We start from the raw sequence: 72,089 nt of genomic DNA on the forward strand, positions 1-72,089 counted from the left end.
CATCGGGAAGACAATACTGCTTAGGGGATTCCTCAACAATATATGTCAGTAAGGCAACCATGAGAGGGATGGAGTAAACCTGGTGAACACATCGTTCACAAACACCTACAGGTTGCGAGCCTGCCAGCGTTCCACTGGACTGTCTAGAGTAGTTTGTGGTCGTCATCTAAACTCCGCTAGATGACTGGATCAACTTGAAATTTGAAGCCTCTCATCATTTTATTTCATCTTTCATCATCTATTTCATCTACCCATGTTTACCCAACATATTTATAGGTATACATTACATATCCAGTTTAAATCAAGTAAAACATGTATAAATCGTTCATCTAACATAGATATCAGAAACACAGTTAATAGGCACATATAGCAAGTAATTTTTATTAAATAATTCATATCTATGTGTAAGATGAAAGTAACTATGTACTCATTTGTTAAAGTGATGACTCGAAATTCGGGCAGCGCTTCGCTTCTAACAATCGTCTTTTCCGTTGACGAAACGTAGTATCATTATCGCTAAATTTTAGTCTAATATTATTGCGACTAATTATTAGTCTAGATTCATCATTAACTCAAAGTATACTTTCATGATCTATCAAGTAAGGAACAACCAGGTAGAATCATATCGGAGGTAGGTTCCGTTTGGTATACGAAGTATACTGTTTGGAAATCCCACTTTAAACACCTCACTAAATCATAGCCTAGACATCATCCCCATAAGTTGATCAATCAGTATAACGACTTTGAAATCACTGATCAATCTTGTTTATAGGTTCATAATAACGATAATGAACTTAAACATAAGTTATACTTAAAGTAGGGTAAGCATAACTCACTTACAAGGGGGTTTAGCGAGGAACCGGGCTCTGCGCGAGCAAAACTTCTAAGCCGAAAGCTCTTTTTCTCGGGGCCTTCTGGAGCTCCGGGACTCGCTTCTAACACCTAGGAGGTGCCAAGGGAATGATCAAAGGGTTTGGGGGTGTTTGGGAGAGAAGTGTTGAGAAAGGTGTGAGAAAACAAGTGATTTGCGCCTTCTATTTTTAGGCTGGAGATCGCGCGTATGCGGGGCGTAATGGATATGTACGATGGGCGTACTCAGTACATGGGGCGTACATATCCCTACGCGGGGTGTACCGCTGCCAAGTGTCACGATCGCAAGCGAAGCCGTGGGGAAGAATGTGCGGCTGAGATTGTGCCACATGTCACTCTGGGGTTTTAATCCAAAACTAATTATCTTCTAAAATCCGTAACTTTCACATACAAGCTACGATTTTGACATTCTTTATATCCACGCGTAGGTAGCGACGTGATCTACAACTTTCGTTTAGACTCCGTCGGCTAATTGTGATTTATTTTTAAAGTTATATTTTAACATGCTTAGACAGTTAAAGTCCATTAAAAACTCATAACTTTGTCATCTGACGTCCGTTTTCGACCGTCTTTATATTGTTGAGCTCCTATTGACGAGATATTCAATCTCGTTTAGGTTGTGTCGGCTAAAAATCGATCGATCTAAAATTCGATTTCCGGGTTGTGTACTGCTATGCTAAATCTTAGAAAAATCATAACTTTCACAAACGAAGTCAGATTTGGACGTTCTCTATATGCACGCTCTCGGTTTAACGAATACTACAACTTCCATTTAGATTGCTAAGGCTAAAAATTAGCTTATCAAAAATTCACTTTTTATGGTACTCGGCGTCGTGCCGGTTTTATTGCAAAACTTCGACGGGTCATAACTTCTTCGTTATAAGTCGGATTTCAGTGTTCCTTATATCCCCAAAACCCTTGTTACGACTACTTCAACTTCCTTCATAAATATTGGGTTCTTTTTATTATTTTACTTTTGACGCATATTTTTATTGTTATTTTATTATATCGTTATAAGCACATAAATCACATAAATCACATAATACTCAAATAATTCTTCTTCACTACTTAAATCAAAGGTATAACTCCTTAATCCTTTGATGATTCTTGACAGATCGTTGATTTTGGGGAAATGGTTTATGAACCCTAGAATTTGTATGCTCTTGAATGATGGGATTCTTGAAAGGTTAGGACAAATAAAAGTGTTAATTGTTTGTGTACTTGGTTAATACAAGCTTCTAATCTTTGATAGGGTGGAAATTGAAGATTATGATCATAAACACTAAATACTTGAATTGATAGATTGATGAAATTGGATTGATAACTTGATGAGTTAAGGTTCATATATGACTTATTCATGAGTATCAACTTGTAATATGAAGAATCCATGAATTATGCTTGAATTGGAATAAGGGTGATTAAGAACCCTAATTGGTGGTTTGTTGAATTAATTCAAATTGAGGTGTTATTTGGATGAATTAATGTAACACCCGGATTCTATGAGGTACTTAGTTCTAATATATTTGAACTTTGGAGGTGATGCCGCCGCGGTGAAGGCATCCCACGACATGGCAATGCAAGAAGATTCACAAATCATTGAATGATCCACATGACGTGACATCTATTGGCCACGACGTGGCGACCCTGTATTGTGATAACCCTAATTTTTTCGGGTATTTAAAGGAAAATAGGGAGGCTAGGGTTGCCTATCTTCAGTCTCCATCACTTTCAACCCAGAGACCCTAACCTAACCCTCCTTGGTGCTCTTGTGCTCATTTTACTAAACTTGTGGTGGTTTTGAAGGAAGAAGAAGAAGAATTAGTGCTTGGTTCAACAAGTAATCCTTTCCTCCATTTGTGTGCATCTTCAAGACTTCTTGTAAGTCCTCAAGCTTCAACCTTTTTGAGTTCTTCTTCATAGATCTAGGTTTTGGAGCATATTTGGTCCTTTTTGGAGTGCTTTGAGTGATATTAAGATATAAAGTTTGCAACTTTATGGTTTCTCTATATCCCTTGAATGTTATATCTGATAGATTTGGAATTTTGTAGTAAGATGAGAGCCATGCATGGATTTTTGGTCATTTTGTTCCTTCTTGACCTAGTTTGAAGAAGGACATGCATGGGTCATGCATGTCCATAAAGTTTAGATTTTTGTGGACCATTAGGAGTCCTAGAAACATTTTGGATAAGTTCAACTAAAGACTTTCGGGATTAAGTGCCTAATGGTTAAGTCCTTGCCATTTTTAGCCTTTTGGACCTATGACTTGAGATCTAGACCTCTTGGTGGGTCTCAAGGGATAAACGGGGAAACTTTATCTATTTGGACAGTTGGAATGATCAGATGCGGACTGTGGAACCTTTAGAATTGGCGGATTGGGCTTAACCCATTAAGACATTTTGAACCCAGTGCACACGACATGGCCTAGGTTGCCATGGCGTGGAGACTGGGGAAAACGTGTATGTTTTGTCGTTTGAAGGCCACGACGTGGAGGGTCAACCTTGGTCATTGACTTTGACTTTTGACTTGTGTTGAAGTTTGGTCAAACCCCTAGTTTTGGAAAGGAAACTAAGGTTGTACTTTGAATGGTTGTATAGGTGGTTTGTAGCATCTGTACTCGTGGAATTAGGAGCAGTTACAGTTGATCATCAATTGTTAGGTGACTCCTTTCTCTATACTCGTGGATCTAAGGCACCAATGTCAGCCCACTGGAGTATGTTTTTAGGATGATAGTTGTCTTTGTGACACTTGCTGATATGCCTTTATGTGCTTGTTGTCTTTGTGACACTTGCTGATATGATTGTGTGCTTAGTTGTAGGGGTGAAATATACCCATTACCAGTTGAAAGAGACCGAAGGAGGTGAAATATACCCAATACCGGTTGAAAGATACCGAAGGGGGTGAAATAGACCCAATTTAGTTTTGAACTGTTATGTATGTATGGTATGGGGTATTCTGGGGAAACTCACTTAACTTTGTGCTTACAGTTTTATGTTTATAGTTTCAGGTACTTTCAATTTGAAAGGGAAAGGTCGGACATGATCACACCGTATCCACTAGCAATCCGCGTTTTATGACTTGATTTATACTCTGATAACTATTTTATACATTATTATGTTTTGATGAGTTTTTGAAATGAATGAATGGTGTTTTTGTTGGTTTTAAAATGAAAAAGAAAGTGTATTTGTAGAGTGTTATTAAATTTTCTTAAAGGATTAAGATATGCCATTAAGACATGTATTTAGGATGATAATTGAAAGTATGTTGCATATATCGGTAACATGGTAGTTAATTGATGAATTGAGTTATGTCTTAATGAATTAAGACAACAAATTGAAGAATTATGGTTGGTTTAAATACAATTGAGTAGTATGACCTAATGAAAATATTAAGTCAATTTCATAAGTAATTGGGTGATATTTTGAGTTTCAATACTCAAAAATTTCATTATTAGTTGGCAGTCATCGAAGTTGCGGAAACAGAGACAAGAACGGGGCTTTTAGAGTTGAAGCCTAATACATATAAATTATTACAAGATAAGTAACCACACTTTTCTTTTAGATAAATGTTATCTAAATGTATGTTTATTATTGTATTGAGTAATAAATACAATATTATGGTTATTGTGAAATGATATGTTATGGGTTAGGAATTTATAGAATTTTGTGGTTGAGAGTTACGTTAAACTGGTATAATTGGGTTTGATAGCAGGTTATTGCTATGTGAGGTAATGAACATAATTAATTGAATTATAGATAAACTATGTTATGCGAGATAAATAGCTAGTTTAGTCGTAACTGTTATGAGCAAAACTTGGCGTATCTTTAGGATATTATCTAAGTATGATTGATTGAATACAAATTTAGTTGTATTAATATATATGTTATGAATTAAGGTGGATAGTGGAACTTAGGAGTCTTGGTGACCGTAAATCTAAGGTTCAAGATGGCTCTATACTTCGGGGTAGTCTTGGTGATCGTAATGTACCGAATGCGAGCTATTGAATTTAGTGGTAGTCTTGGTGAGCGAAGTACCACTGTATTAGAAACTAATGGTCATGGTAGTCTTGGTGACTGTAATATCAATAACTAATGTGAAGGTAGTCTTGGTGAGCGTAATACCATTATCGGGGGAAAATATGAGTCAAGGACAGACTTGGTGACAATAATGCTATACTTGTATGTTGGTATTAGAAAGATTTGTTAGTCTTGGTGAACATAATTCTATCTCTCGAAAAATACAAGTCAATGGCGGACTTGGTGTTTGTAATGTTATACTTGTAGATCAATGCTAGAGAATTAAAAGTCATAACGCTATACTTGTAAGATTGTTATTGGAGAATAGTGGTGGTCTTGTGTGGCTATAATACCGCCTTTGAACAACTGTAAGTTCATGGCAGACTTAGTATCAATAATTTTATACTTGCAAATTAATATGATGTGATGAAAGCTTGCATGGCTATAATGCTAATAGTAAACATTAGTTAGATAAGGTGGCAGTCCATGTAATTATGATACCCCTTAAGAATAGTTATTTAGACTTGGTAGTAGCATGCATAACTGTAAGTCTACTATGGATAGTTAATGGTTAGATTAACAGCTTAATTAGTTATACTCTTGATTATTATGAAATTTACGTAATAACACTAAGTACGAGTGTAAATTGATTTGTTTGAAAGGCGTTGTAATAATGGTATTGATTTATAGGTCATATATTTATTCGTGTAACTAGTTTGTGCTATGTTGGCAGAGTTACTCAATAAGCTCGTTGTAGCTTACCTTTTTGTTGTTGTGTGCCTTTCAGGTTCATGTAAAATGAGTAGAAAGACGTGAAGTTTGTAGCTCCCAACTAAGACATTGTGTGAGTAATATACAATCCTTTTAGTAACCACTTGTAATTATTGTTAATACGAATGTACACCAGATTTATTATGATTTATGATTTGAAAACAAAAAAAAAAATTTGGGTGTAATTTGTATTAAAGTCGGGTGTTACATGTAATGACCCAAATTTACTTCCGTCAGCGACGTTAACTTCCATTAGACGAATATTTATTTTCATAGGATTATTTCGGTTTTAAGGTTATATTAGACGAATATTTATTTTCATAGGATTATTTCGGTTTTAAGGTTATATAATGAAATAAATTAAATAAAAACGATGTTAATTAACATTACCTAAAAGAATTAATCAACAACTAAGTGGTATATAATTCAATTAAATTGATTTGTGGGAAATAGGGTTAATATAATTTATTTAAATGTATAAATATAATGGAGGGGTTGGATTGCAAAGAATATTAAAGGAGGGACCTTCTTGGAAAATCTTATTAAACTCCTCCTAATTGTGATTGACGGGTTAGAAGGGGAGGAGTCGCCTGTTTATTTTCTTATGGCCTTGACACATACTGTTAATACTCTTCCTTGTCGTTCTTGTTCTGCTGTAATCGATAAAAAAACGACGAATCCAATTTCTTTGGGCTGTGAAGTGCGACGATCGGAAAGATAGAAGGATGAGGCAGAAAAGATTGTGAGAGGGAAAGCAAGGCTATGATCTATCACTTGGGAGAGGAAGGAGGTCGAAGGGAATTAGGACTGAGGAGCAATTGAGTTGTAAAAATCGACCCACAACCGGGTAATCTCTTGGTCTCTTCCTTCTCATGTGATTAGTTCTAGTGCTAGAGTGTTGCGTTGGTTGTTTGAAACCATGTTGTGTGTCATTGTGCGTTTTGTCGTTCTACATTCCATCTTCAATTCTTGTGAATTGTAATCACTTGCGAGTTCAATTGTGACTCGAAATTGACCAACGAAATCTTTGTAAATTCTTGACATCTTCTTGATTATGTAGTTTTACTTCAATTGCTTGAGAATTGGTTGAGCTTATGAACTTAAACTGCTTTCCATTTGGTGTCAAAATAGTCTTTTTTTACTTCACTTCACTTCCATGGAAGAGGAAGAGGATGTTTTTAACTGTAAGTATTACAAGAGAAAGAGATGGAATCTTCTCATTAGAATGAAATGAATTACACCTCTACCATCTATATACATATTTCTAACTACTATAACTAACTAAAGGGTAAATTACAGAATTAACCCAACTATATACATTTCTATATCTAATATCCCCCCCCCCCCCCCCCCCCCTCAAGATGGAAGAGGAGAATAAATGTTCTTCAAAGACATCTTGGACATAAGAGGAAGTAACTTGGTAGATGGTAGCGGTTTTGTGAATAAATCTGCTAGCTGAAATTGAGACTTAATGGGCATTAATCGAATAGTCTGATTAAGAACTCTTTCTCGAACAAAATGTAGATCTATTTCCAAGTGTTTAGTGCGTTCATGGAAAATCGGATTGGTAGCAATCTTGATGGCTGAATCATTATCACAGAATAATAATGTTGCCTCTTTATTATTAATATCAAAGTCTCGTAACAACTGTCTCAACCATATGATCTCACAAGTAGTAGAAGCAATAGCTCTATACTCTGCTTCAGCTGAAGAACGAGATATAGTAGCTTGTTTCTTAGATTTCCACGAGACTAAAGAATCACCAAGAAATATGCAAAATCCAGTAATAGATCTTCTTGAATCTAAACACTTACCCCAATCTGCATCACAAAAAGCCCTTAATTTGAAGTTGGATTTAGCAGATAAGAAAATTCCTTGACCAGGGTTGTGTTTCAAATATTTCACCAAATGAAAAGCAGCTTGATAATGAGGAACTCTTGGAGAAGACATAAACTGAGATAATTTCTGAACTGAAAAAGAAATGTCTGGTCTTGTTATGTTTAAGTATAATAATCGACCTACTAATCTACTGTATCGTGCAGGATCATCAAAAATATCACCTTTATCACTTTGCAAGTTATTTCTAGGATCCATAGGAGTAGAAACAGGTTTAGCTGCTAAGAAACCCAAATCCTCAATTAGTTGGAGGGTATAATTTCTTTGTGAAACAAAGATTCCTTCTTTGGATTTAGCCACCTCTAATCCTAAGAAATAGCCCAGAGAACCCAAATCTTTGAGCTTGAATTTTTCACTTAGTTGCTGCTTAAGAAACCTTATTTCTGTAGTAGATGATCCGGTAATCATAATATCATCTACATATACTAAAAGGGCAACATAATTGGATCCTGATCCTTTGAAAAACAAAGAATAATCTGACTTTGATTGAGTAAATCCCAGAAATAACATGAATGAAGAAAATTTCTCAAACCATTGTCTTGAAGCTTGTCTAAGACCATATATGGATTTGTTGAGTTTACAGGCCAAAGAAATATTGCTAGGATATTTGTCCTTCTGAATTTTAAAACCAGGTGGTATTTCCATGAAAACTTCCTCTTTTAAATCTCCATTGAGGAAGGCATTATTGACATCCAATTGGACTAAATTCCATGATTTGGCAGCAGCAATAGCAAGGAGCATCTTGACAGTGACTAATTTAGCAACAGGGGTATATGTGTCAAAAAAATCTACTCCTTCTTGTTGACTAAAACCTTTGGCAACCAATCGGGCTTTATGTCTTTCAACTTGACCATTGCTTCCATATTTCAATTTATAAACCCACCTGCATCCAACTGTATGTTTATCAGAAGGCAAGGGCATAATGGTCCAAGTATTGTTTGCTTCCATTGCAGCTAGTTCTTCATCCATGGCTTTACACCATTGAGGATATTTTGCAGCTTGAGTAAAACTTTGAGGCTCAAAATTTGCTGAAATATTCATGACCAAAGCTTTGTGATTTGGAGAAATCTTGTCATAGCTAAGAACATCTTCCAAAGGATAAGGTGTTTTGGAAGATAACTTTTGATGTGTTATAGAATTACAATGAAAATCTCTTAAGTATGATGGTGGTTGTCTGTTTCTAGTAGGCTTACTAGTAGCAATACTAGGATTACGAAAAGAATTGGAATTTTGTGAATGAGAAGAATTTCCAGAAGCAAAAGAAGAATTGGAATCATGTGAATGATCAGAATGAGAATGATCATTGTTCTCAACTGGAAAAGGAACATCTTCATTTGTAGAAATGGGAAGTACAAATTGATCAAAAAAGGAAGATGTCTGAACTTGAGTATTTTTAAATGGAAATATTGATTCGTGAAATACAACATCTCTGGAAATGAAAAACTCATTTTTGGAAAGATCATAGAGTTTGTAAGCCTTCATGTTGGGAGGATAACCAACAAAACACACGATTTTGCCCTGGGACAAAATTTTGATCTGTTTGCAGCCAAAGTAGAAGCATAAGCCAAACATCCAAAACTTCTTAATTGAGAATAAGATGAATGTTTGCCAAATAATCTCTGATAAGGAGTATTGCTGCTCAAAACTTGAGAAGGCAAGCAATTAATGAGATAAGCTGCAGTTATAATACATTCACTCCATAGATTCAAAGGCAAATTTGATTGAAAACATAATGCTCTAGCCACATTGAGCAAATGTTGATGTTTTCTTTCCACCACAGAATTTTGTTGAGGTTTAGCAACACATGACCTTTGATGGATAATCCCTTTTTGATGAAAAAAATCTGTAAAATCCAACTCTTTAGCATTGTCGGACCTAAAGACTTTAATTTTCTTATCAAATTGAGTAAGAACCATTTGATAGAATGCTGGAATGATGGTGATAACATTTGACTTGTTTTTCAACATATAAATCCAAGTATATCTGCTATGATCATCAACGATTGTAGCAAAATATCTAAATCCTTGAATAGATGAAGTAGAAAATGGACCCCAAATATCACAATGCACAAGGGCAAAACAGTCATTTTCCATATTGTTTACAGAAACAAAAGGCAATTGTTTTTGTTTGGCTAAAGGACAAATGGAACAATGAGAGAGATCTGCATTAGCAACTTTTACAGATAACAACTCTTTTATTGGTGATATACACTTATTAGATGGATGCCCTAATCTAGTGTGCCAAACATCTAAAGAAACAGAACAAATCTTGATGTCTTTCTTGTGGCTTTTCTCATCCAACACATAAAGTTCTTGACACAAATCAGCTTTGCCAATCATCTTCATTTCCTTCATATCCTGGATCAAAGCATGATGACAAGTAAATTGTATCATCAATCTTTGATTCTTAGTAAGAGAACTCACAGAAATCAAATTCTGGTAAAAAGATGGAACATATAGAACATCTTTTAAAACAAAAAGATGATCAATTATTATGTCACCAATGAGATTAACAGGGAGAGTAAGCTTGTTAGGCAAAGTAACAGTGTAATGAGAAACTCTTCTTTAGTTAGAAAACATGGTAAATTCATGACAAACATGTTGAGTTGCACCTGAATCAATTATCCATTTCTGTGATTTTTGCCTTGAATTAATAGAAATGGAATAACATTTACCAGTAGTTGTTTCTTCATTTGGATTAACAAATATCATATGATTGGAGAGAGCTGACATGATTTGTTGGCATTGTTCTTGAGAAAACCCTTTGAACATGTTAGACAAATCATTGTTGATAGATGACATTTGAACATTTGGATCATCATAAGAAGCAACTGCAGCAACCCTGTTTTTGGATTTATAACCAGGAGGATATCCATGGAGCTTGTAACATTTATCAATCGTGTGACCGTGCAATTTGCAATGAGTACAAAAAGGTCTGTCACGATTGTTATTCTTGAAGTTGTTTTGAGGTTTGCCACGATTTTGAGTTGAAGCTTTAGCAACAAAAGCCATTGAATGTTGTACATCATTGTGAATGGATTTCTGTTTCTCTTCTTGAACAATTAGAGAAAAAGTCCGATTAATAGAAGGCAAAGGATCCATAAGCAAGATCTGACCTCTGGTTTGGGAGAATGAATCATTCAATCCCATTAAGAAATTCATTATGTGCTCATTGTGAAAATACTGCTTGATTTTCTCAACACCACCACAATCACATTTGTTACAGGTACAATTAGGTCTGAAATTGACCAGTTCATCAGTAATTGTTTTGAGTTTAGTGAAGTAAGTAGCAATCGAATCTTGATTCTGACTGAGATTTGATAATTCTCTTCGGATTTGAAAAATTCTTGGTCCATTACTCTGCTGGAAACGATCTTTCAAATCGTTCCAGATTTCAAACGCACTTTCAGTAAACATGATACTAGCTGAAATTTCTTTGGAAACTGAGTTTAAAATCCAAGATATTACCAATTTGTTGTTACGCATCCATGCATTGAAGTTAGAAACTTCAGACGAGCTTGGCTTTGGAAGAGTTCCATCAATAAAACCGGTCTTGTTCTTCACAGATAATGCGATCTGCATTGCTTGGCTCCATGAATTGTAATTCTCTCTAGTAAGTAATTGTGAAACAAAAACGAATCCAGGACTATCAGAATGATGAAGATAATAAGGATGTGTTCTATCATCCATGGGAGATAGAATAGATCCAGATCCAGAACCAGAATTGGTTGACATGATGAAATAGCACAATCAACGAAGAACAGAGAGAAAATCTGATTGAAAACAAGAATTGAACAAAGATTCAATCTGAATATGAAATTGTAATGGGAAGCTCTGATACCATATTATGAGAGAAAGAGATGGAATCTTCTCATTAGAATGAAATGAATTACAGCTCTACCATCTATATACATATTTCTAACGACTATAACTAACTAAAGGGTAAATTACAGAATTAACCCTCAACTATATACATTTCTATATCTAATAGTAAGAGTAATTATTATTAGATAAGAGTATGAATGTTGTAGTTACTTCTATTCAATGTCTTTGCCTTAGAAAAACAATTTGGTGGTAGACCATGATAATTGATACTCTTTCTTGAACAATTTGGTCGCTAACCTTTGTTTTTTCTTGAATCTTGAGTTGCTTAATTGATTATCTTCACTGACATATGTTCTGTTCTGCAATCTGCATTGAGGTTAAAGATGAAATTTTGTTAGGAAACCAAGTAAAATGTTGGTGTCTATATACTCTGTTGATTTGCTGTTTCATATATCTGACTGTTTTTACTTCAGGTATGTGAGTTCACGATTCCTTTAGTTTAAAATCATTTAACCATGTAATTTGAAGGGGTATTCTTTTCGAGGGCTATACTATGCTAGTCAGGTTTGGGTTTTAACAAATAATAATGCCCTAAAAAACATCAAATTACAAACAATTAGTGATTTTAAATAAAAGTAATCACATTAATGAGTTTAGTGAATATAAATAAAAGTTATCACATTAATGGGTTTACCTTTGATGGTATAATAAACATAGGAGTATAATTTAATTTTATAAAAACCAAACCTTTGTACCAAATATTGGTCTTTTTTCGAAAAGGGATAATGTGTGTGGTGTTGAATCTTTGTCCTCTGTCCCTTTTACAGGTTCTTCCCCCTTCCTTTCTAACAACTAGCATATGTAGAATGTGCAAAAAAAAAGTCTTAGGTTGTGTGTGTGTGTCTTTTCTCTTCTGAATAAAGCAAACACCACCGTAAAAAATAAACTATTTTTCGTTTGACTGTGCCGACATGTTTATTTTTTTATTTATTTTTATTTTTTTTATTATTAATATTTTTTTTTCTCAAATCTCAATGTTAATGGTGTATTTTTCGTTAAAAAATACAATGCCTATTCAAATTCGATTCTTACATAACAGAACATATTCATAGCAAGTTTAGTTCTTCATCAATCATGAAAAAAAAATACTTTAATTTTTTTTTAGATTTGATTAAGGGGTTTTTGGTTTTGATTTTTGATTTTGATTGGACCTATTATGAATTTAAGTTTCTCTAAGATAAAAGAAGTTAACGGAGAAGGTAAAGAAAATAAGAAATAAGGATACAATGGCCATTTATTTAAATTTAACATAGAATACATTCATTTATAGAAAGTAAATAAAATAATTATTTAACAACAATCAAATCGAGAACACCTTGCCATGCCCCTTATTTTTTGACATCTTACAAAATTCATTGAAACAACATATGATTTTCATGATTAAACGATTCCAAAACCCATGAACCCATGGGTTGATCCCATAAACCGAGAAACCGACTCTAGAAACTGAAAAACCGAACCCATTAGATTATAAAGTCCAAAAACCGAAATAGACGGGTTGGGTTCGGTTTTATCCCAAAACGATCCAACCTAGTAGAGATAAGAGTTGTAGGAATCAAATAATCTTTTTTTGGTTTCAAAGAATATGTTTGTATGAGCTAAGAAGTCTTGAAAACAAAAGCGTGGAAGGAATCAACGATAGCATAGCGACAAATGGTGTTGGTTAAATGGGTGGTGGAAAGAATTTTTTTACCTTAGCCTCCTCTATCCATTTCACCACGACCACCCATCTCTATACTATCACCACTTTCCTAACGCCCAACTTCTTCACTACTTTCACAAGTAGAGTTTCCAAGAAACTATGAACATAATCATTAATCCATGTCAAAGACTTCACAAGCTGTGAAAACCACCTCTAATTTACATATATTTTTTTTTAATAAATGACCGTTACAACTGTTGCCATCACACTCGTCATAACCATTGCCACCATGTTTGTCGCCGCCGACAACGATGCTTTGTTGCACCTCTCTACGTTACCAATATCTTCCATTTCTAATGTCACGTACTCAAACAACAAGCATACAATTAAAATATGTGGTATTCATACAATTCACCAACTCCATTTTTGATATGGGGCACCTTATGATGTTTTTTTATGGCAAGAGTGTTGAGTCGGGTGTGTGTTTTGAGGAGTTGGAGTTGGAGTTATGAGAACGTAAAAACAAATAAAATAGGTGGTAAACAGGTGTGACGAAGTGTTGTTGTAAGGGACGAACAAGGTGAGGGTGGTTGGGATGAGTAAGCCGATCGGTTATAGTGATCGACTAAATTTAATTTGTTTGATTTTAAAGAATCTGTTTGCACAAATTACGAAACCTTTGACACTGATTATGTTCGTATGTTTTTGGAAACTATGGGGGTGTAGAAAGTGAATAAGGCATGGGAGGATGGTAATTGTATAAAGACTAGTTTGATTGTGGTAAAATGGATAAATGAAATATCACTGGTGGTGGTCTATAATCAATTTATTAGGATAGTATAATTATGTCCATTTCACCACCACCGATTTTCTGTACCTTTCCACTCCCACCATCCATCTTTATACTATCATTGCTTCGTGTCGTATCTCACTCACCGCCTACTCCGCCATTATTTCTAACAACCGACGTACATAATCTGTGCTAGAGACTCCCCAACGTATGCTAACTTCTGTTTTAAAATATCCCTACAATCACCACCATGTTCTCTCCAACAACAACACTTGTTGCATCTCTCTACCACCTTCCATAACTATTCCCTCACATTTTCATACCTCCAACTCGTCAAAACGCAAACTCCGACTCCCACACTCTTGCCTAAGAAGCTGTCATAACTACGAACTACCCTTTCCGCCGTTCTGAAAAAAAAAAATTACAAACTACCCCTTATAATTAAATAGTTTAATAATCTCAAATAAAAGTTACTTTATAGTTTTGTAAATAATTTTAGAGTAACCATATTTTTTAAAATAATTACTTGATCACTTGGTTTTTTTGGGACACTAAAATCATGAAAATTGTTTTTCTTTAAATAATGACTGAAATCTCTAATTTTTTTTTTGCATTATCCTTAAGTCTATTAATATGTTCAACATCAACAATAGACATACAATAAGGTGTCTTTCAATTAAATCAATTAAATTAGTGTGCTATCAAAATCAAAAATATTACCACATCTTGGACAAATCGTATGTTTCGTCAATTGTGCGTTTCCACTACTTAATAAACTGACTGCGGTACACACAATGATATACACTATGATGTTTTACGAATTAAAACAACAAACTCGACAAGAAAACACAATGAAATTTACAATTATCCTAATAATTACAAGTACAAACAAAATAGTAAAATTCAATGTTCTTAATGAAAAGTAATAATCAAAGACAAATTACTATAAATGCATTGAAATCTAAGCGCAAGTAATTACGAGTTATTGACTTCCATGTTGATGTTGATTATATATATGGTTATCTTGAAAAAATCATTGGTTGAGATCACATTAATTAGCATATGGTTATATGGTGAGTGATGTAGGATTAAGTATCAATATTAAATTTAAGATCGACATATTTATCTCAATTTCCATTCTTATTTGGATCATGATAAAGACATAATTGTATCAAAAAGACTTAATCAAATAATTAATTAATATAAATATGATACACCTTAGGCACAGTCTCCGGTTTGTCTACAAATTGTCTTAGCTCCTTAACAATTGTGAGTTTGGCATAGACTGTATTACGTTAATGATATGTAAGAATCAAATTGATTGTTTGTATCAATTTATAATTCCAATATAATACACTTGATTACCAAGCAAAAAGTGGTCATACAAGACAGTCGAGAGCCAATATCCTTCCAATATACAATCTTTGGAATATCCAACAACCAAGAGGATCGTGACTATTCTGGATATCACTCTTCTAGGTTTATCTATTATTAATACATTTGAAACTGATAATTAGATTAGGTAATACAAATGATAAATTATACCAACTCCATCCAAACAAGTATAAATAAATATTTATATGTGTAAAGTAATTACGAGTTATTGACTTCCATGTTGATGTTGATTATATATATGATTATCTTGAAAAAATCATTGGTTGAGATCAGATTAATTAGCATATGGTTATATTGTGAGTGATGTAGAATTAAGTAACAAAAGGAATTTTTTAGTTTATTCGACAAAAATACCAGGAGGTGAACGCGAGATGCTTAGCCGCGCGTAATGTTATCTTTACGGATGATTTGAAAGTGGTTGATTGGTGATGTATTTATAGGTTAATTTGAGAGACCGAGTTTTGTTTTTTTTAGCGATATGGGACATTGTAATTAAAGAATTGTAAATGGTTTAGGAAAAGTAGTTGTCGAATTATGTAAGGTGTGTTTGGATGTGTTAGTGCCGTGAGTGTGAAGGAATTGGGATGACATTTTGACAAGTAATTGTTGCATGTGCGTGCGATATTAAAATGTGTGTCTGGTTAAAAAAGTTTTATGATCAGGATTTAGGACGTGGTTTTGGATGCTTAAGTCGGCGGTGCTTGTAAATTTGCATAGGATTTTTATTCCAAAAGTGTAATTGGATGCTGGAGATTAGGACCGAAGGATAATCATAAAGGAAGAAAAATAGTCGGTTGGTTGTTGGGGTTAAGGTTTTTGGTAGCCTAAACGTGAAAAAAAAAGGTTATGCATGGAAATGGGATTGCATGGAGAAGGTCTACGTGGGGTGTTTTTGATGAGTTTAGGAAATGTTCAGTTAAATTGTCCATGTATACTTCAATTAGCTTGGTGGTTAAGTTTTTCCACGGAATTAGGCAGTGAGTGACATGGGTTAGGAAAGTAAGGGTTTTTTTATAGGATGTTTGCATGTAACTTTTAATATGGGACAATTTGCATGGTGAAGAGTTTTGGAAAATCTATATAAAAGTCTCAAATTTTTTGAAAAAGTTTCAATAAAGTCCTAAAAGTTTTTTTTTAACATAAAAGTCCCGATTATTTAACATTTTACTCAAACTAACGAAAAATTCATTTTTTATATTTGAACAGCAAATGATAAATTATATGATTTTCTCAAAATAATGAGACTTTTCTGTTAAAAAAAATTAGGACTTTTTTGAAACTTTTTCCAAAAGTTTGAGAATTTTCTATAGATTTTCCTTGTTTTTAACGTCGAACACTTTGATATACATGAAATATATTTGTTTAATATTTGAAAGAAAATGTATATACATCATTTGTTGATCAATATCTATTATTTAATAAGCCAAAAAATAAAATAAAAACTATTAAAAATGTAAGATAATTATGTCAAAAAAACTTGAATAGAATTTTATGTATTTTTTTTTGCATCTTCACATCATATTCCCTTACATATTTTCTTTCATAAATCCTTTTGTTTGAAGTTTCGATTCCACCGTACAACCACTCATTATTCTTTAAATTCTACCAACATATTCTTTGACAAAAACGGTCCCCCCTCTTTGGTCCCTCACTGGTCCCCCGCTTCCTCTTCGACTTTGAACGTCTCTCCGCATCGGTCCCCCTCTTTGGTCCCCCATCGTGTATTTCGATCTTTTTCCGGCGACGACTTCAATCCTAACGACAACGACATCAAACGACGTGAAACAGTAAAGCTGGCACTGATGGATCGCAATTTCCCCGATATATTTGCCGATGGATACGGCTCCCGGGTATTTCTCACATTCCCCTCTTTTGATTAATGTCGTATTTATGATTCAAATCTTACGAAAATCTGATTGATTACCGTGAATATATATATAGATTTGGATTTAGGATTTTGTAGATGTTAGGATTAACAGGGAGTCGATTTTGGGAAGATCCATTCCGCAGAGAGGTACGTCATTCCGCAGAGGATCCTCCGCGGAATGAGGTATCTCTCCGCGGAATGAGTTAAACACCCAAAAATTGAGTCTATGCGGAGATGTAGGTCACTCCGCAGAGGGGTCTCCGCGGAATGACCTCTAGCCTCCGTGGAATGACGTGGAAATATAGCTTTTTCCAAAAAAAAAATCTTCCCTTTTATATGAGGTATTTATTATTATATAAAAAGTACGTTGTTATTTATTTCATAAACTGAATTAGAAAAGTAATTTTGAAACATTGTTTTTTATTTTCAATTACTAACATTTTATATGAAATTAAATGTATATGCTTTGTAGCACGATGATCTCAATTAAAAAGCAGATTTAACTTTAAAAGGTGTGGTGGGTACGATCATTAAAGACTATTTTCCGCGCCTAACACAATCACAACGACTATTATTTGAAGCTTCGCCGTTTGGAAAATTCTTAGGAATGCATATCCCACATGGTGACCCCTTGTTCATTTGATGATGTTGCATAAAGTAAGGTATCAACAAGTATTTGAAATGAGGAGGTTTCTTTTTAAGATAGAGGGGATGCAGTTGGATTTTGGTGAAACTGAATATATTCTGATTTGTGGTTTAAAAGTTGGTCCTTATGTGGATTTACTCCATGACGAAAAAGGTCGGTCAAATTCAAATATTTGTGCTCAGTTGTTTCCAGACATTTCTGATGCACGTTTGCGGCTGAAAGAATTAGAAGACTACATTATGTCTCAAAATTATTTGTTACTTCAGGATGAAGATGCTGTAATGCTTATCCAACTTGTTTTTATGTTGAAATGTCTCCACAGACGGGGCATTAAAACGGGCAATTCCCACGGCAGTATACAAGCTTGCTGATAATATAGATGATTGGAACAGGTATTACATTTCAAGATTGTGTACAAATACAGCAATAATAATTATAATAAATAAATTGAAAATTACAGGTTTGCATGGGGTACGTATTTCTGGACCTATACTTCGGGCTTGATGCGTGGAATGTTTGAGAAAATAGAAAAATTTAGACTATTCAAGCAGGCCAATCCCGAATCCAAGAAAGTACACAAGATAACATGCTATTTACCTTTTTTTCATAGATATGGATTTTGGAGACATTCCCAGAGGCCACCCAGTTTTATATACGCATACCGACAGAATTGCCACGGATGAGGTCGTGGAGAGTAAAACACGGTTATCTTGGCTTCATTGTCGTCGAATAATCAACGTGTCTGTGGTATGCCTTTTATATTAAGGATTATATATAATTACAAATTCCAATGTTTTTTCATGTTAAACCAACAATCTGATTTTTGCAACCTAACAACCAACCTATTTCTGTCGTGGCAAACCCGACGGAGCTGATGTTGCCGTTTTATATTCGCTACGTCAATTGGACTCTTAACCAGGAAGAGGCTCCCCCCGCGGCAACAAAGTCTGGTCCCAGATAGTCCACCTGTTGTTGTCTCGCCTCCTCGAAGAAAGAAGTACAAGTCGGAAACATCTTCGACTGAATCTGCCACAAATGCTTTTTCCTCGCAACAGCCTGTAGTAGAAAGAACTTATATGTCAAGCGACACATCAACAAGGTCGGTAAAGAAGAAGAAGAAGAAGAAGAAGACGAGCATAAAGGAATTAGTGAAGCGTTTACTAGGCATTGTGGTTGACTTAACTTCTAAAGTAGACCGTATATTACAGAAACAAGATGAACCAGATACATGGTTTGGAGAAGATGAGGAGATGGTAAATGAAGGGGAGGAAGAACCATTTTACCATGGTACACATTTGGACTATGATGATATATGTACTCATGGTTTGGAGGGGGGGAGTTGGGCGTACACCTACGCATGTTGAGCCGTCACCTGATGTGGGTGAACATCACAAAAAAATAGTGACTCCTATTGTTAGGCCACAACGAAAGAGGGGTGTTGCATGGTATCAGCGGATGTCGTTCACAGTGGTACAAAACACATATTTTAAATTTGGTGTATTTATAAAATATTATGTTATTGATAGTTATTTAACATGTTAATTTTTTAGATGCAATCCACACCAAAATTGAAGAAAATCACCAAAACAAGGAAAAAAAGCAGTGGAGAGTCCTGAAAAAGCAAACAAAGACATTGTGAATGAAGAGAGTAATGATGTTTCAAATCATCGCCTGTTGGAAAGTGTTCATGCTGCTAGTACGTTGAGTTTTTGGAAAGAATGGAATATGATATCTTCCAACCTCAACACTAAACACAGGCTACATATACTCCCACTGGATGTGGAGTTTTGGTCGAGGTTACTTGCAGTTACTGACTCTTGGTGGAATATGATATCTTCCAACCTCAACACTAAACGAAGTCATATGATTGAAATCACAACCAAAAAGTCAAAACATGAAGTTGGAGAAACTAGGGTTCTAGCCACACATGGCTAAAACAAAATCACAAGTTGTAAAGATGGAAATGATGTGCAATTACAACTTACAATTAAAGGAAATAATGTTTCCAAATGATAACCGATTAAATCCTTACAAAAACCTTCAAAATTCCCACACCAATAGTGCTCTGATATGTTGTCTCTCTCTCTCTCTCCAAATGACCCAATTCCCATGATATGAAAAATAGGAAAAACTGCCAAAAGACAGTTTTTGGGTCGAACACGGCCCGTGTCAAAATAGAGTAAATCAACACGGGTCGTGTTGAGTGAAAAATGGTCTTCAATCCTCAATTCCAACTCCAAACTTCGATGCTCAAAACTGCTCAGCTGGGCCAACACGACCCGTGTTAAAATAGGCTAAAATGACACGGGTCGTGTTCAGCAAGGTCAAACTCTTCTTTTATGGTCAAACACGACCCGTGCCCATTCTGCAGTGTAAAACCAACACGCCCCGTGTACCCCTCTGACTCCAATTCCAAACTTCATTTTTTCAACTTTTCCGCTTTGCGTCCGATCAACCCGAAATCTTCACCAATGCTTCCCGACACCTCCAAAATCACAATCCAACCTCCGGTTTACCTGAAAAGGACATGAAAGTGTGAAAATAAGGTTGTTCTAGATACTAAAATGAATATGATAAAATGCAAGAAGAATGAAGTATAACTAAGCTAAATAAATGCATAAAAGAGACTAAAAGGTGTGCAAAAAGGTGCACAAAATGCACCTAACAAATCTCCCCAAGCTTGGACCTTTCTTGTCCCCAAGAAAGCACAAGAATCAGACGAAACAGGACGATTTCTAGATGGCAAAAAGAAACATAGAGCAGAAGGGGATGGAAAGATCCTAAAGGCTAGGAATGAATGCATGCAATGAAAATCATGAAAAAGAAAAAAATGTACAAAAACACTTGAGAAACAAAATGAACCAATGAAAATTTTTAGAACAAAAGCAATTTATTTACTTTTATAAATAAATATAAATATGATTAGACTTTACATCAATGGGGCTCCAATCATTAATACCTAGGCAACCATCCTGCTACCTTCCACATATCACAGACTCCCAAAGTAAGGAAGACCACTAAACAGTGTAATCCAATAATCCAATCATAGTTTTATTTAAACTTTATACCTTAATTAGCTTTTGCGAGCGAAAATAACACAGTTTAGGATCTCATGTCCTTAAGACTAGATGGTCAATAATCAAAATCGACGATCCATAAGAACCCGTCACGGCGAATCAGCTTTCGCTGAAACAGTGAGCCCACCCGAAGGGGGCCAGCTCCTATGCTTTCACTTTTTCGAGAGCCACAAGTATCATATCACACAGTTCTTCATTCGCCAGGTTTGACTTCGAGGTGGATTTTGATTTTTATTGAACTTGAAATTGTATCTTCGTTTAGAGCTTTGAATTACTCAATCAACTTTTGAATTTTTTTAAGGTACTTGATATGACAGTTGTACCCATTCTTCTTTCTTGACTGTGTGGATCTGATACTTAAGCTCTCTGTTACCGCGAGGGTAATGCGTGTCAACAAATAGGTCCATGTTCTATGGGTCCATAGTTGCCGATAAAGATTCTTTTTAAACATTCAGAAGCAAATCATCCTAAAGCTGTTATTACCACCCACAAAAACGTTTCGGTATGCCATTTTTTTATTATCTAAGGATGGGGTCTTAAATTATGGTGTTTGGGTCCCCTAGTTATAACAGTTGATTCTACACTTCCGGTAACTATCCGGTCGCATTGGGTATTTTCTTTTTCATTTGATTTCTCGTTTTCCCACTTCATGGAGCTATTGTATGTAAAGAGTGTCATCATCTCGTATAATATATATATATATATATATATATATATATATATATATATATATATATATATTTAAATGCATGAATATGAATGAAATGCATGAATGAACCTAGTGTGCAACTCTACCCCTCCCCAAGCTTAAGATATAGCATCGTCCCCGATGCTCGGAGAGGGCGGAACAACCTATTGCGGAGGAGGAGGAGGAGGATAGTAGCTGGGATTTCGGGTCCATGCCCAAAATTCCTCCTCATGCTTGCGCCGACGCTCTTGACTCGAGCGTATTGAGTGGTGAAGGAGGAAAAACGTTGGGTTAGGTTCGTGAGATCTTGATGGTAAGTGTCGAGGCGGGTATAGATCGATTGGAATTGATCCATATATTGCTGGTGATATGATGGGTGCCCAGAATGATGAGATGAGCTGGCTCCGCCCATGGGAGAATTTTGTGGTGCCGCCCCGCCACTCTCATCAGCCTCGTCACTTTCTCCACCTTCCTCATCTTCCTCCTCGGAGAAGAAGAAGGGGAAAAGATAAGGCGTGATTTTCCAGTCGGTGAAGTTAGTAGGCCGCCTGAGGTCAAGGATGTTCTGGTTTTCGGGAGTGATGAGGAGCCGTGGGTCGTGGTTTTGGCCCACGGTCTAATTGTGGTTCCCGTCCTCCGTCCGAAACATCCTCATTCTCTCGAGTACTGCTGTTGTAAGGTAGGGGTCACCGGGCAAGGGTTGGTGAGTTCCGGGAAATGGGGCCCGGTCTGGAGCACTTTTAGCAAACAAACTGACAATACCACCACAATAGATTTTTTCGGACCGTGATGTGTTGAGGCGGGTGAGCTTGTTGCAAAGGAATGAGCCATAGTGAGGAATGAGGTTATCGTCCGGGTGGGTCATCACATAGAGCATTTTGAGCTCAAGAGCGCTAATGGTGCTTCTTTCTTCTCTAGGGACAACAAGTGAAACAATAATCATGTGGGCCACTTTCATCACAGGGTGGATGAGAGATGAGGCCTTAACAGAACTTGAGACATAGGGATGTTGATGCGTAAGGTCAGTCCACCACGTAAGATCACTGTATCCTGGGATTGGGTCATTGGGGCCAAAGGTGTTTTCTATGGGGGCCCCAACTATGGCATTGATTTGGTCTAGGGACAAGGCATGATCTTGGTTCATAAGCCGGAAATGTAGGACACCGTGGTCCAAATAGAGTGAAGATAAGAACTCGTCTGTCGGGACTTTGTAACTGAGCTCGTGGACCTGCAACAACCTTTGTCATCCAATGTTCCGGAACAAGGTGTGGACTTGATTATAGATGTGCAACTCACGCAGAGATGGCACATGCACAAATTTCTGAACCCCTATGAGTGTGCTGGAGAAAGGCCTCAAGTTGGGCAACTTGAATTGGACCGGAACAAACCACGCCACCATGTGTAGGATTAGGTGGAGGTGATGGGGACCTAGGCGGAGGCGATGGGGACCTATGACGACGAGCCGACGATTTAGTGTGTCTAGTTCGTTTAGAATGCTCGCCTTCCATATGCAAAATTTGGGGTAAAGACAAAAAGTCAACAGGTCAAAAAGTCAACTGTTGACGGGTCCAGTCAACACAAATTTGACCACCAAATTTTCACGGGAAACTCAGTTTTTGAGTGATTTCCAAGTGATTGTCAAGTCCAATATGACCACAAATGCATGCAATTTGACCTTAAAAACACAAAATCCACAAGTGAAGAATTTGAAAGATTATACCGAATCGTTGGTGGAAATGCGTTGTTGTTGGTGAGAAAGTTCTTCTTCAACCTCCCCAAGCTTGCCTACATGAAGATTTAAGCACAAAAACACCAAAATCTTTAAAAAAATTCGGACCTAGGGTTTGTCAAAACCCCCAAATACACCATGAAAGTGTAAGAAAATGGTGTGTGAGATGTAGGAGATGAAGTGGAGAAGATGAAAATCAAACCTTTTTGAAGATTCAAGCCAAAATCATGAAAAAATCAAGGGATGCATGTAAAAATCGGACCTTGGGGTTTTCTTCGGAGAAAGGGCTGTTATGGGAAGTGTTTGTGGGTAAATGAAGTGAAAACCCCGATTTTAAAACTTAAAACCCACATGTTCTGCTGCGCGAACACGGCCCGTGTTCTTTTAGTGTGAATTCACACGGGTCATGTTGGGTGAAATAATTGTTGAGAATGGTTGAACACGACCCGTGTTCAGTTCAAGGCAAATTGGACACGGGCTGTGTACGTCTCTGACTCCAAAAAAATTAACTTCTCATGAACACGACCCGTGTTCATTATAAGGCAAATTGGAGACGGGCCGTGTACGACTCTGTTTGCCACTCCCCACTTTTTGAACCCAAAAATCCCCTCTCATTCAAACGAAATGGTTTTACATCTCGAGGTCCGTTTGGTGATTTAAAAACATGTTTAAATGCATTTGGGACATAAAAAGAAAAAAATTCAAAGAAATGGAAATGTTTTTAAAGTAAAAGACAAAAATACCCCCGAGTTGCCTCCCGGTTAGCCGCCCTTGTTTTAAGTCGTTGGCTCGACATGGCCCCCGAATATGCTTCAGTCTTGGTTCTTGGGGTTCTCAACCACTTCTATCTCTTCATCCTTCACCTCGAATCCTTCGTAAAATGGCTTCAATCTATGTCCATTGAATTTTAATGTTTTTCCGGTTTGTTGGCTTGTGATTTTCACCGCACCATGGTCGAATACCTTTGTGACCATGAAAGGACCAACCCATCTTGATCTTAACTTCCCTGAAATCAACTTAAACCTCGAGTGGTAAAGAAGCACTTTTTATCCTTGTTCAAAAGTCTTCTGAGAGATCATTTTGTCATGATACGCCTTTGTCATCTCTTTATAAATCTTGTCACTTTCGTATGCATCATTTCTGATCTCCTCTAACTCTTGAATGTCTAGTTTCCTTTTGTTTCCCGCCTCATCTTCATTCAAGTTGAATTTCTTTACAGCCCAAAAAGCTTTGTGCTCGATCTCAACCGGAAGGCGACACGGTTTTCCAAACACAAGCCGGTATGGGGACATACCAATGGGGGTTTTGAAAGCAGTGTGGTATGCCCATCAGGCATCATCCAACCTTATACTCCAGTCCTTGTGGTTTGGATTGACTGTTTTCTTCAAAATGCTTTTGATTTGCCTATTTGAAGCCTCTGCTTGCCCATTGGTTTGGGGGTGATAGGCTGTTGAGACTTTATGAGTCACCCCATACTTCTTCAGAATGGCTTCAAGCATCCGGTTGCAAAAATGAGTCCCACAATCACTTATGAGAGCCTTTGGAGAAGCAAACCGGGAGAAAATCTATGCCTTAAGAAATCCACCACAACTTTGGAATCATTAGTACGGGTGGCTATGGCCTTCACCCATTTAGACACATAGTCTACCGCCAACAAGATATATGAACAACCAAAAGAGGGCGGAAATGGTCCCATAAAGTCAATACCCCATACATCAAAGATCTCACATACTAAAATGGGAGTAAGGGGCATTTGATTCCTAGAACTTAAGGACCCGGATCTTTGGCACTTATCACAATGTGCATATAACACATAAGAATCGTGAAAAATGGTAGGCCAATAGAATATGCTATCTAAGACTTTTCTAGCTGTCCTTTGGGGTCCAAAATGACCTCCACAAGCATAGGAATGACAAAAGTTAAGGATAGATTGTACCTCTTTTTGCTCAACACACCTTCAGATCATTTGGTCTGCACAATACTTCCAAAGGTAAGGCTCATCCCATACATACCGCTTGGCCTCCTTCTTGATTTTGTCCTTTTGCTAACATGTGGACTCCGAGGGAAACTGATTTGTGACCAAATAGTTGACAATATCCGCATACCATGGGGCTTCCTTGATAACGAGCAAGTGCTCATCTGGGAATGTGTCACGGATTGGTGTGGTGTCTGCGGGTGGCACAATACGACTAAGATGATCCGCAACCAAATTCTCTTTCCCACTTTTATCTTTGATTTCTATATCGAACTCTTGCAAAAGAAACATCCACCGTATTAACCTCGGTTTCGAATCTTTCTTGAGTAGTAAATGCTTTATAGCTGCATGGTCCGAATAGGTAATCACTTTGGTTCCGAGGAGGTACTGTCGGAATTTCTCCAATGCAAAGACAATAGCTAACAACTCATTCTCTGTTGTGGTATAGTTGCTCTGTGCACTATCAAGAGTCTTTGATGCATAGTAGATGACATGATGTGCTCGATCCACCTTTTGACCCAATACCGCCCCTACAGCCGTGTTGCTCGTATCACACATGATCTCAAACGGGAGATCCCAATTAGGTGATTGGATGATTGAAGCAGAGGTGAGTAAATCCTTCAAACAATCAAAAGCATCTTTGCATGGCTGAGTAAACTCAAAGTCATCATCTTTTTGGAGTAGTTGACACATCGGCACCGTAATCTTTGAAAAATCTTTAATGAATTGCCGATAGAAACCTGCATGGCCAAGAAACGAACGAACTTACCAAACATTTGTCGGGTAAGGAAGACTCTTGATAACATCTATCTTGGCTTTGTCAACTTCCAAGCCTTTTTGGGACACAATATGACCTAGGATCAATCCTTTGTCCACCATGAAATGACATTTTTCATAGTTAAGCACAAGATCTGTGTCAATGCACCTTTGCAGAATTTTTGTTAGATTGCTTAAACATTCATCAAATGAGTTCCCATAGACTGTGAAATCATCCATGAAGACTTCAATGATGTTTTCAACATATTCATAAAAAATGCTCCCCATGCATCTCTGAAATGTTGCAGGTGCATTCAATAGACCAAAAGGCATACGCCTATAAGCAAATGTGCCAAAGGGACAAGTGAAGGTGGTTTTCTTTTGGTCTTCCGGGGCTACTGGAATTTGATGAAAACCCGAGAAACCATCCAAGCAACAGTAATGAGATTTACCCGCTAATCTCTCTAACATTTGGTCAATAAATGGCAAGGGGAAATGGTCTTTTCTCGTTGAGGCATTCAACTTTCTATAGTCAATACAAACCCTCCACCCGTTTTGCACACAGGTTGGCACCAAATCTCCCTCAGAATTCTTGACATATGTGACCCCAGCTTTTTTCGGGACTACCTGAACGGGGCTCACCAATTTAATATCTGAGATAGGGTAAATCATACCTGCATCAAAAAGCTTCATGATTTCTTTCTTGACCACCTCCATCATGGGTGGATTTAATTTTCTTTGTGCCTCTCGGGTTGGTTTGAAGTCTTCCTCCATTAGAATCTTATGCATGCACAAGGAAGGACTCAACCCTTTTATGTCGGCAATTGTCCACCCAATAGCTTTCTTATACTTTTTCAGCAAAGTCACCAACTCATCTTCTTCTGCAATGGACAACTTGTTGGAGATAATGACAGGCAAAGTCTTCTCTTCTCTAAGGTATGCATACTTCAAATGCCCAGGAAGGGTCTTCAATTCTAGCTTTGGTGCCTGCACAACAGAAAGAAGAAGTTTTGTGTTAGAAATGGGCAGTTTAAACTTGGTATTATCATACCTCATTTTCTTCCTCTCTTCCATGAACTCCACGATTTCTAGTAATTCCTCATCAAGCTTGAAATTTGCTGCAATTTCTTTGACCAAATTGTTATTAAAATTCCTGCTCAAAACTAACTCCAAAGAGTCATGGTTAGTCAACTCAAAACACTTTTCGGTCAAAGGTTGGATCACATCAATAAAATTTATACAATGAACATCACTTGGATACCTCATTGCTTCATAGATCTTGAAGTTAATGACTTCCCCATCAAATTCCATAGACAATGTACCATTGTAGACATCAATTTTTGTTCTTGCTGTTTTTAAAAATGGTCTACCTAAAAGTATGGAACTTAAGGTTTGGTCATCATCTCCCATATCAAGCATATAAAAATCAGCGGGAAACACAAGTTCATTGACTTGCACTAATACGTCCTCTAATACACCTTTTGGGTGTACCAAAGATCGACCGGCAAGTTGAATTATGACTCCGGTTTCGGCTAGAGGTCCAATTCCCTCTGTTTTATAGCTTGAGTAGGGTAAAACATTAATTGATGCTCCAAGATCAAGCATCGCACGTGGCACAAAAAGGTTACCCATTTTACCAGGAACCGTGAATACACCCGGATCCTTGCATTTATTCGGTAGCCGTTTTTGTAACACGGCTGAAACGTTTTCCCCAACTTTCACAGTTTGATTTCCTTTAAGCTTTTTCTTAGATGTGCAAAGTTCCTTAAGGAACTTAGCATATCTAGGAATCTGTGTAATAGCATTTAAAAGGGGAATGTTGATTTTAACCTTCCGGAACATGGCCATGATCTCATCATCTTCGCGCTCTCTCTTTGTGCTTGTTAATCTTGAAGGAAACGGTGCTGGAGTTACTTTCACTTCGGTATCTATTGGCTTCTTTGACCTTGAAGTATTTTTCCTTTCCTCTTCTTTGACAGCTTCTTCCACCTCAATCTCCTTTTCTTCCTCTTCTTCATTCGAAATCTTTGGGCCTTCATAGCTCTTTCCTCCTCTCAAGGTAATGGCACATGCATTATGTTTCGGGTTCTTCTCGGTTTGGGAAGGTAGTTTTCCTTGTGATTCCATCCTACTCACGGATTGAACAAGTTGTGACACTTGTTGCTCTATGCTTTTTATGCTATCCTTGGTTTCTTGTTGGAAACTTTGAGTGCTAGTGGCAAGGCTTTTTACAATATCTTCCAATGACATACTTGATGAACTCGCTTGTGGAGGTTGTTGTGGTGGCGGCCTAGGCTGGAAGTTTTAAGGTTGAAAGGGTGGTCTTTGTTGATGTTGAGGAAATGGTGGTCTTTGTTGATAACCTCCATGTTGATTTCCTCCCCAACCTTGATTACTGTTCCATCTCTGATCACCCCGTGGCTGCTCATATCCCATTTGATTTGACCCAGGAAAGCCTCCCATAGCTTTTGCTTCTTCATAATCCTCATCTTGAAGTTGAGGGCACATGTCGGTTGTGTGCCCCACTTGAATGCAAATACCACAAGGGCGGGGTGTGGGCTGCACACCCTTGTCTTTAGCTAGCATCATAACCACTTTTGTAAGCCCAGACAATTGAGCTTCAATTTGAGGAGTTTGGACTTCCTTTACACCTCGGGGTGCATCCGTGTACCATTCTTCATCATGACTTGAATGCTTAGACTCTTCAGCCATGTTTTTGATTAGATTGTGGATTTCGGTTGGAGTCTTGTCGGGTAAAGATTCGCCACTGGAGGCATTAAGAAGCCTTATTTCCATTGGAGTCATGCCTTCAATGAAGTATTGGAGGAGCTGGTATTCGGTGATTCCATGCTTTGGACATCGGGCACAAAGTTTCTTGAATCTCTCCCAATATGGGTGAAAGGCTTCTCTTTTATGCTGTTTGATTCCAATGATTTCCCTATGTAGGGCTGAGATTTCATCTCTGGGAAGTATTTGTCCAAAAAGAGGCGTGCAATATCTACCCAAGTAGTAACCGTCCCCGGTGGGAGGTCATAGAGCTGGTCTTTTGCTACATCTTGCACCGCGAAGGGGAATGCCCTAAGCTTGATTTGATCCTCCGTGACATTATGTGGTTTCATGCCCACACGCACAACATGGAAATCAGTGAGGAACTTGTGAGGATCTTCATTTTCCAGGCCTCTAAAGGTTGGGAGTAAGTGGATGAGCCCGAATTTTAGTTCTAAGTTGGTGGTTGTCGGATATGTGATGCAAAGAGGTTGTTGAGTAACCTCTTTCCTCGCCCATTGGCGAAGAGTTTGCTCGGGTGGTGGGTTTGGAGGTGGATTCCCTCCATGGTTATCTCCCATGGTATAAGTAGTGGTTGAAGTTTCTGTGGGTGTAGAGTCTGGGATGTTATGAGTAGGTGGATTGGTATTTATGGGTGAGGATGGTTGTGGTGAGAGTGAGAGGCTTTCTGTTTCGGATGCACACACTTGAGAGGGGTATATCCTCCCAAATGTTAATGACCGGAGGGATAGAAGATGAAGAAGTCCCGGAACCCGGTTGCCTCTTACGAAGCTTGGCTTGCTTCCGTAACCTCTTTGCAGTCTTCTCTATCTCCGAGTCAATTGGCAATGGCGTACCTGTACGAAAATATCTTGGCATAAAACAATTAGTAACACCGTGTCCCCGACAACGGCGCCAATTTGTTAGGGGTGTCAAACCCAACAAATAAAGGGGTACGATATACTCTAAAAGAATCTCACTATATTGCACTAAAAGGTAGTACAAGGCAAGTAAGGTTGATCCACAGAGACACGGGATAACCAGTCTATACCTCTTTACACAAGGTACTATGGTCACCAACAGTAAAAATGGGGGGTTTAGAATACAATGATTAAAACAAACAATTAAAAACACAAGTAATCAGCTAAATGAGTGAATTAAATTCAGAATTTATAAGGACTCCAACTCTATGTATGACAACTTAGCCAATGCGATTCCAAGATAACATGATATTTGCTCAATTCTATCTAAGTTGGTACTTGGAAGTGTTAACAAGCTCTAACACTTCTCATTCACCACATTAATTAACCAAAACAAGTTCTTTGATTAACCCTAACCTTACTAACCTAAACTAAAAAAGCTCTTAGAATTAGATTAAAAGATTGCATTAAGTTTTATATGAATGTTCCCAACAACACCCAATACTCCTCACAAGCTCGGGAGTGTAAAAGTGTGTGAAATGATTTACACTAAATTCATTCAATGGAAATCAATTTAATTCTTGTTACTTAGTCCAATTCACAAAACAATTACGGATTTTGCAAAATGAATAACTTGAATGACCTAACCCTAATTCAAATGGCCAATAAGAATCACAATTAGAATCAAACATTCAATTGAAGCAAAATCAATTTCACTAGATAGAAATTAAAAGCAAACATCAAGTCATATGATTGAAATCACAACCAAGAAGTCAAAACATGAAGTTGGAGAAACTAGGGTTCTAGCCACACATGGCTAGAACAAAATCACAAGTTGTAAAAATGGAAATGATGTGCAATTACAACTTAAAATTAAGGGAAATAATGTTTCCAAATGATAACCGATTAAATCCTTGCAAAAACCTTCGAAATTCCCTCACCGATAGTGCTCTGATATGTTGTCTCTCTCTCCAAATGACCCAATTCTCGTGATATGAAAAATAGGAAAAACTGCAGAAGGTAGTTTTTGGGTCGAAGACGACCCGTGTCAAAATAGAGTAAATGAACACGGGTCGTGTTGAGTGAAAAATAGTCTTCAATTCTCAATTCCAACTCCAAAGTTCGATGCTCAAAACTCCTCAGCTGGGCCAACACGACACGTGTCAAAATAGGCTAAAATGACACGGGTCGTGTTCAGCAAGGTCAAACTCTTCTTTTATGGTCAAACACGACCCGTGCCCATTCTGCAATGTAAAACCAACACGCCCCGTGTACCGCTCTGACTCCAATTCCAAACTTCATTTTTTCAACTTTTCCGCTTTGCATCCGATCAACCCGAAATCTTCACCAATGCTTCCCGGCACCTCCAAAATGACAATCCAACCTCCGGTTTACCTGAGAAAGACATGAAAGTGTGCAAATAAGGTTGTTCTAGATACTTAAATGAATATGATAAAATGCAAGAAGAATGAAGTATAACTAAGCTAAATAAATGCATAAAAAGGGACTAAAAGGTGTGCAAAAAGGTGCACAAAATGCACCTAACAGTGCCCATTGGTTTTTGGCAGTGCTACATTTAAATACCTGGAAAGTACACATTTATGATTTAGCACGATCTATGAATTACTTCTCAAAGTACTTGACTGGTGGAGAATTCACAAGTTTTAAGGATAGTATTATCTAAGACCTAGATGTGATTGACTACTGGAACGATTTCCTCGATGGACACAAAGCCAAGGCAACTATTCAGTTTGTTGATACTATAGACGCGCCAAAGCAGAAATATATTTTAGATAGAGGGGATTGTGGAGTATTCGTATGCATGTTTATGGAAATGATTGTTTCACGGGTACCGGTGAAGATTGATAAGTCACGTAGAGATGCGGGATTTCTCTACAGAAATAGGATGACAAATATTATTTGGGATACTATATAACTTGATTTTAGGAACTTTGTATATATTAAAATGAAATACTTGTTTTTAGTAATTTTGTTTAATACAAATATGTGTTTTATTTATTTTCGTTATTATATTTGTTTCATGGACTGCCAAGTCAGTTCCGCAGACAGTCATTTTACTATAAAATGACTCAAAAATGTCTATCATTTCATCTAATCTATATCACTTCATCTACTTTGTATCTTTTACAATGGATTCAAACCTATGGACCGATGAGGAGTATTTGCTTCTAACTCGTGCATATATTCATGTCTACGAGAACAGCAGTTTGGATGATACAATGTTTTGGGTCATTTTAGCCAATACCTTCAACACGCTTGATATAGCAGCAAAATGGTATGAATTGAAAACAGAAGTTGTGTTATTTAACGATCTTTATAAGAAGATTGATGTCGCACATGTGAATGATATTGAGGAAGACATCGTGGAGGCGGCTAAAGAAGAATACAAATCCATTAGCAACGGAGAGAGTTTCGACTATGAAGCCCCTTGGAATATTTTGAAAAATCTCCTGTATTTTTAACTAGTATTGCGGTTGTATGGTTTTATTTATATGTAATATGGTTGAGTTTTTATTATGTTATTTATCCTTTAATTTTTGAAACATAATGCACCAACAAATATTACGATACATTGAAACAAAAAACATTGAGTCCATCCATTTACTAACAAATAACAGAAAAAATAACATTACAAATAACATAAAACATTACAAATAAAAGAGTCGTCTACATGAAAAAGGTTTATTTTTAACGAGATTCCAAACATCTGTATACTCGATATAATTTCCATCAAACTCGCACAGGTAATATCCGTTCACGTCTTCAAGAAGTTCTTCATCGTCTGCATTAGAGCTTTGCATTTTCTCATAATTGTAGCAACGATTGAACCATGTGACTTTAATCTTTAAATCCATCCATTTACTAACAATATCGGGTTTTAGCCATTCTTGTCCTTGTCCCATCTCATGGTTGAACAAAGCTATTAGGTGAGACCATTCATCACGAACAAGACAATTAAGGGGAGCCATTACTGGTAGACCCTCGTAAACGATAATCCAGCAATGTGTTAGGACCAACACATCTGTTGTCGTCCAGAGAGATGTACCATTTGTTGCAGCTGACGCATTTGACGGATTTGTTGCATTAGAAGAAGTTGGAACATTGGACGCCATTTTGTGAAAGGATCCCTTTTGTGGATAAAAGATGTGAATTTCATATAGATACAAGCTATATTATATAACAAGATAGGTTACGTGGACTGCTAATTCAGCTATGTGGACTGACAAGTCAGTTATGCGGACTGACAAGTCAGCTATGCGGACTGCCAATTCAGCTATGCGGATTGACAAGTCATCTATGCGGACTGCTAAGTCATCTATGCGGACTGACAAGTCAGTTATGCGGACTGTCAAGTCAGTTACACGGACTGTCAAGTCAGCTATGCAGACTGAAAAGTCAGTTACACGGACTGTCAAGTCAGCTACACGGACTGACAAGTCAGCTATGCGGACTGTCAAGTCAGTTACGCGGACTGGCAACTCATTTACTTACGCCGACTGGCAATTCAGTAACTTATGCGGACTGACAAGTCATTTCAGCGGATTGCCTAAACAGTTCTGCGGAATAATGAATACGGATTCCTTTTAAAATTGGACAACCATTTTCATTTTTTGAAGGTGTCGAAAGTTGTGAAAATGAGTTCAGTCAATGAGTTATTTAAAAAACGTTTCTCCAACCTACCGATTTTTTTTCATAATATGCAAATAACCAATCCTAACACCTACACGCGCATTAAGAAAGATTCGTACATTCGTTTCCAATTTTTTTTTGTGGCACTGGGATGCGTGGTATGTAATCATTTATACTAAATATTTTGTTATTTGAAGTTCTTATATAGCTAATATTATTATCTTTACTTGCAGATTCGTATGTTTCTCACGTCTATGATACCAATCATATTCGTTGGTCACGTATGAACCCCTTCTCATACGTTTGCTTTGGGAACCATAAACTGTGACGAGTCATGGTTATGGTTCATGAGGAGGCTTAAAGAATGTTTAGGTGACAATACGGAAGTTGGTTTCATAAGCCATATATCTGATTCCATAGACTCTGCAGTTCAGAGAGTCTACCCTGATTCATATCATGGCTATTGTTGTAAAAATATAGCTGAGAAAATACGTGCTTCCACCGAAAGCAATACAGTTGTAAAGCAGTTGTTCTTGAAGACTTGTAAAGCGTATAATATGTCTGATTTTTATGCATGTTTGAACAACTTACAAAATGAGGTGAATGGGAATGATCTTGAGTGGCTTGAAAATACCCCCATTGCAAAATGGGTACAAGTTTGTTTTTTTCCCAAAAGTACGTTTCAATGTTAAATTCATTGACACTCCCGGTGTTGTCAATTGGATAAGAACAAACATGCATGAGTTACCAATAACAACAATCATTCAAATGGTCCATGACTCGATGCATGGAGTGTATGTTCAACGTGCTGCATTCGGAGGTAATTATACATTATGACATCATTTAAATGGTAAAATGATATGTTATTATACATTATGACATCATAATTTTGATTTTATGATTTAGTTCATTTCACAGGGGATTTTCATGGTCTTCTAACCCCTTATGCACTTAAGGTGCTTCAAAAAAGATTTATCCACTCCGATGGATGTAGGGTTAGGCATATTATTGGTGACAAATATGAAGTGAGTAAGTATTTAACCACCGAATCCGTACAATTAGACTGTGGTATTTGTAGTTGCGGGAAATGGCAAAAATGTGGTATACCTTGTGAGCATGCTATAACATCACTACAAAGGCTTGAAATTGAAGAAATCCATCAAATGGTCAATTTGAAGTTAAGTACCGCGGTGTATCGAAATGGTTTTCAAACTGAGACGGTCAATCCTATTCCAATCCTTATGCATTGGGAAACACCAGTTGAAAGTGTTGTCGTCTTACCTCCATGGCAATTTACTTGAACTGTAATGTATGGATGACAACGAATATTAGTTTATATTCAGTTCTATGTTAACCTTAGTTTTGGTTGTTGGCGTTGTTTAGTTTTTAATAAATAATTTTTACCTTTTAATAAATAATTGTAATGTATGGATGACAATGAATTCACAAACAACTCTGCGGACTGACAAACAGCTCTGCGGACTGACAAAACAGCTCTGCGGACTGACAAACAGCTCTCTGCGGAGTTGAAGGGTCAATATATTGTCATGGATGATCGTTGAATTTTTGGTAAAGAGTTACAAATTATTTTGAATTTTAATACGAGTTCATTTTCAAATTTCTATATTTTCTCGTGCAACGAACTTGATTGTTACTATTGTGATCTGATCGACCCTTTTCTTGCCCCATCACCAAACATGAGAGAGCCGTATATGTTTGATGATACTTTGCAACAATTACAATGGGCTGAAGAACAAAAAAAAAAGATAATGACTCATCTCGGGCTCTCACTGAACGTCGTGACCTCATTGCGGCAGAGTGCAAAGAGGTTGAAAAAGGATGTAGATTAATAAAAAAAATCAAAGATCATGTGGAATGGATAAAAAAGACTAAGAAGACTATTAAAATGACTGAAAAATGGCTTGCTGAGAAGGATGCAGAAATGATAGATCTTGGGCGGCAAAAGGACCGTTTTGAAGATAAAATAAGAATTAGGGACGACTATACAACAATGGAGAAAGATAAGTATCCACTGCAATTCCCTTAAGTTAATTACTGTTGTTGTACATTTATTATTTGTTTTTGGTTTGTTGTATGTATTATCTTTGAGTTTTAGTTATTACTCTACTAGTAATGATGCCCTAATATAATCATAATATTACCCATAATCTTTAAAGTAACCACACCATTTCAAAGTACACAAACAATATCTTCCAAACATAACATACTTAATTATACAGACAACATCAATCGTTCAAATCAAATGTTGAACAATAGTCTTGTCTTTGTGTCCCTTTGGTCCAACGCGACTCTTGTGTCCCATGCGTCTCTAGCGTCTCGTGAGTCCCTTGTGTCCCTTGCGCCCCTTTCCCTTTTTTCTTACTACTTGATGCCGCGCTACTTTTACTAGGCTTCTTTTGCTTCATTGGGACCAATGCCGGACAAGTCGCTGCATTATGTGTTGTACTATCACATCTACTACACCTTCTTACTTTAGGTTCCTCACCTTGTGACGGGATACGATTTCTGTTTTTCGGTCTACCAGCTTGATGTGTATCCATTATCGGGGGTTTAACAACCATCATCTCAGCAGGAATCTCCCAATCACACAGTTCTGGAAGGGGGTAAAACCGCCTCCTCATACGTACTTCGGTACGTTTCCATTTTGTAAGCGTCTATAGCCAGATGTCCAAAGTTAGTTTTTTTCAAGTGCTTTAAGACCATTATGACATGACCACAAGGAAAACCAGTTCCTTCCTAATATTTGCATGTACAAGTCTCTTGCCTCAGATCAACTATGCCACCATGTTTGAAATCATGCACTTGATATATTGCATCTGAAACACCTGAAACGGACCATCCTGTCGTACGCTCTTCATTTTTGCTAACTACTTTTTCAGCCCACTCCGTTAGCATTGTCGAACGTTTCCCTGTAAACAAGATATATATAATTAACTTATTATTCGATATAATTAAAGTCCAAATTAAAGAATTACCTCCATCGATGCGACGCTTGTTACACCATTCCCGTGAAAGACGACAAAATAACTCAAGAAGGGGTATTATAGGCATCTTCCTTGCATCTACAGATAAAGCATTCATGGACTCTGCACTGTTCGAGGTCATGTAATCATACCGTTTCGACGTGGAATATGCTCTAGTCCATTTAGCACGTGCAATTTCACTTAGGTACGCCGCTACTTGCGGCCTAGTAGAACTAAATCTATACCACAGATCTTCAAATACATTTCTTTTGTAAGCTCTCACAAGCCTCCAAAACAACACTTTTGTTTTATCATTTTTCCCAAACCGGTGTACTATGTTTCCTAGTAGATGAAAAGCAAACACGTCATGATGAGCATGTGCGGAAACATTTTCAATACTAACCCGAATTGCATCGACCCTATCAGTTATAAATGTCAAATCTTGACAACCACCAACACATTCATACAACTTTTCAAGAAACCATGTCCAAGTAAGACCACTCTTTTTTTGCATATTTCGTGCGTAAGGGGCACTATCTGGTTGTTCCCATCCATAGCTACTGCATGCAATATGGTTCCCTTAAAATCCCCCTTCAAATGGGCACCATCCATAATTATGACTTTACGACAAAAACGTTTGAACGCTCGTATCTGCAATATATTAAAATGGAACACATAAACACTCTACATTTTTTTTTACAAATAAGTATATATTAAATAACAACAAGTTTTTTGTATTTACCGTGCTCCCAATGGCATAAAAACAACACTCGAAACAATCTTCAAAATTTGTTTGTATATAGGCCATTGTACCGGGATTAGCAGCCCAAATTTACTTAACCTAATCCAAAAAGTCAAAGGAATGATGACCTTACCTGCGTCGTCTTCCTTCTAAGCAAGGTCGCCGCCCCATCCATCCAAGTCAGTTGGCTCCGGCAGCTTCTCTCTCCGGCATCGACTCTTTCGTCCTCTCTTTCAGAAAACTTTCTCTTCCGGAACTAGCTCGTTTCCCGCTGACCATGAGCCCATCAAGCCTTTTGCCTTGGCATCCTATCGTAGTTGGAACTGTGTAGTCACTCCATCCTCGGTAATTCTTCATACTCCGGCATCAGTGGTCTACTTTACTTACCTTTTCTGCTTTCAAACCAATGCTCACACGTCATGCTCTATTGGTGGCTCGATAGGAGCTCACCGAGAATCAGATGGCTCTCCGACGTACACCCTGGTGTCACCCAATCACTAGAGGTTGAGCTTATTTCTCAACCATTCTGTTTCCTCCCGATTTCTTAACTAATGGCAAGGAGAATCTCCAGGAATCCTAGAGAATTTGCACAGATCGGAACATATTTGTTTATCGAAAGATTCATCAGCTTCACAATTCTTTCTTTCTCTTCTCGATCTTCATCTCTATTGTTCACTCTCTTTCTCAACTCTAGACGCATGGAATACACACACACTCACAATGATAATTTAAGTTAGAATTTGGCTCGTTCTAAATAGTATGATGCGGGTGAGGTATGCTCAAGGAAAATGGAGTGGAGTCTCCATAACGCTGTGTCAAGAAGAAGGAGACAAAATCTGATCGATTTTTTTGAAGATGGCAGGAATGACCCCTCGAATTCCAACCTTTGACATATTTTACTCCTAATACCAGATTCTATTCGAATTAAGTTTCTAAAATACACCTTTAGACACTGCTAACTTATTTTTCTTGCATTAAGGTTATTATAAACATGTTATCATTAGTATTAAACTTTACTTATTGATGTAAATAAATACTTGACCCTTAAATGGTAAAAATTCTTATAATTACTTATTTAACTCCACTTATTTTACCTTACAAGTTATCCTTGAATGAAATCATTATTTCAGTTATTTAATAACCCTAATTTGAAATAGACAGATGGAACATAGGGTGTTACATCATTGTTCCGCGGAGGTCCGCAGAGGGTCCTCCGCGGAATGCATGTCTATACCCGGAAATGTCATTTTTTCATGTCTAAAATTTGAAATTACCCTCCAAAATGTAACATCCCGACTCCCAGGTATGAAATTTTAAGGATTTATGTACATCCCACAAGACCTACTCGACGAGTTGGTGGCCCCAACTCGTCGTGTAGAAACTAATAAAGTCGCGTGGTTTTGGAAACTACTCGACGAGTTGGAGGACCCCAACTCCACGAGTTGAGATTGTGCATGAAAACCCTAATTTTTAGGGTTTGCACCCTATTTAAAGGACCTTAAGTCCCCTCACCAACCTCCCTTACCACCTTATTGTCCAGAGAGAAACCCTAGTTGTGCTTTACTACCTCCTTGAGTGTGTGTGAGCTTTGGAGAGTAAATCTTGTGTTCTTTTGGAAGGAGACCCGAAGATTGAAGAGATTGGAGTGAAGAGGAGGCTATAGATCTGGAATCTACTTTGTTTTGGCAACCATCTTGAGGTATAAAGTTGATACCTTGACTTCTTATTTCTTAGATCTCCTCTTATGAAAGTATATGGTCATTTTGGTGCAAAATGGAGTCATTCACAGATTTGAGCTTGTCAAGAGGAGGTGGTTTCAGATCTGAACACCTCTAGGCCTCCATGGACATAAAGTTGCCCACTTTATCTAGTCTTGACCCTTCTCCATGCCCTAAACCTTTTATCAAGCTTAGTTTTAGTTTTTTAACCCCTTGATGCCTTGCATGCACGTAAAGTTAGCAACTTTACATGGTATCTTAGCCCTAAGAGGCTAGATCTGTAGTTTGGGGCCTTGGATTCGACTAGAAAGGGCTGAATACGTCAAGACAGGAAAACCCAACAAGTTGCGTAGCCAACTCGACGAGTTGGTGAGGGTTTTCCTGCTTTTTGGATGATGAAGATCTCGAATAGTTACTCTGGTGACTCGACGAGTTGTATTGAGCTCTTCCCGATTCAGAACACTGAAGGAACTCGACGAGTTGCTAGATGCACTCGACGAGTTGGGTCAACATGGACTGTTGACTGTTGACATTGACCATGGTTGAGCAAGTTTGACTTTAAGGGTATTTTGGTAAATTGGGATTTAATGGAATCAGTCATATGGTGGTTACAGGCAGTTGAGTTTGGAGTTGTGAGTTGGGATTCATTTTTATCAGTTCAACACTACTTGTGAGGTGAGTTTTCCTCACTGTACTAACAGGGTCGAAGGCACCAATTCCGACCCTTTTTGGATTGTTATCATGGTTATCGCATGATGATATGCTTAGTGATCTGTTAGATCTGTATCCTGGTATATAGGATGGTGCTGTGCTTAGTGATCTGTTAGATCTGTATCCTGGCATATAGGATGATGCTATGATTAGTGATCTGTTAGATCTGTATGACTGTTTGTACGTGCTAGCTAGCGTTTGATATATATATATATATATATATATATATATATATATATATATATATATATATGTGTTGATTATGTGTTTGGGGGTGGGTTGAGGCGGTCCTGCTTTGTGCTCTAAGCCAACATACCTAGGGCGGCCCGGATAGACTGCAGACCCATCAGGGCGTACTAGTTAGGCCGAAGTCCCGGAGAACGGTCCAGACAGGCTGAAGGTCCGGGAGGGCGGACCAGACATGCTGAAGGTTCTGAGAGTGGGCCAGATAGACTGAAGGTCCGGTGAGGGCGGTCCAGTCATACTGAAGACTCTATATGCATGCTGTTTGTTATGATATTGTTCTGGTTTTGTATGGTGTTGGTATTTTGGGGGAGCTCACTAAGCTTCGGGCTTACAGTTTTGGATTTTATTTCAGGTAATTTGGACGATCACGGGAAGGCGAAGGCTTGATCGTGCACCTCCTCACATTTTATGATTTTGATTTCTAGGATTCTCTGATATAGAACTATTTTGAAACATTTTGTAATAACTAATGGCTTTTGAATGTTTGAAGAAGTTTTAAATTTTTATGATTTTTTATGGATGTTACACAAAATTTGATTATAGCCGGTATTTTCCCATAAAATTTCTTGATTACAACCAATTTTGCTTTGACTGCAAATGTACTCTTGAAGATCAATGAGGGTATCACCTTTCCACTCTGATCTTTGAATACATAACTGGAATCATTTTAGGTCGACAATCGAACCCCTTTCTGATTTCAACCGACCTTCGATTTAGCGTGTAAGAAAATTACAGAAAAGCCTACTTGTTTGGATTTGCCGATGGACAGAGAATAACGCTGGTGATGCGTCGAAGGAGACAAAAAACACGCTACGGAGGATTTTTTGTTGTTGTTAATCGGGAAAATGAGGTATTTTAACAGTTAATGTGAATACTAATTTTGCCGACTGAAGTCACAGGAGTGACCAAAGGTGAGGGCGATGGTAAGGCAAAAAGTGATGGTAGTAGTGACAGGTAACGATCGACATTTTGTCGACGTAGTGGAACCCTAGGCGATGTTGGAGACGAGAGAAAATCATGGTCGCTGGTGTCCGGATTTAGGGAGAGAGAGAGAGAGACATAGCATATGTGTTTCTGTCAAAAATATGCTTTTAGCAGAGAGAACGACCGAGAGAAGGAAGAAAGAGATGAAAAGTCGATGTCGGTGGATAGAGAAAAAAAGAGTCGGTCAGATGGGGATATTTCCAAGCAGTCAAAGGCGGTGGAGTCAAAGGTTTTTTCTACGGTGGAGACGCTGGTTTTTTGTAATGGAGTCGGTGGCTAAACTCTAAAGCATCATAAACTTACTAGGGACCAAACTGCCAATTTAAAAAACTTTGGTGGCGAAAATCTAAATAGACAAAGTATACAATTACTAAGGTACCTTGCAATTAACATTAGAGCATCTCCAGTGGCTATACTATGCTATGATTTAAAATAAGTTACACATCAACATTCTTTTAATCTTGACCTCTAAATAAATGAATAATCCAATGGTTAAGCTTATTTACATAACTTTTTTCATAAATTTAACTAATTTACCCTCATCTTTCTAAAATATATTATAAAACTTTCTTAATTAATTAGTCTATTTTTAAAAACAAATTATATTTTATAAACATTAAAAATAATATATTATCGTCATAAAAGTTATATTTATAAATAAGATGTTATTAAATAGTTAATAGAAATAATTAATTAGTAAAAAATAATTTTTTTTAAATATATATATATATATATATATATATATATATATATATATATATATATATATATATATATATAGTCAAGATCAAATAAGAAGGAAATTTTTGGTAGGAAGGTAATAAGTTTTTTTTCTACATATTTTTTTCGCGAACAAACAAAATGAATCATTAGATGATTTATTTGTAAGATCATTCACAAGAAAAAATTCTCAAAAAAACATATCGATGATTCATTTATACAATGATTTTGTTGTTATTCACTAAAATTGTCATAAAAGTGAATTTTTTCTTAATTTACTTAAAAATGAATCATAAAGATGTTTTTTTGGGAATTTTTTCTTGTGAATCATCTTACAAATGAATCATCTAGTGATTCATTTATTTTGTTCGTCAAAAAAATATGTAGAAAAAAAACTTCTTACCTTCCTACCAAAAAAAAAATTCTTACCGGATCTATATATATATATATATATATATATATATATATATATATATATATATATATTAAAGATGTTCAAAGTTAGGAATAATAAATTTGGATTGTTTTTGTCAACTTTGGCCCTTATTCTTTAGCCATTTTGACACTTTTGGTCCTTGCAATTAAAATTTTTACTATTTTTAGGAATCTTTTAATAGTTAAAGTTTGACCACAAAACTTTAACGGTTTGACAACTTTGGTCCCTTTTCTAAAACTTGCTAATTCTTACCCCTTTAATTCTGTAGCCATTTTGACACTTTTGGTCCTTACAGTCAAAACTTTTACATTTTTTCATAAAAAACACAAAAAAAAAAAAAACGCTCCGGGGCAAAGCCCATGTTTTTCACCCTTGCACTTTCTACGTCTGTCATTTTCTTCTTTTGCTATAATTTTTGTATATTGGTCATCATATTTAATTTTTTTGTTTTTCCTACCCTCACCAAGTCAACTAAAACAGTCAACAACAACGTCTATTAATCTATAAACAAAAACGACATTCAAATCAGGCGCACACGGCCCATGCGGAGTTTGGCCACAAAACTTTAACGGTTTGACAACTTTGGTCCCTTTTCTAAAAACTTGCTAATTCCTACCCCTTTAATTCTTTAGCCATTTTGACACTTTTCGTCCTTGAAGTCAAAACTTTTACATTTTTTCATAAAAAACACAAAAGAAAAACGGTACGAGGCAAAACCCGGGTTTTTCACCCGTGCACTTTCTATGTCTGTCATTTGCTTCTTTTGCTATAATTTTTCTATATTGGTCATCATATTTAATTTTTTTGGTTTTTCATACCATCACCAAAGTCAACTAAAACAGTCAACAACAACGTCTATTAATCTGTAAATAAAAACGACATTCAAATCGGACGCACACGGCCCATGCGGAGCATGGGCAACATATCTAGTTAACTTTAAAGATGTAAATTAAAATATGGTTAAAGTATAAGAGGTAAAATGTATAAGTTGCGAAAATAAATTGACCACTCAATATTGAGTAGTCAAAATAAAAAAAAACAAAAAAGTTATCTATTCTAATAGTAATAAGTGGTCAAATAAAAAAATATATATAGTAATAAGTTATAAAAAAAGCTCCCACTAAAGATGCATTTATATATAATGGTTTTCGAAAGCTATACTAGTCATTTATATATAATGGTTTTCGAAAGCTATACTAGTTAGGTTTAGGTTTTAACAAGTTGAAGTTGGAGGTTTGATCTCCAAAACATGAAAGCCCCAAACTAACTCCTACATTAGTATCCAAAAAACATCATAATTACAAACAATAACCCTTCACATTAACGAGTGTAGCGATTTTAAATAAAAGTTATCTCTTTAATTATTATTATTACTAAGCTCGGGTCTCGTGAAAGACCCACACTTTCATAAATTCTACATTATTACTCCAAAACATGCTACATGCATATTCACAAATAATATTTTACATTGATAACTTGTTTACAAACGACTGGATACAAACCGACTAAGTTTTAATATTTTACATAACTACCCAGGATATTGTAATTTTATACAAACATAAACCGAAATACAAAAGTACTATTACAAACTATTCTAAATCTTCCAACAGTATACTACCATACTACTTATTTATTTCCTGCAATTGTTAAACATTGAGAGGGGTAAGCGGTGACGCTTAGTGAGTTCAATAATAGATACAATATAACGTTATGCCATATATATACATCAATATGGCAGAAGCAAAGAGGAACAACAAAGGCATATGAGAAATCATGTGACAGGCTTTTCATATCAATCAATGACTCGATTTAAAGATATACAGTCAATGAGATATAACAATTTCAATACTTGATAAACATCAATAATGCTTCGGCCCAAATGGCACTGAAGACAAACAATTTCTGATTAACATTAAGGTAGATTTCAGGTTTTCACACCCTGTCTAACCTTCTGACAATACCATAGAATAGAAGTCATTCTCTTACGAGACATGCTCTACATGGCCAGAGGCTTCATACCAGTACCACCGGGAATCTAAGTCCTTTCACTGATTACATGGTCAAAGGTATAACTTTGCTATCAAAATAGTGGAAATAATAACAACGGAAAAGCACAAAGCACATATAACACATAACATACAATTGTTCCTATATATTGAACTCACTGTGCTGTAATCGAATGTTGCGATAGAATTCTGAATTCTGATGAAATTACACCATCCTCAGGCCTCTAAAACCTTCAATTATACCCCTGGAGTTCATATTTCAGATTTCATAAGCAATTACTCAACTAATCTCAAGTTATGTTGTTTTCAATTTAGAAATTTTAGTTTTTGTTCTTTGTATAGCTGTCACTTGCAGACCTGTTTTACCCTTCTTAAATATCAAAATAACTAATAAATTCTAAATATTAACAAACTAGACTCTTATATCTTTCTAGTGCCACTGACCTCACATTTTTATGATTTTTCTATAATTTACTATGAATTTTACAACACAACATCCCAAAGCTGTCAAAATTCAGCCTTACTGCACTGAACATATAGCTGTTTTCACCCATCTTAAGTCCGGAATTAGATTTTAGTTTTAAAACAAAAATCAAAGTACACATTCTCATCTTTCTAGGGATATAGAGCACATATCCATACGATTTCTGTACAATTTTTGGTGATTTTTACAAAAACAGGACAATTATACCCTTTATGATTTCATTTTACCCTTTACATGATCAAACGTCATGATCAATATCACTAAGTTCTTGTTTTACAATGATAACACTGAATATTTTAGTAATTCATGCTAATTCAAGTATAAACCATGAGTTTCATTACTAATTTTCACTAATTACTCTTAAACCATGATTAAATCTCAAGTTTACATGTAGTTACTTGATTTCCATTTAAGATTCTAGGTTAATAACATAAACTCATGCCTAATTTCATGAAATCAGTGGTAAACCCACTTTGATTAAACCCTAATCTCTTAATAACTCACTAATTACAAGGGTTAATCCAAAAATTAAGAGTTCATACCTTGATTACTAGACTTGATATTTCAAGAACACTCAAAATCTTGATTTAATCTTCAAAAGTTGTTCACGATTGATTATGTGTGTGAAAATCTCCCATAGGGATGGTGAGGAACTGAAAATGGCAGAAAAAAATGACTCAAATTCGTGTTTCAATGGGTAAAAACCCGAGTTGGGTCGGGTTTGACCCGGTTTGGGTACCCGTTTTTCCCTAAACACTAAAAATTGCATAACTTTTTGCTCGGAACTCCGTTTTCGATGAGGTTTTTGCCTATACGTTTCTAACGAGATAATTTACAACTTCCAATAAAAATATCCCAGAAAAGATCTTCCAATAAAATCAGTTTTACTTATTTCCAACTTAGACGTTATACTTTCGTTAATTCCGATAGTTGACTTTTTGATCGGAATCACATAAGACATCCCCATCACTTCCAATACCTTCCAAATGATTCTAAACTTAGTTTAACTTCAAATCTTATAAAACTATTTTGTTATAACTCGACGCTCAAAACCATATCGAAAAATGGTGTTTTTAACACATATAATTTTATTCCATTATAACTACCTACTTTAAACGTTTAAAACCACATAATATCTAATAATATTCATTTTTAAACTAACATGCATATGAAACATGATAATTGAACAAGTTTAGTAAAGTGTATGTTACAAATACCTCCTCCTTTTAAGGATTTCGTCCCCAAAATCACACCGATTTAAATAATTGGGGATATTTCGTTCTTATCTCATTCTTACTTTCCCAAGTATAATTTGGGCTTCGATGATGTTTCCACTTAATAAACACTAACTCTACTTCTTTATTACGTAAATCAACCGTTCTCTCGTTTATAATCTCTTCGGGCTCTTCTACATATCTTACTTTATTATCCAATTTCACCTCGGATAACGAGACCGTTTCACCATATATGCTTGAACATTTACGCAGATAACTTACATGAAATGCATAATGAATACCTGCCAAATCTTTCGGCAATTCCAAGCGGTATGCTTGCTTACCAATTCTCTGGATGATTTTGAAAGGTCCAATAATTTTAGGACTCAATTTTCCTTTCTTCCCAAATCGCATAATGCCTTTCCATGGGAATACCTTCAGCATTACGAATTCATCCACCTGGAGTTCTATAGGTCGTCTTCTCTTTACTACATAGGACTTTTGTCGATCCTGGGCCGCTTTTATTCTTTCTCGTACAATTTGAATCTTATCAGTGGTGTCTTGAATCATTTCAGGACCACTAAGGACTTTCTATCCTACATCATGCCAACATAGTATGACATTTACGCATATATAATGCTTTATATACCTTCAATATATTTTCTACTGTTTGGATTGTTCTTTTCTTCTGACCATCAGTCTGGGATGATAGGTTGTGCTAAGTGTAACACGTGATCCCATTTCACATTGCATACTTTCCCAAAAATGAAAAGCGAAGCAAGTATCACGATTGAAAATAATCTTTAGTGGCACACCATGTCTCGCATCAGTTTCATCCAAGTATACTTGTGCGTATTTCTCCATTGAAGCTGTTTCACGCATGGCAAGAAAATGTGCACTCTTAGTTAGTCGGTCGATAACTACCCAAATGCTATCATTCTGTCTAGCAAACTTTGGCAATTGGTGCAGCACTAGACATAAAGCCAGTTCAGAATTCTATTTGCCTATCGGGGGAAGACCAGGCAAATCATCGGGGAAAAATATCAGGATTTTCATTATTAACGGGAACATCATTTACAGTTTTCTTCCCCTCTTTTGAGATATCAACTGTATAAGCCGGATAAGTAGAATATCCCTTCGATATAAACTTACGAGTTTTTAAGAAAGAAATTATTATTTTCACCATAGACATAAATAGAATCCTCCCCTTCGATAGGGATGCATACCATCTTTTAGTAGTACAAGAGTTCTGCATGGTTCTCTGAACCAATCAATGCAGATCTATATTAATCGGACTCGATTCTTTACGACCATTAAGGTCTGAATGAAAATCATTTTCTTAGTCATCACCGAAACGAAGGTAATGACATACTCGAACAAAAACGGAATCGATTACAAGCTTCTTGGTAACCTTGTGACTTTCCCTGATCCAAGTGTGAGTCCTGTGCTTCCAGTAGTATAGGCCTCTACTACTATTCACACATACTCATACTCGTCCCAAGTATTGTCTCGCAGTTCCCAAGTCACCATTCAAAAGTTTTCACAAAACAACTTTTCACACCTGAGTGTGTTTAAACAATTACATACAACAATTTCTCCTAGACTCAAGTAGGGATTTCACGTTTCTATCAAACATATCTTGGATTTCTTAAATTCACCTTCTAGAATTCTTTTTATGTATAAGCTCGATCTAGCATATTCTAATACTCTTTCATAGGTCGATAGAAATTTTACTTCCAATTCTTCATATAAATTCTTTCTCGGGTAGTGTCTACTCTACAAGACACACTATACCAAAATTTACTCTAGCAGCATGGAGACAAACGGTCTTCAACTACCTACATCATCTTCTAACTCATGCAAACCATCATGCATATTTGTTGGTTTCATTATCCTTTCATGACATCGTCATTCCTGTATATAAGTAAGTTTTCTTATCATGGTTGTATCTTTTAAGTCTACTTCATAGGAGTCTATCCTAAGAAGTCCGCATTATAGCTGCATCTCAGCAAATTCTACTAGCTTTGACTCGATTCTCTGTCATTTCTAACAACAACATTTCTTCTCATACAATACTATGGGTGTATTGCTTCTTCAACTAAGCATTCTACCTTACTTAAACAAGTAAGTTGCTTAACCTTTTACCACTAAATGACTCAATTCACCATCCCAATCTTGTATGTTAAAGTCGGCTTAACACATAATGGAACTTCTATAAGGATGTGATAGAAGTCAATCATCACTCAGTATTATTAAATACTAAGTCTGAACATCTTGTATAGGGTTACTACTCGAACTACATACTACATCACAAAATCTTGGCCTATTGAGTCTGAAAACTTCATTAGCCTTTCCTTTGACCTTCATTTAATTCTTCTAAATCTTGTACCACATTAATTTCAATACTGTCGAAGTATTTATCACCATCTTCGGTTCTTCCGACTCTATAAACAATCACTGCTTTAATCTGGACAGCGGTGGAACAACTTCATGGATTTGTACCAACACATTTATCTTGCCCAAACGTGTTTCAAACGCATATCTTTCTTCCAAAGATGCTATTATATATCAAACATACTTTAAATGTATAATACCACTCTATTGGTATTAATACACTATTTACGATAACACTTCATATTTTTATTTTATTTTATTTTACGATATCCCGCGATCGTTTATTTATAAACTTATCGATGCCAACTATCATAAGTCTCTTTATCACTTCGAAAAGTTTCATGTAAATTCTATTACGAAAATTCTTAGAATTCTGAACATAAAATTTTCTAAACCAAGGTCGGCAACAGACCTTAAACTTTCTCAAATAATAGCAATATAGGTATGAAACCTAAAGCATGCTATATTTACTTATCATTTAGCACTTAATAGAATATAAGGCATATCTCCTCTTAATATTCTAGTGCTTGTCCCCATTAGGTATTCAACCTAAAGTATACTAGATACATATCGTATCATCTTCACTTAACAATCCATGTTTAAATCTAGAAATTCTCAAAATTCCTAGTTCACATAAACTAATTCTCTGAAAATTTTGAAGTAACTTAATATCTTAGAATACTAGGGTTTATCACTACCCAATACCCCACTTAAGTATTTCCTATGGTTTGTATCCATATGTTTACAATGATTCAGTCCATATATTGAACTTCTAATAGTTTAAGTCTAAATACCAATCCATGGAATTTAGTTCACTTAAACTATTGCTCTGATACCATGATTGAAAGACCCACACTTTCATAAATTCTACATTATTACTCCAAAACATGCTACATGCATATTCACAAATAATATTTTACATTGATAACTTGTTTACAAACGACTGGATACAAACCGACTAAGTTTTAATATTTTACATAACTACCCAGGATATTGTAATTTTATACAAACATAAACCGAAATACAAAAGTACTATTACAAACTATTCTAAATCTTCCAACAGTATACTACCATACTACTTATTTATTTCCTGCAATTGTTAAACATTGAGAGGGGTAAGCGGTGACGCTTAGTGAGTTCAATAATAGATACAATATAACGTTATGTCATATATATACATCAATATGGCAGAAGCAAAGAGGAACAACAAAGGCATATGAGAAATCATGTGACAGGCTTTTCATATCAATCAATGACTCGATTCAAAGATATACAGTCAATGAGATATAACAATTTCAATACTTGATAAACATCAATAACGCTTCGGCCCAAATGGCACTGAAGACAAACAATTTCTGATTAACATTAAGGTAGATTTCAGGTTTTCACACCCTGTCTAACCTTCTGACAATACCATAGAATAGAAGTCATTCTCTTACGAGACATGCTCTACATGGCCAGAGGCTTCATACCAGTACCACCGGGAATCTAAGTCCTTTCACTGATTACATGGTCAAAGGTATAACTTTGCTATCAAAATAGCGGAAATAATAACAACGGAAAAGCACAAAGCACATATAACACATAACATACAATTGTTCCTATATATTGAACTCACTGTGCTGTAATCGAATGTTGCGATAGAATTCTGAATTCTGATGAAATTACACCATCCTCAGGCCTCTAAAACCTTCAATTATACCCCTGGAGTTCATATTTCAGATTTCATAAGCAATTACTCAACTAATCTCAAGTTATGTTGTTTTCAATTTAGAAATTTTAGTTTTTGTTCTTTGTATAGCTGTCACTTGCAGACCTGTTTTACCCTTCTTAAATATCAAAATAACTAATAAATTCTAAATATTAACAAACTAGACTCTTATATCTTTCTAGTGCCACTGACCTCACATTTTTATGATTTTTCTATAATTTACTATGAATTTTACAACACAGTATCCCAAAGCTGTCAAAATGTCCCAAAGCTGTCAAAATTCAGCCTTACTGCACTGAACATATAGCTGTTTTCACCCATCTTAAGTCCGGAATTAGATTTTAGTTTTAAAACAAAAATCAAAGTACACATTCTCATCTTTCCAGGGATATAGAGCACATATCCATACGATTTTTCTACAATTTTTGGTGATTTTTACAAAAACAAGGACAATTATACCCTTTATGATTTCATTTTACCCTTTACATGATCAAACCTCATGATCAATATCACTAAGTTCTTGTTTTACAATGATAACACTGAATATTTTAGTAATTCATGCTAATTCAAGTATAAACCATGAGTTTCATTACTAATTTTCACTAATTACTCTTAAACCATGATTAAATCTCAAGTTTACATGTAGTTACTTGATTTCCATTTAAGATTCTAGGTTAATAACATAAACTTATGCCTAATTTCATGAAATCAGTGGTAAACCCACTTTGATTAAACCCTAATCTCTTAATAACTCACTAATTACAAGGGTTAATCCAAAAATTAAGAGTTCATACCTTGATTACTAGACTTGATATTTCAAGAACACTCAAAATCTTGATTTAATCTTCAAAAGTTGTTCACGATTGATCATGTGTGTGAAAATCTCCCATAGGGATGGTGAGGAACTGAAAATGGCAGAAAAAAATGACTCAAATTCGTGTTTCAATGGGTAAAAACCCGAGTTGGGTCGGGTTTGACCCGGTTTGGGTACCCGTTTTTCCCTAAACACTAAAAATTGCATAACTTTTTGCTCGGAACTCCGTTTTCGATGAGTTTTTGCCTATACGTTTCTAACGAGATAATTTACAACTTCCAATAAAAATATCCCAGAAAAGATCTTCCAATAAAATCAGTTTTACTTATTTCCAACTTAGACGTTATACTTTCGCTAATTCCGATAGTTGACTTTTTGATCGGAATCACATAAGACATCCCCATCACTTCCAATACCTTCCAAATGATTCTAAACTTAGTTTAACTTCAAATCTTATAAAACTATTTCGTTATAACTCGACTCTCAAAACCATATCGAAAAATGGTGTTTTTAACACATATAATTTTATTCCATTATAACCACCTACTTTAAATGTTTAAAACCACATAATATCTAATAATATTCATTTTTAAACTAACATGCATATGAAACATTATAACCACCTACTTTAAATGTTTAAAACCACATAATATCTAATAATATTCATTTTTATCCCTATTTTCTTACGAACACCATTGATGTTATTATCTCTTGGTAGTCTGGTCAATTCTATGATAAGAAAGTCAACATTTTAGTCTTAGACCATCGTCTCTGTTTCCGTGTACACAACCAGGTAAATGTTGTATACTTTTCATTTGGATGTTATTTTCTCTTGGTAGCCTGGTCAATTCCAACTTGCTATTTTCCGGGTTCTCACCCAAATGGCGATTCTTGTCATATGGCCTGGTCTATCTCATTGGCATATGGCCTGGTCTTTCTTTTCTTTCTTTTGGTTCGTTGCTAGACACATTAATCAAGTATTTTCAAGTTTCCATTTACATGATTACTATTATATTTTCTACATGTGAGCCTTGAATTTGTGTGTTTGTATGACTTTATCATGTTAGTTCGTCTGATTTTTGGGTTATTATGCAGTTTTTCAAATGGGTTTGTTCGATATTGAATATTATTTGTTGTTGATCTCAGAAGTTTCATAAAGACAAGTGGATACAGGGCAATTCTGGTATTGAATAATCTCTGCCATTCATTTGTATTGTAATAGAAATAAATGAAAGTACATTTGTTCAACTTGCATTTAGACTTATCTACTTCTGAGTGGTACCTATTTCTCAATTTTCATTTGATGTTTCTATGGTTTGATGTGAAAAATACGTGAAGATTACATCAGGAGAAGGGAACAAAGTTTATTCAAGTAATATCGATTTAAAGCCTCAGTTAAGCACTTCGTTATTTTAGCATGAAGATCATATCATTTTCCCCATGTTGCCCTTAACCAAGAATGAAGACCTTTGTTCATTGCCCTTTGAGCCCAATGTTACCTTTTTTATACTAATTATAGAAGATGCTAGGAATAATATGTGTTTTGAATAATTTAGGAAGATCAACTATGAAATTATATGTATGATTGAATAGAAATTGAGCAGGTGCATATTAGGTGTTTGGTGAAACGCCTAAGTGAAGCTATCCTTCATGGTTTGCTCTGTTTTACCCCTATTTGTATTATAATCACTCTTTTTTGTGTTTTTAAAGTCTTTATTTAATAATACTTATTTGTATCTTCCAAATGTTTAACCCCATTAATATAAAATTATAGATTTACTCATAAATTTTAGGCGTGCTTGAAGAAAAAATTGCAACAAATGGAAATTGCAATTCTAATGGGAAAGCTAATGTCTATTATGGTAAAGGTATGGCTATAGATCTGCAAACCAAAGTACCCCTAATAACCTAACATCTAATTTTCAACCTTCTTAATCAAGTTTTTGAGGTTTTGCAAACAAAAAACTCTAATGACATGGTTATCCAAGTATGTGCATTTTTCATGATTGATATAACGTATCAATATATAAAACTCCAAAAATATGTACATCTCCTAAAAATGCCCATCTGGAATTAGAAAAAAAAACAGTGATAAGCAGGAATAATAATTATTGGAAGAAGTTTTTCTAAAAATGTACTCTTGGATTGAAAGGAAAAGACGAGACTTGGTGCAAGAGTCGGTTTAGGGTTTTGACAAGTTGGAGGTTTAAGAACGTCAATCACTAAAAATGGAAGGTGTTGGTGAGGTAGGAGGAGGAACAAAGTGTAATTGTTAGAGAGGAATATGCATGGTGGCTATGGTTCAAATGAGTGTAGTGGTCAGTATTGTAGGAATCAAATAATTTTTGTTTGGTTTCAAAGAAGATGTTTGTATGATGAGCTGCGAAGTCTTGAAAACTCATGTCACAAAAGCGTGGGAGGAATCAATGATAGTATAGCCGACAGATGGTATTTGTTAAATGGATAGTGGAAAGAATAATTTACCAAGCCTCCTCTACCCATTTCACCACGACCATCCATCTCTATAGTCTATACTATCACCACTTCATCAAACCCCAACTTCTTCACTTTCACGACTAGAGTTTCTAACGAAAGATGAGCATAATTGATGTCAAAGACCTCAAAACATCCTCCAATTTACAATTTTTTAAATGACCATTACAATTATGCTCCCCACACTCATCTTAACCATTGCCACCATGTTCATTGCCAACAATGATGCTTTGTTGCACCTCTCTATGTTACAGATACCTTAAAGCATACAATATATATATATATATATATATATATATATATATATATATATATATATATATATATATATATATATGCAATTGGAATTATTTCGAGATAATGTGGGACACTAACATAGTATTACACTTGGTTTGATATTTATACAATACTATCAATACACCAACTCTATTTTTGATATGACACCTTATGATGTTTTTAAGGCAAGAGTATGGAGTCGGGTGTGTGTTTTGAGGAGTTGGAGTTATGAGAATGCAAAAACAGTTAAAATCGAAGGCGATAAAAAGGTGTGACAGAGTGTTGTTGTTGGGGACGAACAAGATAATGGTGGTTGGGATGAGTGTGTTGATCCATTATAGGATCAATTGAATTTAAATTGTTTGATTTTAAAGTGTTCTTTTTTCTCAAATTACAAAGTCTTCGACATTGATTATGTGTGTATGTCTTTGGAAATTATTGGGGTGAAGGAAGTGAATAACGCAAGGGAGGATGGTAATTGTATAAAGACTAGTTTGATTGTGGTAAAATGGGTAGATGAAATATCGATGGTGGGATCTATAGTCAATTTATTAGGACAAAGTATAATTATTTCCATTTCACCACCACCGATTTACTGTACCCATTACACTGACACAATCTATCTCTATGCTATCATTGCTTCGTGCCTTATCTCATTCACCGCCTACACCGCCCATATTTCTTACAACTACGGACATAATCTATGCCAGAAACTTCCCAATGTATGTTAACATCTTTTTTTAAATCAAACGAATTTTATTAATCCCTACACTCACTCCATGTTCTTTCAACAACAACACTTGTCGCACCTCTCTACCACCTTCCATAACTATTCTCTCACATTTCCAAACCTCCAACTCGTCAAAACGCAAACTCAGACTCCCATACTCTTCCCCTAAGAAGCCGCCATAACTACAAACCAACCCTTCAAATTTGATAGTTTAATAATCTTATATACAAGTTACTTTATAGTTTGGTAAGTATTTTTAGAGTAACCATATTTTTTTAAATAATTACTTAATCACTTGTTTATTTTCGGATACTAAAATCATGAAAGATGATTTTCTAAAATAATTCTTGAAATCACTTAAATTATTTGCGTTATCCCTAATTCTAGCAATATTTTCAACATCAGGCACACAATAAGGCGTCTTTCAATTAAATTAGTGTGCTACCTAAGTAAAAAATATTACCACATCTTGGACACATCGTATATGTGTCGTCAATTGTGCGTCTCCAATGCTTAATAAAGTGAGTTCGGTACACATAATGATATACGCTATGATGTTTTACGAATTAAAACAACAAACTCGATAAGAAAACACAGTGAAACTTACTATTATCCTAATGATTACAAGTATAAACAAAATAGTAAAGTTCAATGTTCTAAATGCAAGTAATAATCCAAGACAAATTAGTGAATTATAAATGCATAAAAACCTCACCGCAAGTAATTGGAAGATGTATAGCTTTACATGTTGATGTTTATTGTATGGTTGTCTTGAAAAAAATCTCACTGGTTGAGATGCTTCCAGATGGAAAATTCTGTGGGAGGAGAGACTAACGTTTGGAAGAGATAGATCAAATTAATTAGAGTATGATTTTTGGTTGAATGCTGAGGTTGAGGGATTAATTAACTGATGATTGTAATTTATAGGTTAATTTGGGGGTTGGCTTTTGATTTTTAACAATATGGGACATATGATTGAGAAATTGTATGGTGGGTAAAAGTTATATATGTAATATGCGAATTATGAAAGATATATTGGATGTAGTGGGATGGCAAGTAAATGGTGGTGGCTATTTTAATCGTATGGATATGGGTAAGAAAAGTGTAGTTGGTTTGATCATGAATAGAGGGTGTGTGAAAGCCGTAGGGAGCAAGTGTGGATAAAAACGATAGGATGTGTGTGTGTGTTACTCACATAAAAATAGCCATAAAATAAAAATGTGGCATATGATTCTTGAAAAACACGGCGTGAGGAGCATGTTTTGGAGTCATAAAGATAGCTACAAGTTCTTTTGTTTGTATGTGATTAGCCATGTGGAGACAAAAAAGCGGTTAATAAATAAAAAAGTTGGTGGCGTAGGTGTGTTCATTAATTACTAGGTTAGAACCCGTGAAAACCACGGGTAAAAAAAAAAAACTATGTATAATTTAAAATCATAATGAAAAATCAAGTATTTGTTAAAATATACTCCCTCCGTCCCAATATTATTGTCCACAGACAAAAAACACACATATTAAGAAAAACATTAATTACCACTAACTTTATTTAATAAAATGACAGTTTTGTCCTTATTTTGTATTTAATGTTCCATTAAATGCTTAGTTAGTTAAGTAATAATGAGAGAATATTTTGGTAAAAATGTTATTTATTTTTAAAAGTGGACTATTATTTTGGGACAAACCAAAAAGGAAAGATGGACTATAATTTTGGAACGGATGGAGTATTAAATTACAAAGATAGAAGTTTTATTCTTCCAAATCATTGAAAATTTCAAGCTATTTTTCATTCAACAGTCTTCTTATGTAAATTTTTTTATAGGGGACAAATATATTATTTTGAATGTGTGTTCTCTAATTTTATTAAAGTTACACATTTTTTTTCTTTATTCATAGGAGGTAAATTTTATTTATATGTAGGACAAACTCACAGAAATAAACTTGTCAACTGGTCCATGTAAATATTTCTAATGAAAAAAATAGGACTTTTAAAAATAGGATTTTGACATAATGCTCTCTGTTAATATTTTGTTGAAAAAGACATACACATAAATACACAATAACACAAACAATAATCTAATTGTGAAAACTTTGAAAGTAGATTGCTTTAACTGGAAATATGTTGGTATTTGTTGCATGAAGTAGAAGAAGAAAATCTTACACCAGACCCATTCCTTTGACAAAGAACAAAACTAAAATTTAAATTTGGTATTGATTAATATTACTTAGATTGGCATATATACGGTTAGAATTAATGCAAACTTTTTTATAAGTGTGTGACTGGGAAGCTATGATTTGTCATTAACTTAGTCAACAATTGTTTTTGCAGTTTGTATAGCACACCTAAGTTTCTAAATGTGATCATGGTTATTTACTTATTATTTATTAATATGCGGTTAAAAAAAAGTTACATTAAACCTTCAAATTACATTATACATGTGCACAAAATTTTGCAGGCTAAACAAGGCATGTGGTTTAACAAAAATCTACAAAATGAAGACATAAGTACATCTCAGAATAAAAAATGTATATTATGTGGAAATTAAATTTACGCTTATCTTCTATAAAAAGCGGGTTTACGGGTCAACCCGCCAACCAGAACACGAGATGATCGCCACCCTTAATCCCAAACACCTTCCTTTTTTATTAAAGGCAAGTTTTTCAGTAAACCAACACAGATTATCAGATGTTAGTCAATATAAATTTTACAAAACTAAAAAAAATTACAAAAAAGAATATTAAACGGTAAGTTACAAAATGTAATAATAAGAAGAAGGAACCAAGACAGATACCAACTATTAGTAAATATAAACAGTCCTTAGAAATGATATTTCGGTAATGTATACAGATAGGGGAGGATCATAATTAAATTAAATGAGATTATTCAAGATAAGTTGAATTCCCAATGGGAGGACTTTGAAAGTATATTGATACTCCTACACATCAATCCTAGGAATTCATGGTTTACTCATGACAATCTGCACATCAATCCAAGTTCATCATAATGAATCTCATAAAGCACAAAGTATTAGAAGAAGGAAGTGATTCAAAACTTTACCTATTGCCCCCATTACATCGGCTGTGATTCCTAGGGGTGTAAACGAGTCGAGCCGAGCCGAGCCGAATACTACCAAGCTCGAAGCTCGGCTCGACTAAAATACACGGGCTCGAAACTCGGCTCGAACTCGACTCGAGCCTTGATTTTAAGCTCGAGCTCGGGCTCGTGAAATACTCGACAGTCTTGAGCTCGGCTCGGCTCGGCTCGACTAATATTTAAAAAAAATCAAAATCACTAAATTGAGTAAGAAATATTAAACATTCCACATGAAAATGTCCAAACTACCAAAAAAAACCACTATTAATCACCTAATATCAATATAATATCAACCATATATGTCATAATTGAATAATTATAAAGAAATGACATATATGCTATAAATGAAGAATTATAAAGAAATGGCATATATGTAAATTACACTAAGCTCGACTAAGCTCGCGAGCCTTACAGGCTGAGTATTTTAGTACTCGAGCTCGGCTCGATAAGGTACTCAAGTAGCTCGAGCTCGAGCTCGGCTCGATTGAGGTCGAGTCGATTTCGAGTATTTTCCGAGTCGGTCTCGAGTTTCTCACGAGTTGGCTTGTCTCACTTACACCCCTAGTGATTCCCCTAGATCAATAAAATTTACATAAAGCCCCTCATAATATTGAATGTTTTCGTTACTAATCCCCATTATTGTGAAAATGTCTCAAAAGACACTACTATACTTTTCAAGCAACAACCATTTTGGACAATTATCAAAAATCAAATGTAGAAAACATCATCGTGCTTGGTCTTCTTATCTAAAATCACTCTTACTTAAAGAATATAATGATTTGAAAAGTCAACCATGAACGATTTCTTACAGTGAAAAAGATGTTTGGCGAGTGTATTGTTGGGCAAATATTCGGCTACAAGAAGTAATTCATCATGCTCACAACAGCAACCGAGAAGATTTGGTAGATTCACATTACATAATTGACCAACCAATTTTGCTTCTTCTGATACTCATAAAATGATAAAATCAAATTCTCACATAAATATGTTATAAAATTCAAAAATAGAACGAAAAAATTGAGCTTTTTTTATACCAAAAATTGTCCGAAATCAGGCCAAACGGATCTGTTAAACCTTTTAACAACTATCCTCACTTGATTTTCAAGTTTCCCTTGTAGATGACATTTGGAGCCTTTTCACCATGTTTTAGATACAATGTTTTCAGTTGCAAAACCTGATGTTGCATTTTTAAGTTTCAAAATTGAATTCTTTAAAGGCAGGAAAGTTTCGGCTTCCTCTTCATTCCCTACCGATAAAAAAAAGAGGATTTATTTCAAATTATTATAATTAATTGCTTCAAATGACAGAAGGATATATTATGGAAATATAGAAACATACCGGTATACCACCATCTGGGTCCTCGAGAATTGAAGCTTTGTGTGGTGAAACCAGACATGGACTAATTGAGTTTGGTGCAAAATGAACTGATGTTGATGAATGTAAATCAATATCAATAACATACAACTCCACGACAACTAATTCCATTGATAATAATAGACGAAATCACTGGAAACCTCCATGGTAGAGAAATCAATATCAACATAAAATAGATGAAAATGAAGAATATTTAAAGAAAACTACCTGCAGATGGATATGAAAATAAGTACGATTATAGCTAATTAGAAACCTCCAACAACCAATCCTTATTGTGTTTCTTCCCTAACATTCTACATATGAATTACTTATTCAAAATCAATACCATAACTATAGATACATAGAAAGGGGCGAGATTTAGGGGCGAGAAGTAGGGATTTCAAAACTCAATAACGTTAATAGAATTAGATACAGTTTTGACTAGGGGTGAGCAACGTTAATAGAATTAGATACAGTTTTGACTAGGGGTGAGCATTTGGAAGGGTGGACCGGACCGGACCCTTTTTTTGGACCCCCGGGCCGGTTCTCGGTTCTAGGAATCCATCCCGGTCCGGTCCGGTTTTTACCGGGTTTAGAACCGGTTGGACCCGATTTAAAAAAAAAAATTTGTAATCTGTGAAATTTTTTAAACAACCATAACTCATTCGTTTTAAATCGGATTGACACGCGGTTTTTTCCAACGTTTAACTTACAGTTTGTAGATGAATTTAGACTATAGTTTTGTTGATTTTGGTATAGTATTCAATGAGTTACAGACTTTCAAAGTTGAGCTATCAAAGCTGAAAAATTACAGCTTTTCAGCAACATTTTTAAAATTTTATAATCTGTGAAAAATTTTAAACAACCATAACTCATTCATTTTAAGTCGGATTGATAGGCGGTTTTTTCCAACGTTTAATTTACAGTTTGTAGATGAATTTAGACTATAATTTTGTTGATTTTGGTATTATATTCAATGAGTTATAGTCTTTCAAAGTTGAGCTATCAAAGCTGAAAATTTTCAGCTTTTCAGCAAGTTTTTTAAAATTTTGTAATCTGTGAAAATTTTTAAACAACCATAACTCATTCGTTTTAAGTCGGATTGACCTGAGGTTTTTTCCAACATTTAGTTTACAGTTTGTAGATAAATTTAGACTATAATTTTATTGATTTTGGTATTATATTCAGTGAGTTACAATCCTTTAAAGTTGAGCTATCAAAGTTGAAATATTTCAACTTTTTAACTATCATTTTATATTATAATTTTGAATTTTATGTATTTTTGATAGATAAATCATATGAAATGGATCTTGGTGAACTTGATTTGTATATTATTTGATTTTATTTGGAAAATTAATTTTGCAACTTATAATATTATAACATCAAGGTAGATTAGTTATGTATGAAACGGAAACATAATCATTTTTACAAGTTGTATCGTATCAAACCTAAAAACTTATTTTAACGACTTGTACTCTATGCAATTAAAGTTGTACCGGTCCAAACGGTCCAAGAACCGGAAAACCCGGACACGGACACGACTCATCCAGTCCGGTCCATGGTCCACAATATTCTCCATAACCGGTCCGGTCCAAGCAGCGGTCCGGTTTGGTCCGGTCCGGTTCGGTCCAAATGCTCACCCCTAATTTTGACAAAGAGGAAGATCAGATATTTCAAAATTTCATTTCAAATTTGGCATAGTATTTCGAATTACAAAATCGATTGAAGGAATGGGAATTATTTATGGAAAAATTAAGAAAATCAATGAAAGATTACGGTGATTTAATGGTGATTTATTTCGAGTATGATTGACTATTAATCAAAAAATAATTCGGATATTATGCACCTGGAGTTTAAAAGAGTTGAGGGTAAAATTGGAATTTCACTTTTGTAAAATTTTGGGTTGAGGAGATGTCATGTGGCAACAAAAGGATTCTTTTATTAGACATGAAGATTAGTGGTTCTTAGATGAGGGTTTGGTTTTAGTTTAATGAAGTGATAATGTGATTGGTTATGAGTTTAGACTACTCGGTACGGGCCCGTGGAGGGGCGTTTTTATCTACGTGGAGGCTTCTTAATGCCGTTACCACAGCTAGAACACCGCCACCGCCTCAAGTTATCAGATGTGGCGTTATGAAATGTGGTAACGAGAACAAAGGGCAACACCCAATCAGATTATTTCTTTCTTTTATTCTCTCTTTCTCTCTCTTCTTAACACCAAGTTATAACATGAGAACACCACCCCCACTTCATGTTATAACATGTCAAAATATATTAAAATATGAGGTGGCAATATTTTGCATCATAACCCCGTTGCCCACATCCAATAGTCTTAGGAAGGTTTTAGATGAAAAATAGGATATGACGGTGAGATAAATGAGGTGTACGGTGGTTTTTCTTTGTGCTTAGGTTTAATTATGGATTTCTTTATTCAATCTATGTGGGACGTAAGGTTTTTCTACATGGAAATAAGGTTTAATTATGGATTTCTTTATTTAATCCATGTGGGACCTAAGGTTTTTCTACATGGAAATAAAGAGAGTGATCGCCATATTGAAAATAAACCGGAACACATCAGAAAAATCACATTATATTCCAAAACATCACTACTCGACCACTAAATCCTCGAAATTTGTGACTTCCTCGATACACATACGGGTGTTGTGCTTTCTGTATTACGGTCTCATACTACCTTCCACATCTATCAGTATTTGTCTCGAAGGATCGCCACGACTTTCTTAGCCACAAAGCCAAAGCAACTATGATACGCATACATCATATACCCACTCTCTCAAGAGTAGCTAACCATTCCTTACGCTGACTTTCTAATAACCATACATACTCATAAAACTTCCACTAAGTTTGCAACCACTTTGTGTATGCTAATCATACATAACATTGCATTCGATAGACAGTCGAATAATTGTTTATACTCTAAGTCCACAACCAGAAAAGGAACAAAAAATAAGGCTGAATCAAACATTCCCAAGTTATAAAATCTTAGTTATGTAAAACCATGATGCACACACTTAACAAAAAAAGTAATAATGTCAGGTCCATATAGCATATCAAGAAATCCCTTTATGCTATCAGGCATCATAAATCAGACAATTATATCATGCAATTCCTCAACATCCCTAGCCTATAAACTAGCATGCATTTCTAACATATTATCAACACACATAAAACAAGTGTGAGTATCTTGGGGAATAAATTTTCTTAGGCTCCGGCTAATTGTACACATCGTATCCTCTCCTTTGATTATTTTGAAATGAATTATGAAAAATATTTTGCATATCCATAGTTTGAGTCTAGAATCACACAAGTGTTGATCCAATTCTCTCAAACCAGGGCTCCGATCCCAACTTGTAACATCCCAAAAATCATGACAAATTTTTTTTATTTTCAAAAACACATTTTCATAAAACCATAAGACTGTCAAATATTGTTTTCAAACCAGATCTAAGGAAATCAGTGTATCAAAATAACCTCTCAATACATAAATCAACAGAAACATGTGTACAATCATGCATTTTCCTTGCCCTGATCATCTGAAGTGCCTGAAAACATTGAAATGAACAACTGTAAGCCAAATCTGAGTGAGTTCTCCCAAAATACCCCACATAACAATACATATACAATGCATACACACTGGGCCCACAGTATAAAACTGGATTATCTCGGGCCCATAGTCACGGAATGGATTACCCGTGGGCCTACAATCATAAGACTAGATTGCCCCTGTCCCACAACACACAATTGGATTGTCGTGGATTTGTTTGGCCTACATTACAAAATCGTACCGCCTCAACCCAACCCCACTATAACGACATATGCGAACAGACAATTAATAACAAACAAATACAGATAATCATATAGATCTACAATCTAATAGATAACTACAACATAACAACATCCTACACACAAGGACACATACTGCAGTACAAAGTATAGTGAGAAAACTCACTTTGCAACCTAGAAGATAATAGTACTGATCACAGATCTAATAATCGGCTCTACATGTCATCTATTTAACATATAGGGACCAAAATACAAACTACAGCCCAAAACCCTCGATTTGACCTAAAGTTAAACTTTGTAAAAAAGTCAACGGTCAAAGTCAAAGTTAACACTCAAAAGTCACTTCAGCCGCTCGCCACATCGTAACCACCCTTCGGTAATGTCGTGGCAGAGTGAGGATAACATAATCGATAATCTGACCATCCTCATGTCATGACAACCAACCCATCACGTCGTGAGGTTCGCTATGGATAACTTAATGCCTTAAGCTCTTAATCCTTCAAGCAAAGCAACTAAACTTTCCAGAAGGCCTTCTCCATCCCAAAATATCATAAAAATCATTGCTTTCTAGACATGCATGTCCAATGTATATCGTAAACACAAACTAGGTCAAAATGAAGGGAAAATAGATCAAATCCCATGCATGAAACCCAAATCTAATTAATATTCCAAATATGGGATAAAGGGTAATAAAGGAGTCTCAAGAACTCATAAAGCTGCCAGCTTTATGAGATTCCAACACTCAAACTTCCACAAATGATGAAGAAAGTGGACCGAATTCTAGATCTAACATTCTTGAGTTAAAAAAAAGAATTTGAGGACTTATAAGAGTCCTAAAGCAGCTCAAAATGATGAGGGAGTAGCTTGCTAGCTGAGATGATGCACCAAATGCCTTCTCTTATTCTTCAAGGCTTAAAATTACCAAAAGGAGCTCAAATATAAATAATGAAGGATTAGGGTTTTCTTGAGGGTGAAGGGAGGTGATGGAGGCTGAGGGTGTGCAAACCCTAGCCCTCACTTCCCTTAAATAGGGAGTTAATCCCCGAAATTAGGGTTTTGGCACGCAATGGCTATCACATTGTGACCAACATGTGGTCACATCGTGACAATTAATGGGATACGCGTTCTTCTGGGGTACCTTCATGTTGTGACACACAAGTGCTCATGTCGTGACCAAGGTTTTATCTTTAAAATTTAATTTATAACTCAGAAATGATGCTTATCTGGAACTGGGTGTTAAATTTCGAAATGGATATTTTGTACATAAGTGTTACAATTTCAAATCTGGAATGAGGCATTCGAGAGTAAGTAGTCAGTTTTCAAAACTAAAAAATAATATTTTATTTAAAAAGCTCATTTATAATGGTTAGTTTTCTCAATTTACCTTAAAAAGGTGGTCTGGGTTAGTCTGTTGGTGCTTGTAATCTTGCATTGGATATTTATTCCAATAGTGTAATTGGACGGTGGTGATTAGGAAGGATAATCATAAAGGAAGAAAAGTCACGACTGTATGGGTTAAGGTTTTTGGTAGGCTATAGGTGAAAAAAATAAAAAGGTTGTGCATGGAGAATGTCTACTTAGAGGTGCTTTCGATGAGTTTAAGAACTGTTCAGTTAAATTATGTATGTATACTTCAATTAGCTTGGTGGTCAAGATTTTCAATGGAATTAGGCTGTGAGTGCCATGGGATTAATGAGGGTTAGGAAAGTATGGGTTTCTTATAGTCTTCCAAGGATGTTTGCATGTAACTTTTAATGTGGGAAAATTTGTATAGGTGGTGAAGAGTTTTAGGTTTGTGAAAATGTGGGTTGTGGTATGAAAAAGAAGTGGTATGGGATACTTCATTTGTGTTTTTTAGATTTCTAATAGCTTCTTTAATCCGAATTTGATGCTTATTTCGACTATGGTAACAACAAAAATGAAGAAAACGTGAACATATAAGTTGTAAATTATTTTTTCAGTAACAACTTGAATCATATTAATCAAAGCATTAGGAGCCAAATATGATCAAAACACTAAGACATGGTAATTCCGTGTAACAATATCTTTTTTCTCATTATTTTGTTCATTTCATTCATCATGCTCGCATTTTACTTTGGAATCGGTTCTTCATTTATTTTCATCATTTAACTTTGATTCTCATCTTGAATTTTTTTCTTCAAAATTCGACATTTTTTTTAATTATTTTCCACATGAATTCCCATCTTTTTACATCGTTCTCACCCATCACACAAATGCTTCAAACAAACATCAAAGTATAATCATTTCCAAGTAAAATAAGAAATTTTGTAGTTATATATATTCAAATTAAAGTGGCATGTAACTTGTCGATCAATGTTTGTACACATCAATATGAACCAACTTTAATTTCCAAGCCTTGGGAGATATTCACATCTTTTTTTAAATGTTATTTTCTTATACTTACCAAGAACATGGGTTGTTGAAAGAAAACCAAAACCGAATAAACCGGTTGAACCAAATAAGATTTCGTTTAAAGACGAACAAACGACGAAAACCGTTAGAGTTTGAAGTTGGTGATATGGTGATGTTGAATGTATCACCTTGAAAAGGTGTCATTCATTTTGGTAAGAAAGGGAAATTGATTGCTCAGTTCTGTGAACCTTTCTAGATCCTATAGAGAATTGGAAGAGTTGCTTACCAACTCAACTTACCAAACGAACTTTGGGGTATACATAATGTTTCTCATGGATCTTACTTAATAAATACATTATTTGATAAAGCGCAAGAAGTACCAATGTTGGAAATCGAAGTGGATGAGAAGCTACGCTATTAAGAACAACTAGAAAGGATTTTAGATCGTAACGTGAAGAAATTGCAAAATAAGCAGATCGCACTCGTAAAAGTGCATTGGCTATATCATAACGGCTCTGATATAATTTTAATATGAAGTTGTATTTAGGGATAAATATCCTCGTCTTTTCTAGAGTATTCGGGAGTAGAAGAGGATACTTTGGGGATGAAATCTTTTGAAGGGGAGGAAAACTTGTAATGCTTGTTTTGGTAAATTTGTGATATAATACGTATACATGTATGTGTAGGATTATGATAAGAATGTTTAAGTGTTTTCTAGATTAAAATGGGTTTTGTGAGTTAAAAGTACAAATAATGTTATCTATGAGAACAAATATATGGAAAACACGCTTTCTTAAAGTCGCGACACGAGGGGGTTAAGGTCGCGACGCGACTTTGAAGCAGTAATGTAAAATGAATAGTGGAGACAACATACTCAAGGTGGTTTAAAATCATTAAACTTGGAACCGAACCCATCGATTTTGGTTTGCGTTCAAATTATAGGTTTAGGATTGATTTTAAGTCAAAACCAACACATGCATACTCCTGGTACAATATTAACAATTAAACATTTTGGCTACCAAATATATTGATACTTGATAGACAACTATTTTGGTTCGATTGATAGCATGTTGGTTCGTTTTCCATTCTAAATGTTTGATAACCCTAATGAAAACCGACCTTCAATGCAATTAATCATTTTTCATTAACTATATAGCTCGGTATAAATATTTATCTTAAACTACATGAAAAAACTTTATTTCTACTAATTATTTCACCTTTAAGATGGCATATACTAATATCAATATAGAAATTACTAATCTGAATACGTTTTTAATTTCGATTTTGATAATTATTTAAAATATCAATAATTATTTGTCATGTAATTATAAATTTATGATATTTTAACTATTATTATTTTTAATTAATTTAAAAAATCACTTGTTAAAAATTTTCAATTATTATAAAAAGTAGTTATTAAATATTTTTTAGTTAATTGACATGTCGATTTGTGTTTTATATTTAAAACATTTAAATATTTTTAACTATTCGGAAAAAGTCTTCGAATATATTTTTGTTTAAATTTATTTGATATTTTGAATGTTTAATTGAAAAGGTTAGACAATCCCGAGGTTGGGGCCATGAGAGAAGGTGGAGGCATCCTTCAGAAGGATTCTACATCGAGTAACACCAACATCAGCCAGTGTCTCCGTAAGGTTGCAGATGGAAATTTTACCGCAGCAATGAAAGTGTTATGCTCCTCTGATGTTGCGTCATACAACAGTGATACTATTAAAGCTTTGGAGGACAAACACCCTTTCAGGCCACCCCCAACCATGCCGAGCCGCATAAAATATGAACCTCCCCTTGTAGCAGACTTTGATTGTGTATTTAGCTGCATTAAATCTTTCCCTAAAGGAAGTTCATGCGGAAGCGATGGCTTGAGGGCTCAACACATTATGGACGCCCTTTGTAGAGAAGGGTCTGCTATACCCACATATCTCTTATGTGCTATCACTGTTGTGGTTAATTTATGGTTAGAAGGAAGATGTCTGTCCATTTTGGCAGAGTTTGTTGCATCCGCTCCTCTCACGCCTCTGATTAAAACAGACAACGGGATCCGTCCAATTGCAGTAGGCACTATATGGAGACGGTTGGTCTCCAAGGTTGCCATCAAAGGTGTGATTAAAGAAATGGCCAGGTAGGTTAATGATTTTCAGTTTGGGGTTGGTGTGTCCGGGGGTACTGAGGCTGTGTTACATAGTGTCAATAGAGTGTTGAGTGTTCGCCACACTGATGGGTCTCTTGCAATGCTTACAGTGGATTTCTCGAATGCTTTTAACCTAGTGGATAAATTAGCCTTGATACACGAGGTTAGTATGATGTGCCATTCTATTTCTTTGTGGGTGAACTTCTTATACGTGCAAGCAGCGAGACTTTATATAGGAGACCAAAATATATGGTTTGCCACTGGGGTGCAGCAAGGCAACCCTTTGGTTCCTCTTCTTTTTGCCCTCATTTTGCACCCCGCTTGTGCATAAGATCAGAGACAATTGCAAGCTCCTTCTCCATGCTTGGTATCTAGATGATGGGACTGTCATCGGGGATTCAGAGGAGGTGGATAGAGTGTTGAACATTATTCGGGTGAATGGTCCAGGCTTGGGTCTTGAGCTGAATATTAAGAAAACAGAGATTTTTTGTCCCTCTTGTGATGGTAGAAAGCTTCGTGTTGATTTATTCCCAACGGATATAGGGAGACCGTCTTTGGGGGTGAAGCTCCTTGGGGAGGGGGGGGGGGCGTTAGCAGAGATGCGAGGTTTATTAGAAGGCTGGCCATGAAGAGAGCGGTCAATGTTGTTGATTTAATAGGTCTTCTTCCACAACTATGTGACCCGCAGAGTGAGCACCTTATGCTTCAATCATGTATGGGCATTGCAAAACTTTTCTTTGGTTTAAGGAAATGCCAACTCGGTGCACATAAAAGAGGCAACTTTGTTCTTTGACAAAGGATTGCATGGGTCTATCAAGGATATGGTGGTATATGGAGGCCCCTTCTTTGGAGACATCCAATGGCGGTTGGCTTCCTTACCAATTCGTTTCGGTGGTTTGGGTTTGTACTCAGCATGCGAGGTTTCATCCTACGCATTTGTAGCCCCGAGTGCCCAATCTTGGACATTACAAGACCACATATTACGGGACAGTGGCATATGTGGTATGGACTCTGATTACATTTGTGCTTTGACTCGTCTTCACTATTCGATTTCGGGATTCGACTGTAGCGGTTTCACTAATAAGGACACCCCCCCAATCCCAAAAAGCATTGGCGTGTTCCCCTTTTATCAAAATCGTCAAAGATATGGAAGTCAACTTTGAATGACTGTTAGACAAAAAACAGCTTCTGAGTGTCTTCGGGCACCTCATGCTCAGAATTTTCTGCTAACTATCCCAATTGATGGCCTCGGACAACATATGTCTCCTGTGGAGTACCGAACTATCATTCGTTACCGCCTCATGATTCCTTTATTCCCGATTGACGAGATATGCCCAGTTTGCCGCAAGGCATGTTTAGACACTTTTAGGGAGCATATGGTTCATTGTAGAGAGCTCCCTGGTTTCAAGTACCAACATGATGTGGTTAGGGATGTTCTCTTTGATGCTTGTCGCCATGATAGAATTTCCGTGAAGAAAGAAGCGTCAGTGAACTTTTTGACGGACCCGCTGGATGGAAGATGCACACTCAGACCGGCAGATATAGTCTTCCATACGATCCGCCCATTGATCGTAATATTCTGGAAGTAACATCGGAATTTTAGTTGCAGATCCAAGCAAAATTTCATACTTTATCACATTGTTGACATTTAGATTCGCCATTTGGTTGAGTAAAAAGAGGATTATCTTGAAAATAAAGAAATCAGATACAAAATGATTGAAAAAATAAATGCAGAATCGCTTTATCACAAGGATTGAACGAAGAATTACGTTTCAACTTGCGGAAAAATTTAATCGAAGTAAAAGATTCAACTAAGATGAAAACGTGAAAAAGATTCTTCAAACGATGTGTAGATTCCTACTCTGATACCAATTAAAAAGGTGTTTTAACAATCGTAAATGTAAATCAGAGTTAATAGAACACAGTAATCTAAATAAGATATGGTTTTAACTTCTATTATCTTAAATGAGTACAAGAGGAGTTGCAATGAGAGAGAAAGCTCAGTGCGTATAAGTGCAAAAGTTCCAACCCTATTTATAGGATACTTATAGATGCAAAAAATACTAGGAATTCGACATTACACGACGAACTACTAATGTGCCTAGTAAATACATACATAACAAAGTCTTGTAGACCTTCGTTATTTACAAACTATTCTCAATTAAAACAACTACCTAAGGTTTGACATATCACAACAAAGATAGAATCTACATGTTTTACCTTACACTCATCTTATCTTTTCTATTCCTCACGTCTCCTTTTCCTCCCACCCTTCATCGACGATCTGCTACCCACCACCAACACTCCGCCACCAAGCGGTTACCGTCCCCGCCAGCATCGCTAACACTTCCATCCAACTCCATCAAACTCGTCTTCAGCAGCCATCATGTGAGGTTTTTTGTTCTTACCCTAAAAATCTTCCCTCTTCGTTGAAATGGTTTTCTTATGTTAATAGAATCAATTTTCTGTTCTCTCACTTTGATGGAATTGATATTGTTTTCCCCTTTTCTACCTAATGTGTGTCCGTTCAGTGTGGTCTACAACCTATTCAATGAAATTCTTAAGAGAAAAAGTATTGGCCTAAATTTTTTATAATGTTCAAATAGAGGGTTGAATTATAAGAATTCTCCGACGTTGTATGTGGTTGATTAAAGTTACAAATTAGAAATCATTATAATTTGTATTAATTAGTATATGTGAAAACTAGAGTTGTAGAAATCATTTGTGCAACAGGTTTGTTTTTTTGTGTTTGTGATGAGTGTTGGTTTTGAAATTGTGATAATTAGGGATGAAAATGAAAATGCAAATGCAAATGATGATCTTTTATGTTATTATGTGCAGTTGCATTATGGTGTGTTTTTTGCATACATGTGTGACAACCGTCAGTTTCCGGTCAAGTCAAAGTCAAATAAAGTCAACAAGTCAAACCGGTCAACTCCGTTAACCCTTGTATATTAGGGTTTCCATTATGTTTCCTATTGTACAACTCCCGATCTTAATACAAAGTATCACTTAGATTTTTCACGTGTTCGGAAATTCTAAAACCTAATCAAGGTAAGTGATGAAACTACTCGATAAAACATTATTACATACCCCTCGGGGGCGTATAACATTCATAACGAGGCTTAACAGAGTGTAAGAACTTTGCGTTACGAAGCCAAACACTCAAAAAGGTCACAAACGTAGTCTCTCTCAACCTCTTTCACTCTATCTCTCTCTACCTCAAATCTCTCCAAGTATGTGAAATCTCTCCCAAATCTCTCTAAGTATGAGAAATCTCTCCAAGTATGTGAAATATCTCCCAAATCTCTCTCAAAATCTCTCTCAACTTTTTATAATCACCCGGGGCATCCCGACCTTTGATTTAGTCAAAAACCGCGCAAAACGGGAAGTGTATTTGAAAAACAGCCATTTAGGGCCGAACCCTCTTAGAGCCGAACCTCTTAGAGGCGAAACCCTAAGAAGCGAAACCCTAAGAAGCCTCCTGGACCGAAGCTAGCTTAAGAACCGAACCTCCTCCTAGAACCGAAGCCTCTTAAGAACCGAAGTCACCTTCGGGTTCGGTCCATCTTGCTCTCGGTTCCTCCTCGCCCAACTTCGCTTCTGACAAGATTCGCTTCTGACAACTTCGCCTTCGGTCGTCTTCTTACAACCGAACCTCCCTTCGGTCCGCGGCCTTCTAGGACCGAACCTTCACTGCTGACCTCGGATCCTCGCAGGATACGCCTCTTTGTCCGGTTTTCGACCACGACTCCATTTTAAGCCCGTTTTTCGTGATTTTAACGCGAGATTTTCACCCAAACTCGTAGTTTAACATAAGAGACCCTAAATATTCATATTTTAATCATATTTTGAGCAAAATCATTGCCTAAGAATAAGATCTAGTTGGTAAGATATATGGGTGGAGTGTTGACTTTACCTTTAAGTTATGACACAAGCAACCTCCCATACCCACTCCATGTCACTATTCATGCTTTATGTCACTATTCCCATCAACCCTAGTCAACTATTTGTCCTTTCACCACCCCTCTCCAGCAAGATTTAATACTCAAAGATGGGAAAAATCCATGTCTCTCCTCCTACTTTATTCACTCTTTCTCAAAGAGAACAAACACATCTCTCTCACTTTCTCTCTCTAAAATTCGAGATTCAAAGGCTGGTCTTGAGTTTTTCCTCCACATTTGGTAAGTATCTTCCTCCTACACTTAAATATTCTACTATCCTTCATCCAAATCATGGATTGCTTACACAAATATCATCATATTTGTTCATAGAACCTTCAAATCTTCAAGCATCTCCCAAGTGTTCTTGACTTGGAAACTCCTTTTCTCCATCATCCATCCTAAGAGATCACACAAGGTGAATTCATACCCCTACATTTTCATGTTTTCTTCAAGTTTTAGGGGGGGGGGGGAATACAAGTTAAAATACCAAAAACTTAACTAAACTCAGACAACAGCTTTCATCAGAAAAGTTGAGTCTTATTCACGGAATTTTTTGACCATCGTAAACTTAATATCTCTCAAAACTGTTTAATATGCAAATAGATCAGGTTCATACCTTTAAAATGACTACTTGCACATCTCCATACGATGTTTATACGATTTATGGTGATTTTTACAAAACTGCCTATCATTTCAGAAACGAATTCGGACCAGTCTGTGAATATGAACATTTTAACACAAGTTAAAGACTTCTAAAAATCATAATAAAAATTATGAATAAACTAGACACATTTTATGAACTCTCAGAATTTACGGATTCAGTTTTCGACTTCGTATGATTTTTCTATGATTTTTCTAAAACAGTGTAGAAAGGTCAAAAACTAGTTAACAGCTTACAACTTTCATAACACTTTGTAGTATGTTGAGCAAAGTGCATAACAATAAGTTCTAAATATTGAATGCATTTTCTTGTTAGTTTATCATCATAAACTGAAATTTAGTCATTCATGATAAGGATTCTTCATTTATTTCGAACACATATAATAAACTACAAGAAGCATAGTTTATGGATTTTTACTACATGAAAAAGGTTTTACTCTCAAAACAAATGAGTTTTTTCATATACTACATGATAAACTATAATAGTAATAGTTTAAGGATTTCATATCACTAATTTATTCATAAAAGGTGATTTCACTTCCACCACGGAAGAGGTTTTATAATCAAACTATGTGTAAACTAGTTAACGTAAGTTGTGAGACAATTCTCTCCCCGTACGCCTAGAGTACGGGATTCCAATTCCTGTAAGTTATAACCAGAGTCTCTTGTAGGGAGAGTGTGATAATTGTGTATAAATCTATATTGGGATTGACACCCCA

The 72,089-nt window shown here is 35.8% G+C and overlaps 2 protein-coding genes and 2 long non-coding RNA genes across 6 annotated transcripts; 2 read left to right on the top strand and 2 right to left on the bottom strand.

Annotated features, from left to right (window-relative positions):
- Positions 1 to 24,080: 24,080 nt before the first annotated feature.
- Positions 24,081 to 24,560, bottom strand: LOC145113910 (uncharacterized). The gene is made up of 2 exons (XM_079049951.1): positions 24,392 to 24,560; positions 24,081 to 24,274 (listed from the first exon to the last, which is right to left on the bottom strand). The coding sequence occupies exons 1-2, from the start codon at positions 24,558 to 24,560 to the stop codon at positions 24,081 to 24,083; spliced, it is 363 nt and encodes a 120-aa protein (XP_078906077.1).
- A 9,123-nt stretch (positions 24,561 to 33,683) lies between these two features.
- Positions 33,684 to 34,637, top strand: LOC145113911 (uncharacterized). Its single transcript, XM_079049952.1, has 2 exons — positions 33,684 to 34,011; positions 34,243 to 34,637. Exons 1-2 carry the CDS (start codon positions 33,684 to 33,686, stop codon positions 34,635 to 34,637), a joined length of 723 nt encoding a protein of 240 aa, XP_078906078.1.
- An 8,642-nt stretch (positions 34,638 to 43,279) lies between these two features.
- On the bottom strand, positions 43,280 to 55,113 carry LOC145115875 (uncharacterized). 3 transcript variants are annotated; one of them, XR_013711751.1, is made up of 4 exons: positions 54,715 to 55,113; positions 49,594 to 49,679; positions 44,043 to 44,128; positions 43,280 to 43,514 (listed from the first exon to the last, which is right to left on the bottom strand). It is a non-coding gene; the product is annotated as an uncharacterized LOC145115875 (long non-coding RNA). The 3 variants fall into 3 exon arrangements; XR_013711752.1 differs by lacking the exons at positions 43,280 to 43,514; positions 44,043 to 44,128 and adding exons at positions 48,688 to 49,065; positions 50,481 to 50,591; XR_013711750.1 differs by lacking the exons at positions 43,280 to 43,514; positions 44,043 to 44,128 and adding an exon at positions 48,688 to 49,065.
- On the top strand, positions 51,306 to 52,226 carry LOC145116570 (uncharacterized). Its single transcript, XR_013712193.1, has 2 exons — positions 51,306 to 51,683; positions 51,839 to 52,226. It is a non-coding gene; the product is annotated as an uncharacterized LOC145116570 (long non-coding RNA).
- Positions 55,114 to 72,089: the final 16,976 nt, after the last annotated feature.

Source organism: Lactuca virosa, chromosome 5 (genome assembly GCF_052849685.1).
Source record: "Lactuca virosa cultivar CGN04683 chromosome 5, Lactuca_virosa_CGN04683_v6, whole genome shotgun sequence".
In the NCBI taxonomy this organism is placed as follows: Eukaryota; Viridiplantae; Streptophyta; class Magnoliopsida; order Asterales; family Asteraceae; genus Lactuca; species Lactuca virosa.

Bases quoted from the DNA above. Each gene is read 5' to 3' on its own strand.
- LOC145113910 (XM_079049951.1), bottom strand. From the start codon at position 24,560: ATGTCCCCATACCGGCTTGTGTTTGGAAAACCGTGTCGCCTTCCGGTT. The intron at 24,275-24,391 runs GTGACAAGATTT...AGTTGATTTCAG, and splicing joins CAGAAATGATGCATACGAAA to GGAAGTTAAGATCAAGATGG.
- LOC145113911 (XM_079049952.1), top strand. From the start codon at position 33,684: ATGAGGAGGCTTAAAGAATGTTTAGGTGACAATACGGAAGTTGGTTTC. The intron at 34,012-34,242 runs GTACGTTTCAAT...TTTATGATTTAG, and splicing joins AGTTTGTTTTTTTCCCAAAA to TTCATTTCACAGGGGATTTT.